The following is a 69659-nucleotide window of genomic DNA, read 5'->3' on the forward strand; positions in this document are numbered from 1 at the left end:
TGCAGGACTTGGAATTAGCCACAGTCTTGTACTTTTACATTCTCTAGTCTCCTAAATTTCCCAACACTGACCTGTGCCCTTATAGCAAGGTGTGTTTAACAAATGTGGTATTGCCAGAAGGCTTTTGTTACTCTGAGACTGTGCTCTACACATGGAGCAGCAGAAGAATGAAGGGCAAATCCTCCCTCAGGAACTGGAGGTTATCACCCGTGGGTAATGAGCTTTTGTAAGGAAGCATTAACTGTTCTTCTCTTCCACCAGGTGACCCTGTGCTCCAACACGGTGATGGAGTTCTACCGGAGATTGCTGGTGGACCTGGAGGGTATTGGCAAGGGAGTGGCATCCCTGATCATCACAGCCAGGTACCAGCCCTTGCCTGGCCTCCCCCAGGCACTGCCTTGCCCAGGCTGTGCTGGCTGCAGCTGCCAAGGAGAAGTGCTGCTGAATGTCCTCATGTTGTGCCAGCTGGACACGAGAACAGCAGTGCTTGGGCAGCAGCCCGTGGTGAAAAGCACGTTTGCTCACAGCCCAGCATGGTCCTGGGCCCTCTTCTAAAGGCACCAGGAATGATATCATTGATTGGCCTTGTTTTTGGTGCTTGAGGTGGAACAAATTTCCTGAGGGCCTCCTCTCCTTCAGGCTGCAAGAGGTGGAGTTGTGCTGGCTGTGAGCATGGTGCACTGGTTTGGGCCACACCAAGCAGCTGCTGAGAGTCAGGCTCTGCCTCTGTCCATGAGGGCACATGGCAGGGGAGAAGTGGCTCCCAGCAAGAGTGGGGAGGGCAAGGTGTGACAAGGGGAAAGCAGCCCTTGATGTGGCAGGTCAGCTCCAGTTTTTGTCCTTCCCTCTGCTTCCCGTTTTGAGCTTTAATGTTGTCAGAGTTGAGAGCAAAAGTCGTTGTTGCTGCAGCAGAATTCCATGCTGCTGTGCTGCTGTGGGTGTCAGTGTGATGCCCAGAGGGATGCAGCTCCCTGGTGCTGTTCCCTGTGCCAGGCAGAGCCATCCAGGCAGTGCCTGGGCTGCCACTGTGTACAGCAGGTGGAGCTGGGGCCAGGCAGTGCCTGGAGCTGTGCAGTGAAGGAGCCAGGGAGCTGCAGGGCCTGGCAGGGGCTGATCAGCCCCTCTGTGGGGCAGCTGCTGTCTCGTGCCCTCCAGGGCTGGGGCAAAGAGCTGAGTTCTCAGGCAGGGCAACAGCACAATGGCAGAGAAGGGAGTCAGTTTTACTGAGACCCTGGAGCTGTGTGTTCCTTGAGCCTTAGGGAGCACTGATCCTTGTTGGGAAGGCTCCCCCAGAGCTCGTGGGTCACTGGCACTGTTGCAGGAGTCCTTGCAAGCCTTCTTGGGTAAAGGAGGGGCTGAGGCAGCTGTGGGGCAAAGTGCTCTGCCTGGGGCACTTGGCAGCCTCTGGGTGCTGCCTCTCAGGGTTTGCCCCTCCTTGACAAGACATGTGGGAGTGGGAAGAGGTAGAAGGCAATTTATCCCTGTAGGGCTCTTCAATGTGCATTTGACAGTGACCAATGGGTTCTGCTCCATTTCACAGTCTTTGGGGGTAGGCATTCTCCATTCTCTCAGTATCTCTGATTGTCCTGGGGTCATCTCTTTGCCCAGATGTCTCGTTCCTGAGCTCCAAGTGTCCTCCCCAGTGCTGCTGTGTGATGAGTGCCACCTGAAGGTGCCCTACGAGAGAAAGATCCTCATTAGGAATCCCAGCCACCTTCCTGGCTGCTACGGGCTTATTCCCCAGGTTTGGCATCACATCCACCTTCTCCTGTCAAATATTCCTGAGGAGATTATTAGGGGAACAAAGGGTTTGGATAAGACCTTGCTGCTTTCTATTCAGTCTTAAAGATCTGCTGAGAGCAGGATCCTACCAAACTGTAAACTTTAGGAGGCAGTTTAAGCTCCTGAAAAAACAGTTGATGCTCTAGTCCTCAGGGTGTTTTCCTGTGGGAGATCTTAGAGGGTTGTGAAAAGCTGCTGCACCCACAGACACCAGTGCCTGTGCTGGCAGCCTTCTTGCAGGATCCCCTGGGAGTGCTAACCCTACAATTCTTGCATCTTGTTTGTGCCTTTGACCTTTGTCCTGGGGAGCTTTAAAGGTGTGTGTAAGTTTCTGTTGTGGTGGATGTTAAGGAGCCTACAGTTTCTTGAGAGGTCCCTCTGAATCTGCGTTTCATTGTGTCCCTTCCAGAAGCGCAAGGAGGACTCTGCTGTGCTCTACTCCAGCCCCAAGCCCTGTGGGATTGTGCAGCCCCAGAGCACAGCAGAGATCCCAGTTGTGGTGGCAGTGCAGGCCCTGGGCACTCATCGCACCAACGTTCTCATCGGCGTGTTCGGGGATGAGAGAAACCCCCTGGTGAGGGCAAGGGGAGATGTGAGCCTGTGTGCAGCTGCTCCTGGCAGGGTGCACAGGGACAGGGATTCTGCCGGGGAAAACAGGCACAGGCTGCTGGGGAGAAGGACAGGAGGGACGGGGGCACAAACAGCTCCTGCCTTAGAGGGGGGAATCTCAGTGTCTGACACAGAATGGAGTTGGGCTCAGCTGGAATCCAGGGGGCATTTGAGGTCATTATTCTTTCAAATGCTGGTAACTTTGGAAACATCTGTTTGAAAATGTCATCTCTCTGAGCGCAAGAGAGGATGTCAGAAGACTTGTGGGAACCTTGAGCTTTCTGTAAAAGAAAGGAAAGCTGGCATTTGAAGAGTGGTTGCAAGGACTGAAACTTCGATTAAAACATATGGAAATGGCAATGCCAAATTCCCCGGATGGCACCAAACATCTGAACCCGGGCCGTCGTGGCACTGCCTGTAAATCAGTGAACAGGAAGGAAAGGCAATGCAGGCTGTGCCAGGGAGCCTGAAGTTTGAGCAAACAGGTGCTTTTAACTATCAGGCTGCTTCCCTTAAAGAGGAGGGTTTCTCCCCACCAGAAGAACCAGTTGTTTAACCGTCAGGCTGGTCTTACCTAGAGATTTCTTGCAAAGATAAAACCTTTCGGACAGTAACTTTTAGTTTGAAAGGTTCTCTTAGCTTAATCCTTTTCAATTTGGAGGTGAACATGTAATTTTCTTTTTCCCCAAAAGCCCAGCATTTCAGCTGGAGAGTGGTAGCTGTCCCTAAAGAAATAACTTGAGCAGGGTTGAGCTGTTGAAGGTTTTTTAGGTTTCTCTGTTGTGGTTTGTTTTGGGTTTTTTAAAATCTTTCTTGCTTGCTTCCTGGAACAGAGAGCACAATTACGGAGCTCAGGACGGCTGGCAGAAATCTCCCCAAGCCCAAGGCTGGCAGAGCTTGGCAGGATCCCAGCACCACAGCCTGTGTATGTATGGATGGAAGGAAGGATGGATGGGGAATGCGACCTGAGTCACCTGGGAGTGTTGTAAAATGTCAACCAACCCCCCAGCGGTGTCAGGGGAACATTCCTGATAAATCCCTGGTGGAGCTGCAGAGTTTCTGGCCTTGGGCACTGGGTGGGCTGTGCTGGCTGGGCACTGGCTGGGTCTGCCCCTCGGTGTCTCAAATCTCACCTTTTTGCTGCCTTCTCTGTCTTTTCCTCTCCCACTGTGCTTTTTGCATCCCCACCAGGTGTAAATGCCTGTCCTCTGTAATTGCTCAATGCGAGCAGTTGCAGCTGCTGCAGCACCTCAGTGCCATCCCTGGGCTGCCTTTAGAACAGACCTGCCCCAGCCTGGATTGGGAAGGGCTGGATCAAACCATTTCTCAGTCCAACGAGCCAGCACCCAGCCAGGGGCTGCATCCTGGCCAGGAGCTGCTCGTGCAGGTGTCCCTCCCTCCCTCTCTCCCACTGCAGGTCCCTGTTCATAGTTATTTATTTTCCAGAGATGAGCTCCACCCACCTAAATTCAAACCCCAGCCACCGAAGGAGAGGAGAACCAGTCTGGATTGTGCGGCAACTCGATGGAGGCACTTCAGGACTGGACAGGAGGAGGCAGCCAGAGCCCTGAAAGAAGTGCAGGATTTTACCCACTCTTCAGGAGCAGAGGTAGATTTTCTTGTACACCGACTGCTTGCTTTGCCTCCCCAGCCTGCCAGCACCAAGTCCTGCTCATGCTGAGCTCCCTTTTTGCTGCCCTGCTGTGCTGTGCCCTGACAGTGGGCTGGGCAGCAGGGCCAGTGGCTGGACATGGGCTGAGGGGGAGGGAGAAATAGGAGAGTTTTCCTTGGAGAAGCTGGCTCAGATCCTACAGGCCTGTGCTGAGTGTGGGATTTTTTTGCCTTGTTTCCTTCCCAGTGTAAGATGAGGCTTTTCTCTGCATCATCATGGTAACACCTCCAGCTTCCCTCACAGAGCAAGCTGGGATTATGCTGATCTCCATGGACCCTCTTCCCAAGGCAGCCAGACTCCCTGTTTGCAGGGCTCTGCTTTCACCCAGAGCTGCTATTGCACTGCTGGCCCTGGAGCTGTCTGACAAAGGCAGACTTTGCAGAGGGGCTGTCTCTTCCTCCCAGCACAGAAAATGGCTTGTTTTTTGGGTGCCAGCACCAAGTCCTGAGCACCCTCACCTGCCTCGAGGCTTGGAGGGATTCAGGTGCTCCCTGGACGTGGCGCACACTGCCCTGGGAGCAGAGAAGGCAAGAGGGAATCTGACTCCCTTGCCCATTGTCAGTGTGGCAAGCAGGGCTGGAGCTGCCAGTGCCACTGGGGGCCCTCAGCATTGGCCACAGAGGGGCCTCCCATCCCTGCAGGCCATCGCAAAGTGCTGCTGGAGCAGCTGCTTGTTGGAGAGGCCGTGCAGGACACGTTGCAGGGCTGCCCAAGGATGCTGTGCAGCACCTGTGGAGGGCACTGCTCCCCCTGGAACTCCTCAAGTGCTCCACAGGAAATTGTTGCAGGAGCTTTTGCTGTAGCACCTTGAGAAAGAAGCATTTAAATCAGAGAGAGAGGGGAAGAGCCTCAGGAGTCAGATGAGCTGGACTGGACTCCTTCCCTCAGCTCCAAGAGCTCTCACTCTGAGTCTCCTCCTTTTCTAAAAGCAGGAGGTTTTGAAACTTTGTAATGGCAAATTGTGCATCAGAGAGAATTTCTACTGCCAGGAGACATCCTAGTTCACTTTCATGTAATGTACTAATTAATGCATTGTGCTGTGAGTATGGGAGAAGATTTTCCCCATGGTCCCTGCACTGGTCAATGGCATGGATGCAGGATGAGGTGAGGGTGATTCTGGCAGTGTTTGGGGAATAGGCCCCTCTGGCTACAGCTCCAAGATGCTCTTCTGCATCCATTTCCATGCTCAACACCTCAATCTCTCTTGTCTTCCATCCAGGCTTTCAATATCCTGCCACTGCCAGGTGTGCTGCAGCCAGGAGAGAGCCAGCAGGTCACCTCCACCTTCTCTGGCCACCTCAACACCACCTGCAATGTCCCGGAGCTGTGCCACATGGAGGGAGGCTCCACCTCTGAGGTGCTGGTCGCCTCACGTGTCAGCTCCTCCCTGAGCCCCCAGGAGATCAACTGTGGCTCTCAGGCCTCTCTCAGGGACAGGTGAGTCAGCCTTCCGTGGGTTCCTGCTCTGCCACGGGTTATTGTCCCTGCAGGGCTTCCCTGCTCCAAGGCCTCTGAGCTCAGAGGAGCTGCAGAGCAAAGGCCAGCAGCAACATAGGGATGGCCACTCTGAGCTCCCTGGCTGCCAAGAGAGGAAGGACCTTCTTCTGTTGAGACAGAACATCATCTTCTCTATTTGAGTGCTGAGCCCTCCTGGCTTAGCTGCTCTCTGCGGGGAGCTGGGCTCTGGGCCTGCCTTGGCACCGCATTTAGAGGTGTCTTGAAGTCCATGGTGTTGAGTGGCATCTTCTTCATCATCTGCCTTCTTCACCAGAACAGTGTGATTGTGGTATGGGCAGGCGTGGGGCACAGAGCAAACCTTGCTTTGGGTCCTGCTCCTGCCACAGATGAAGTCCTTGCACTGCTGATCTGCCAGGGTTCTCCTTATGGTGGCATAGCAGCCAGAAAAACTCCTGTGCTTTAGGCTCCCCTGCAGCTGCAGCCGTAGGCAAGCACAGGAGAAGCTCAGCTCCAGCAAGGCAGCCCAGCTCAGGACACACAGGCCAAGTGTGGAGCTGGGAGTGGAGGTGCTTAAAGCAAGCCTGTGCATCAGGACTTCTTCAGGCCAGGCTGAAGTTGGTTTCATGGGGAGGAGACGGACGAGGCTGCTTCCAGTGGTTTCCATGGCAGCCAGCACTGGTTTGCTTGGTCCCAGCTGGGTTCCAGCAGGAAATCTGCCCGACAAGAGCCTGTCTTGCAGGAGAGGAGTTCCTGCAGCCTTTGCTTTCTGACTGATAGGATTGTTCTCATGAAGGAGCAGGCTAGGAGTCGTTAAAACCGAAGATCACGGGCAGAGACTCTCTAACTAATTAAAGTTAGACAGTGGGATGTTTATTAACACCGGCGGGCGGCACCAGAGCCGTCCCTAAAAGGCGTGACCGCGCTGTCCAAGGTTCTTTGCCCTCTCTTTATTTCCCAAGATCTTACACACAATACATCTGCACAACCCCAGCACCTCCCATCCCTGCTCTGTATTCAAATGAGGTCATTGGTCCTTCACTCCTGTGCAATTCTTCCCTTGAATTGGGTTGGTGTCTCGAATTGGGTCAGTGGTCTTAGGGGATGAAGTCAGGAATGTCTTCATCAGGTCTCTGTGACCCTCTGGCACCATCCAAGGTCCCCTGCTTAGTGATTGATTGACATCAAGCCCAGGTGCTAACCATTGTTCTACTGGTTTCGAGATGTTCTTATAACAGTTCACTTCCTCCACTTCCCTCTCCTAATGGTAAACAATAGAACAATCTGCTCCAGCTTAAGCATCTCATAATCATTAACCTATGGTCTGCCTATCTAACCTACATCCTGATCAATGGGAATTGCTTCTAACCCTCAGCTGAAATCTGAACTCTTTAAAATCATGCTTCAGCTATGCCCAGGGAGAAGGGGGCTGAATGAGCTGAGTAAGAACTGTAGGAGAGCTAAGCAGATGTCAGCAATCTGTGCTCTGCTTTAAACTGGGAAGCCAAGAGACAAAGGGCGTTTCCAGGCACCAGTGCAGAGAGCTGCTGGATCAGCCTTTGGCAGGGGCTGGAGGGGTCTGGCTGTGCCTTCAGAGGGAGCTTGCACAGTCAAGACCTTATGATGGCAAAGCTCAGGTTTGGCCGGTCCTGGAGGTCCCCTTCCACCCATGCCCTCACTTGGGATGTTCCCAACCTCTGTGGGTTGAGGAGAATTCACGGAAATGGCCTCAGGGTCAAGGAATGAAGTGCAGGGCCAGCCAGGACGAGGGAGCCCAAGATTCTGGTGGGACTCTCAGCCATATTTTCTGTTTTGTCTGCAGAAGGGAGCTGAAGGAGCCAGCTCAAAAGGTCGAGGAGGAGGCAAAAGCCTTAGAGGAGGAAGAGAGGAGGAAGGAGGAAGAGAGGCAGAAGAAGGGAAAGAAGAGTGTCTCTGTTGGCAAGCAACCTCCAATACCAGCAAAGGGGAAAACCAAGACCCGAGAGAATAAGGAAACCAAAATTCCAAAAAAAGAAACCAAAATCCCAGAGAGGAAGGAAAGCAAAGCATCAGAAGGGAAGAAAATCAAAGCATCAGAGAAGAAGGACACCAAAGCATCAGAGAGGAAGGAAACCAAGATCCTAGAGAAGAAGGAAGACAAAGACCCAAAGAAGGCGGAACCCAAAGCTCCAAAGAAGGGAGAACCCAAAGCCGTCAAGAAGGGGGGAACTGAAATCCCATAGGACTAAGCTAAGATGGAGAAGAACTCTTTATTCTTTATTCATACAACTCATTTTACACAGTTTAACAGACCTTGTGTGCACCTTTAGTTCATTCAAAGGTTTCTTATCAGTTAGTCGATTATTGGTTAATAAAATAGATTTTACTTGTGCATCAAATCTCTCGTATTGTTTACCTCTTCACTGATTCTCATGGGACAAATTACTTGTTATTGCAGGTGCATTTGTTTTTCACCCTCAGAATAGAATGGTCACAAAGTCTCATTCTCAAAATAGCTTCACATGGGAACTTGTAACTGCTTAGTTGCACACAGAAGAGATGATAGGCCAGCTATTGATGTGGCTGAACAAGGCTTCATTTCAAAAGGCTTTTCTGTCGCAGACATTTTTTCACAGAAATCCTTTCTTTCAGTTTTCTGTGTCTTCTGGAAGGCTGAGGCCTCAGAGGAGAACATAAACAATTATTATCAGCTTCTGGGGAATGCAACAGGGGCACCTATTTTGATTGGTGATTGGTTCATGTTCCCATGTTTATAATTAAGGGCCAATCACAAAGTGTAAGCCAGGGGACTGAGTCCTTGGCCACAGCTTTGTTGGGATTCTTTTCTATCTCTTCCTAGCTAGCCTAGCTGCTCTGCAAACCTCTCTCCTTATTCTTTCTAGTATAACTATAATGTATTATATCTTATATTAATAAATTCAGCTTTCTGATTCAAGAAACAAGATTCACCGTCTCTCTATCACCAGCAGCGCCCACTCAGGCGCGGTAATATCTGGTGACCCGACGTGTCGGAGCAAAAATTAATTTAATAAGACCAGAGGAGCAAAATTGCTGCACTGGGTAAAATCCTGTATGTGTGGCATTTGATGGTTGCTTTGAAGTGACCAAAGAAAGTGGATTCAAGCCAGGAGCTGAAGAACTGAAGATCCTGATTTGGACAGAGTTCACAGCCAAGGCTGACCACAACAGAACCTTCTTCTGGAAAACCATCAGGAAAGATGATGGAAAAGGGCAGCAGATCTGTGGAGCTGGCCAGAGCAAGCTGGACTCTTTTAGAAGGTACTGTGGGCTTTTCTATCCCTGATGAACCAGCCCTTCATAGCTTGTGGCTGTTCGTTTGGCAGACACATGCCTTGCCAGAAGAAATTCAGTTCTCCGCTTCAGAGGAAAAGCTTATTGCCCTCTGGAAATATTGGTGCAGAGAAGATGGTTGCTTTTTGTCAGAAACAGATATCTATGGGTTCTTTCGATGGGCAAAGCTTTTTGGGTTTTTTACTGATGTCCTGTACGCTTTAGATGTTTTCGTCTGGGAGTGCATGGACTCAATTATCCAGTGCGTCTACAGTCAGGGACGCGTGTTGCCTTCTATCTACCCAGCATTTATAAAGCTTTTCCCAGTCCTGAAGCGCAGAGCAGCTTGTTTTCAATGGATCTCTAACTGTTATGGACAAGCTCCGTTTCCACCGCCCTTGGCAGAAGACCCCATGGGTGATGACTTTGGGCTTTTCGCCCCCCCCTGCTTCGCGGCGCGGGGGGCTGAAACTTCGCGGCGCGAAGAAGTTTTTTTTACTCTTGCTCCGGAGCATGCTCAGATGGAGTGTTGTCCTCCCCCCCCTTCTCTCTTTCCGGGGGGATGGGAGTGGCCGCTCAAGCCAGCGCCGGCCTCTCAGACTCCGCCTCCTTCACACATCGGAGCGGCACCGGTCTCCGAGGCTTCCTCCACGCCCCTGCTAGAGCCGTCACTCCAGGAGGTCCCGCCCGCGGTTTCACCGGCCTCCTCGCCCCCGCCAGAGCCTGTGTCGGAGAAGGCAGAAGAGAACAGCACTTTCGGCGATTGACCTGTTGCTAAGCAACAGCGATGCCCCGCCGCTTCTCCCGGCTCCGCTGCTGCCTGTTTGCGCTCCGAAGGAGACTGCGACTGCGCCTCTGCAGCAGACCCCGGAGTCAGCGGCGGGGCACGGCGCCGGCCCCGTGTCGTGCCTGCCGCTGCTTTCAGGGCTGGGGGACGCGGCGGAGGTGGGTTCTCGCGCATCCCCGCCGCTTCAAGCCGAGACAGTCCCAGAGTCAGCGGCAGAAAACGGCGCTGAACCTGCGGGACTCTCGGAGCAGCCCGCGGCTGATCCCACGATCAGCGTGATTCCCTCCTCGGCCGGCTCCTCCGTGGCCAGAGTCACTGCCGCGTTCCAGGCCAGCCCCAGCGTCATCCACAGCCCCGTGGGCCCCCACCCTGGCCCAGCGCCCCCCATGGCCGGCCCGCCAGCCCCGGGCCCACTCCAGGAAGCGGCCCCGGAGGCTGGTCTCTCCTTCAGTGGAGCGGGGGCTGCCCGCCAGCTGACTCTTGCGGCAGTCCAGCTGCCGGCTTTCAAGCTCGGCGGTTTGGGGGGTGGTGTTTCGGTTGCTGTCCCATAGAGGCTTCCATCTCTGCCGCCCATCTTGTGCCCTAGCGGCGAGGGGGAGGGGGCTCCCGAAAGTTCTGCCTCTGGTCCCCAGCCCGGTAGGGGTGGTGACATGTTGCTGTGGGAAACAAACATTCCCAGACCCGAGATGAAGATTCTCGGGGCAGCTTCTATTTCCCTGCTGCTGGCATGCCTCAGTGGTTTAGGGGAAAGGAAGCGTCTCACTACCCGTGCTGCCATTGTACTGGCAGCAGGGTTCAGGCCTGTGGATATGCAGAGCCTTCCTCATGGGTTTGGCCTGGGCCGTTGGGCTCAAAAAATTCCTGGGCTGGTCCCACTGCGTGGCCTCCTTATGTTTTTGGGGACTCTGGTTTCTCCTACCGGTCCTGGTCCCCCTTTGTGAGCCAGTTTTGGGGTTCCTGGTTCAGCATGGGCCAGGGCCCCCAGGGCCTTTCCTTGTCTGGCACTGCTCTGCTCGGATGCTGCTCTTTTGTTTTTCAATAAAAAAAAAAAAAAAAATTAAAATTAAATAAAAAAGATTGAAAACAGCGGGCAGCAGCTCTGAAGCATTGAAGGGCCAGAAAGGACATTCCACAAACTGTTTAAAAATTGTGTTATGACTGTCAGTGGTTTTTTGATAACTATTGATGGGATTCCTTTTGCAGCAAGTTGTTTTCAGGACCAAAAAGGACTCTCAGATATTCCAAGGGAAACAACTTTGGCTCTTGGACTGTTCCTGAAACTCAGCTGCATGGACTCAAATTCTCTTTGCATTGTATTTTGCATTTTTCTTATATTGTAGCATTGTTCTAGTGATTTGTTAGTTATTGTATATTCTACAGGTAAAGAAATTTCCTGTTCATTCCACATCAGCATTTTTTTTATTTTATACAATTTAGAAAGGTGAGATGTCGCAGACATTTTTTCACAGAAATCCTTTATTTCAGATTTCTGTGTCTTCTTGAAGGCTGAAGCCTCAGAGGAGAACATAAACAATTATTATCAGCTGCTGGTGAATGCAACAGGGGCACCTATTTTGATTGGTGATTGGTTCATGTTCCCATGTTTATAATTAAGGGCCAATCACAAAGTGTAAGCCAGAGGACTGAGTCCTTGGCCACAGCTTTGTTGGGATTCTTTTCTATCTCTTCCTAGCTAGCCTAGCTGCTCTGCAAACCTCTCTCTATATTCTTATTAGTATAGTCATAATGTATTATATATAATATCTTAATAAATCAAGCCTTCTGATTTAAGAAACAAGATTCACCGTCTCTCTATCACCAGCAGCGCCCACTCAGGCGCGGTAATACTTTTCTTCTATCATTATTCTACCTATGACATCCCCCGGTGTGTCCTTGGACCCACATTGTCACAACTGACCCACGGTTCCATGAGGTTCCCCTGTGTCACCATGGTCACTGTCAGAGGCTGGATGAGATCAATGTCCTGAGACACTGTGGGATGAGCTGTCAATCAGTCACACAGTGGGTACAGTGCTAACCCAACCTGATTGCCTGTGTGATCAGAAATCCCACCTGGGGAGGCTCACAAGGGCCTGGGGGCTTAAAATATAGAGCACAAGGTGAGCCCCTGGTATGGACTCTGCCCTCTCCTGGGGTTTGTGTCTCACCCACACTGGAACCCTAGGAGCTGTTAGTCATATATGTGTCTTTCTATAGAGCTTCTGTCTTTCTGTCTCTCTCTCTTTCTTCTTGTTCTAATGCTCTTTATATGGAACATTTTTGGATACCCTAACAGCTTACGTGTTTTAATGTTTCCAGGATAAATGGGCTAAGTTAATGAAGTTACTGCTATGATTAATGTTTTATGTGTAATTTGATGTTGCGTTAAATCCTATTCCAAAGTTCTTGATTTTTTGCACTTTGCCAGTAGAATTTTGTGTCATTTTGACCTCTTACAAATATCTGGCTGGTGTTTTTCCTGTGCACCAAATTTGAGTAAAGGTGGCAGATGAATTGGTGAGTTGGCACGCAAGCCCTGAATGGAGCTCCGGGTGCGTGGAGGATCGGGGCAGTGTGAGTCGCGCACAATCCCTGCAGTAGGAGGACACGGGTCCCTAGCGGGGTTTAGGGTGCCCCGAGTACAGCGGCAGCACTGAGTAGAGCCAAGAGGGCCCCAGTGCCCAGGGTGGAACGGCGGTGCTGGGGGTTCAGGGTGCCACCCTTCAGGTAGAAACCGTAAACCCACTGAAGGCCCCTGAGGGGATTGGGGTCACAGGGCAGGGCAGGGCTGGGCTTACAGGGCAGGGCAAGGCTGGACCTGCCCCTTCCTCCCCCACACACAAAATGTTTAGAGCCAACAATCTCCTCCAGTCTGTCAAAACAGGCAGTGTTGGAGGTGAAATCCCAATTGTGGCCATGGGCACCTGGCTGAGAAGGACAGTTCTTTTCCATGGGAAGGAAAGCACAGAGCCTCAAGGTTTGGAAGGCAAGTGAGAGCCTCAGCAGGCCACGGCCAGCTAGATTGTCAGTAATTGCAGAGTTTGGATTTAGGGAATTTTGGAGGTGGAAACCCAATCTCAGCCATGGGCACCTGGAGAAGCAGACAGTTCTTTCCTTAGGAAGGAGAGCATGGAGCCTTTCCCAATGTTTTGGGGACGGATGAGAGGTGACCCTTGTGAAACCACTGCCAGACAGACTTGTCCTGGCAATATTCCTATTGGAAGAATCCCTGGATATAAGGACCTTTGGAGGTGAAATCCCAATTCTGGCCATGGGTGCCTAGAGCAGGAGGACAGTTCTTTTCCATTGGGAAGGAAAGCACAGAGCCTCAGTGCTTCAGCAGCAGATGAGAAGTGACACTCAACATGCAAAGGTCAGTTGGACCAGTCAGGCAGTCTATGGGAGGCCAAAGCAGCCAGACTTGTTTTGTGTTCCCTTGGTTTTGTGGGGCTCCATATTGTCACAATGGTTCCTTGGATCCATGGGGCCCCGCAGTGTCAGAATGGTGACTTGATTCCATGGGTTCCAGCAGTGTCACAATGGCCCCTTGATTACAAGAAGACCTGCAGTGTCACAAAGGCCTCTTGGTTTCACGAGGCCCCACAATATCACAATGGTCCTCCCAGGATCACAATGGTCTCACTGATTCCATGAGGCCTCACAGCGTCACAATGGTCTCTGCGTTTCCATGAGTCCCCTGAGTGTCACAATGGTCTCTGTGTTTCCATGGTGCCCCTCAGTGTCACCATGGCCCCTTGGTTCCATAACACCCCAAAGTGTCCGAATGGTCTCCATGGTTCCATGCAGACCCACGCTGTCACAATGGCCCCTTGTTTTGATGAGGCCTCTCAGTGTCACAATGATCCCTACATTCCATGGAGCCACACAGCGTCAGTACAGTCCCCATGGATCCATGAGGCCCAGCAACGTCACAGTGCTCTCCATGATTCCATGAGGCCCCACAGTGTCACAATGGTCTCTTGGTCTCACAGGGCCCCACAGTGTCACAATGGTCTCTTGGTCTCACAGGGCCCCACAGGGTCACAATGCTCCCTTGGTTCCATGGGCCCTGTGCTGCTGCATTCCCCCCTCCCCTTCTCAGGCCGCCCTGCCAGCTGAGAAATGCTCCTTGGGCCTCAGCCTTGGCCAACAGCCCCAGGCTCAGCTCCTCTGCAGCTCATCACAAACACTGTCTGCTCCAGGCACTGCTACTGCCCAACCAGCTCCTGGTTCCTATAGGAGCAGTCCTGGGACCTGTTTGTGTTCCCTGAGCGGCACAACATCCCTGTTCTCACCCTGCCAAAGAAAGCTGCTGATGCCAAGTGCGGCCAGGATGAACCATTGCTGGGACTGAAGCCCCTCTCTTGGGGCCCTGCAAACAGCGCTCCAAAAGGAGCCCTTGGAGCTCTCCTGGGCCAGCCACTCCCTCTGAGTGGGGCCTCTCCCAGCCGGGAACTCTCCCGTTTGCTGCACTCGGGGATCCTGAACAACGACGGAGCCTGGGCCGATCCCCCCACTCCTCCAGGCTCAACCCTTCACCCGCTGGGGAGATGCCAAAGGACCCACAGTGAGCATTTCCTGCCCTCAGGGGAATTTCTTACAGGTGCCTTGCACTGACTCTTTGTGTCTGTGTGCACACAGGAGTGCCTGTGCTGGAGAAATGTGGCAGAAATGCTGCACTCTGAGGGGCTTGAGTGCCTTGGATAGCTGAGTCAGTCAGGCCTGTAGGGAAGGTTAAATCACAAGGCCTAAGTGAAGTTAAATGCTGCTGAGAGGTTTTCTTTTGCTAAGCAGTTACCTTTAGTATAAGTTTTATGTTAAGTTCAATATTGTTAAGTGTTATTCCTCTGTTAAATTGCGAAGTCATAGGTTTAAGTTAGGTTACATGCTGTTATACTCTGCTCTTTTGCTAAACTGTGAGGTTGAAAGTATCAGTTAAGGTTAATGTATAAGTAAAGTCCTGTTAAGTTTGAGCTCTGTTAAGCTTTCAGGCCATGTTCCTTTTATCCTTGCCCTTGCTGTCCTTGTGTCACTCACACATGCACACACAGGGACAGTTCCAGGTTAATTTCTGGTTTTATTGCCTGGATTCTGTTTGGTTTTGTAGTTGCTTTGTTTCCTTGGTGTGCCTGAAGTGTCCAGTCAGGAGCAGAGTGACTCTTGCCAAGGAACTTTGTGCTGCTGTCCCTTAATATTAAATCTGGTTTTGGCTGATCCCTTGCCGGGGGTTTTTCAGCGCTCTCAAGGCCTCGTTTGTAACAGGGTGAAGGAGCCCTGGCCCAGGCTCTGGCCCTGGGGGACACGGGGACGCTGCCGGGGGGTCCCTGTCCCCCTGTCCCACGCCCAGGGCCCCGTCCCCCCGTCCCCGTGTCAGGCTCTGGGGTCGATCTTGTGGAACATCCTCTGGGGGAGGCTGCGGGGCTGGGGGACCCGGGGGGACAGGGGACCCCGCTGTGCACGAGCAGGGTTGGACTGCTCTGGGGGGAACTGTGAGGGGGGCCGGGGCAGAGTGACCTCCCCAGTGCCCTCACACAGCCCCTGTGATGTCACATTGCCCCTGTGATGTCATGCTGCCCCCATGATGTCACACAGCCCCTGTGATGTCACACAGCCCCTGTGATGTCACACTGACCCTGTGATGTTACAGAGCCAACTCTGTGTCATCCTGTGATTTCATACAGCAGTGCTGTGACATCGCAGAAGACTGATGTCACAAAGTCACCCTGTGATGTCACAATCTGGTCTGTGATGTCACAGCCTCCTCTATGATGTTACACAGCCACCAGGTGAGGTCACAACCTACTCTCTGATGCCTCAGAGCCACCCTCTATGAGAGCAGACACTGCTCTATAGCCTCACACCCTGCTCTGTGATGTCACAGCAAGCTCTGTGATGTCAAAGCCAGCTTTGTGATGTCACACAACCCTCAAGAACCCTTAAGAACTCAGTTCTATTGAAACACTGAAGTTTCTTGTACTTTGAAGAGATCCCTGTCAGGGACACCACAGGGAAAGTGTCCCCAGGCCCCAGGCAGAGCAGAGAACTGGAGGCAGTGATGACAGGTGGGGACAAAGAGAAGCCAAGTCTTGGTGCCCTGGGGCACAGCAGGGTCTGTGCCACCAAGGGCTGTGAGGAGACACCTTGTCCTGAGGCACGGGGGCCTCCTGGCACAGCCCCAGCCAGGCTGGGCACTGTCAGCCCCTTGTCCTGCCCTCAGCATCCTCCCCTAGCCCACATCCCATGGCCTCAAGGATCTGCTGGAAGGAGTCCCTGGGGAGCCTTGCTCAGGAATGGTCCTGGGGGCTCCTTCATGCTTCCAGGGACTGCAGGTTTTTCAAAGGACTTTGGGTTTTGCTTTTGCCTTGGAGTCTCTGAGAGCTTTGTGCAATCATGGCTTCTAATTATGTGTTGCAATTAGTCCTTAGAGAGGCTTTGTCAGTAACACCACTCAGTGGGGCTCATAAATGCTTCAAGGTACTTCAGTTCTTTTAAGGTATTTGGTGTTTCCCTTGGGATAGACTCTGGGAGATATTTGTCCAATCATGGCCCCAATTATCTGCGTTAATTAGTCCCTGGAGAGCTTTGTACTGACACGAAATGGGGCTCATTAATGCTTTGAGACACTCAAGGTGTTGAAGGTACTTTAGATTTTCTTTTCCACACTGTCTGAGAGGTTTTTGTGCCATCCTGGCCACAAATTCTCTCCTCCAAGGAGTCCATGAGGAGCCTGTGTTGGAGAGGGACCTCAGAGGGAGCCATGAATGCCTGGAGACACTTGGGGTGTTTCCTCTGCCTTTGACTCCTGGCAAGGTTTGTGCAATCTCCTCCCAGGCCCTGAGGTTCAAGGGCTCACTCCAAATGCACAGTGAGGCTCATGAGGATCAAGCAAGTCCTGACAAACCCTGGCTCTGCCTTGATTTCCCTCTGCTCCAGTGTAGTTCATTAGGAGGTTTTCCTTTGACAGTTATGGAGAAATAGTTCAAAGAGCTTCCAGGAAATATGTAGTCCTATTTTAAAGGGTGTCTTTTTATTGCTGTTCTTATTACACAAGAGGTGATTGCAGCATTCAGTGACTGATATTGATCCAGGGACTCTCCTAAGGAGCCCTGGCCTGCTCAGAGAAGTGGTGCCTTGAGCTCTGAGCCAGTGTGGACAACCTTGCTTCATATTCCCCAAGCCCATGGTCTCTCTCCTCACTCACCTGGAACCTGCTTTGCTTGGAGAAGTGGCTGCACACAGCCAAAGAGGGATTTTCCTTCATTTGTTTTTGAAGCAATCTAAAACTCCTGAGTTTCCCCATTGCAAACAGACATCCTCCTCAACTGTGTGCCAAGCCCAAGCTGCCACCAGAAGCACTCCAGACCTGCCCTGGGCCAGCTGTGAGGGTGCATCATCATCCCAACATGCAGTGGTGCCATTGCAAGGGACTGTTGCCATGGACACTGCAAGGACCGCACTGCTGGGTTTGGGTGCCATGGCAACCCCCATCAGTTCAGGTTTCCTTGGAAACCAGCCCAAGGAGCCATTTCTGCAGCCAGGTTCCATGGCCACTTGCCTGCAGAGCTGTTGCTGCCCTTGGCTGCCATGGCAACCCTGGGACAAAGCGGTGCCAGGGCTGTTCCAGGTACAATTGCAGTGACACTCGTTGGTGCCACCAGGTGCCATGGCAACGGCCACGGGGACCCGTTCCTTGGTTTGGTGCAATGGCAACCAATGCCCGGAGCCGTTGTGATGGTTGGTGGCCATGGAAAGCTGCCCTGGGCCCTTGCTCAGGGCTGGTGTCAGTGCCCAGAGCCAGAGGGGATCCCTTGCTGGGGGCTGTGCCATGGCCACCTGCCCTGTGCCGCGCTGGCCGCTCTGGCACCAGGAACCAGCAGCCACCGGCACTGCCAGGGCCAAAGGCCAGGTCAGCCAGACAGAAAGGGGCAGGGCTGGGCACTGTTTCCATGGCAACCGGCACTGGGGGGACACCTGGGTCACCTGGCCTGGCAGTTGCCATGGAAACCCCCGGCAGGGACTGAGGGCACAGCCCCTGGCACTGAGACACTGCTGGGCCGGGTGCTGAGCACAGCGCTGAGCACGCAGAGATGGTTTTGTTCTTGCTGAGCTGCAGCACAGCCAAGGCCTGTCCTGCCCCTCGTCCAGCCACGCTGGGGAGGGGCTGGGGCTGCAGGGGAGCTGGGCAGGGGACACAGCCAGGACAGGGGACCCAAACTGAGCCCGGGCATACCCCAGACCAGAGCACATCATGCTCAGGGTATGAAGGGGGGAACAGGGAGGAAGGGGGGAATTTTGGAGGGAGGGCTTTTGCCTTCCCAGGTAACACTTAGGCAAAAGGGGGCCCTGTTTCACCAGTGGGCAGGGTCACTACCAAAGACACAGACACCAAGTTAAGGAATTGTGTCATTTATATCATGCACAGCTGCAGAGATTTACAAAAGGATAAGCTCAGCAAAGCACATCATCATTAGCAAAGAATTACAAAAGAAGCTCAGCAATCCATCATAACCCATCATTATATTTTGATGACCAATCCCTTGGTGAAACACCAGAGGTATTTGTGGCAGACAAAGATTCTGGCTGACTATCAAGGTACACCTTACAGACATCAGTAGTACTTTAGTGACACCGTTCTTCATTATTTTTTCTCAATCTCATTCGAGTTAGGAACAAGAATTCTGTTGTCCATGGAGCTGGCACCTTTTTAATTCCAGAATAATGCCCCCAGGCCCTTTGCTGTTCAGCTTTACCATGCTGTCTGTGGCTAACAAGGCTTGGGGGGCCCTTTCCCCTCTGGCTGGAAGGGGCTGGGTCCCAGTCCCTGAGGGGCACCCAGGCTCCTGGATGGAATTGCTGTGCAAGTCCCTCAGTGTCACAGCAGCCTTCACACGGAGCCCCGTGGATCAGAGCATTTTCCACAGGGGCCCTTAGAGCAAACAGGGTCTGGCAGGATGTGTTAAACAATATAAAAAATATATACATATTTTTTACACATATGTGTATACACATATATACCCACATATATATGTGAATATATTAATATATATATATATATGTCTTTATATACTATAAATATGTATATAGATATTTATTATATCAATATTTCACTTGTACAAATGCATATTAGCTCAAGATTAAAACCTTCTGTTGCTCCATGTGGGAGCATTCCAATAATCATTGTTCCTTCTGAAAGTGCTGTTTCCTATGTACTCTCAACAAATTCATCTTTGTCTGCCCAAACCCACAAGGTGTTTTCCTTTTCCATTTGCAATTTTTGGATGCACTTGAAGCCATCCAGGGGTGCAGCTTCTTTTACCCGACTGCCCCACTGCTCACAAGGGGCTCCGACCTCAGCCCACTCCAGAGCCAGGGAACTCCAGGGAAGGGCTTCCCAGCTGGCAATTTCTGATGGGACTGATTCCTCACATTTACATTGAACAAATGACATTTTGTTGGCATCTGGCCAGACTGTGCCAGTTTTGTTTTACCAGTGGGCAGGGTCAGCACCAGAGATACAGACTCCAGCTGAAGGAATCAGTGTCATTTCCTGCAGCTCAGAGCAGCAAAGAATCACAAAAGGAGCAGCTCAGCAATGCACCCAACCATCCCCACCAAAGATTGCCTGCAGTGATTAACAAAGATCCAGCAGCATTTACCCTCAGCCTTTACCATCCCCCAGACCCACACAGCAGCTGGGGAAGCTGTCACAGCCAAGGGCTGCAGAGCCACTCCTGGGCACTGGGAATTCCTGCAGGTGCCTCCAGCCCCAGGTGAGGCTCCAACCCCGCTGGGAGAGGGCCCAGCTCTGACAGTGCTGAATGAACAAACTGACAGCACTGCTAGTGTGGCAACATCTGCTTTCATCCTCCTCTTGGGTCCCTCCCAAAGCCTGGCCAGGGCTCAAGGAGGAACCAAGGGAGCTGACTTTGACCATACAGCCCCAAACAAGGCCAGATGTCAGATTTCATGGCCTTGTCTGGCTTCTAAATACACAAAGGTCAATACATGTTTCACTAAGGAGTGGCTACATCTATCACAGTGTTAATGACCATGCATATTTCATCAGGGAGCAGATACAAAGATAACCTTTGCTTGGAAGGTTCATCCAGAGGCCACCTTTGGCTCAGGGCCTGCTGTCCAGGCCTCACTCAGGGCTGGTGTCCAGGCCTTGGCACTTCAGGGACGTGGTTTAGTGCTGGGCTTGGCACTGCTGGGTGACCGGCTGTACTGGGTGAGCTCAGAGGGCTTTTCCAACAGAAAGGATTCTGTGATTCCATGATTATATCCGCTGCATTCAGCTGGGGCTATTTTAGCAGCATTCCTTTGCTCCAAAAGTTCCCTTTTGCCCAGCTCCTGTGGCCTGAGGCTTCAGCTCCTTCAGCTCCTGGTGCTGAGCTGCTCATGCTGAACAAGACGGCTCGGAGAGAAGAACACAGTCCATGCAATTCCTTCTGGGACACGGAGAGGGGAGGCTGTGCAAACAGGAGCTTGTTTGCTGTGGCCTCCTCCTCTGCCCTTCACACTTTTCAGCGCTTTGAACCAGCCAAGAGCTTTCTCCAAGAGTGCAATGGAGCAGCTGTTCCTGCTCCCAGGCCTGGCTCTCTCCAGTCTCTGCCCTTGCCTGGTTCTGTCCCTCTTGCTGTGCCCTCTGTTCCCCCAGGGCTCGCTGGCTGCTGCCCAGGACTGTGGCACTGGCACAGATCCAGTGCTCCAGAGCCTCCTTTCTGTGCCCTTGCAGCTGCCTGGGCACAGCAGCCTTTTCCATCTGGAAGCTCCCCATGGACAGGGAGTGCCCAGCTCCGTTCCTTGCACAGCCTCCAGGAGCCCAGGGCTGCCATCTCCAGTCCCTGCTGGCCCTGGGGGCTCCCAGGTGCCTCAGGCTGCTGTGACACCGCTGCACACGGGAGGGAAGAGGGGCAGGGGCTGTGCTCAAAGTCAGCTCCATGTGCTGCTGCTGCTGCTGCTGCTGTGGGGTCATTTGTGCAGCCCTGTCTGCCCAGAGTCAGGGATCAGATGCTGCCAGTCTCTTCCAGCCCTGGCTGCTCAGAGTTTGGGCCTTGGAGCCCCAGGTGGCCAAAGGCAGCTGCTGCTGGTCCCTCTGTGTGCCCGTGCTCAGCAGTGCTGCTCCATCAGTCTGTGCCCAGCAACGGGGAAAAGCCTCAGCCCTGCAGGGCCAGGAGCTGCCGGGCTCTGCCTGAGCAGCTCAGCCAGCAGGAAGGGAGCTGCTCCACATGGGAACCAAGAGCAAAGGACATTCCTTTTATAGGACATGTTTTCTATTGAAAGGAAAAAAAAAGGAAAAAGTAATCAAAAACTATATAAAATGTGAAAGTGTGAAAAAACCCCAAGTGTGCAGTGAAAAGTCATCTCTAACTTTGAATTAAGAGGCAACTTATCTTTTGAAAAGAAAAGTTATTTACTTTGTAAATGTGCTGATGGCATGGATCCATCTTACTGACCTCAGCAGTCTTTTTAAAAAGTTTTTGGGGATTGTTTCCAATATTGTTATTTTAAATTGTGGTCGAGGCAAGAGGAAGTTGCTTTGTGCCCTTCCAGCTCCAAGCAGGACTGGGAATGGAAACTCTTTCAAAGCCCAAATCCTTTACAAGACGACCTTCCTTCTCAGCCTGGGAATGAGCGGAACATTCCCATTGAAACTTTCAGGGATTTCTTAGAGTCACAAAGTCCCTCTGACAGCTTTTTGCTCTGGTGTGGAAGTGCAGAAGGGCAATTCTCCATCCACCAGCTCCAGACTGCACTGCCTCTGGAGCACGGCCCACTCGCCAGCTTTGGCCCACTCGTGGCACTGCCAGAGGAGGAAGAAAGTGCAATTGCACAATTCCAGCCAATAAAGAAGGAAGAATGGGACAGACAAAACACCCTGTGCAGATCCAGGCGTTCAGCTGCTACTGTGGAGAGTTTGGGTCCTTGCCAGTTGGATGTGTGTCCCCAGCTGCAATCTCTGGGCCTGCAGCAGAGTCTCACTCACCTGCCAAAGCAGAAAGCTCAGGCGCTGTGCTCGCAACGGGCTCGTCTGATGCAGAGCTGTCAGAGCAATGTGAGGGCAGAGCCAGCCCAGCTGGGCCCAGGGCTGAGCCCAGCTGAGCCCTGGCAGAGCCCAGAGCAGCCTCAGCAGCCGCAGAGCCCGGCTGCAAGGAGAGAAAGCAGAAACCGCCCGTCAGCTGAGGGCTCCTGTGCCCTTGTGCCAAGGCCTGCGGTGCCCAGGCCATGCTGGCAGTGCCCAGAGCTGCCCATCCCTGCTGCCTTTGGCAGCAGAGCAGGAGGGCAGCACATGTGCCCAGCCTGCAGCCAGCCACGGCACATCCAGCCCTCAGCAGCTGCCCAGAGCCAAAAAGCAGCTGGGCAGCTGACTGAAGAATTCATTGTATCTGCCCCAGCAAAGGGGGAACCTTTGGTGCCCAGCTGTGCCATGCCCAGATCCGGGAGCAACCCCCTGCCTATAGACTCACCTGCAAATTGGACCTGGAGCCTGGCTTTGAAGAAGGTGCCAGAATCCAAGTCCATCATCTTCAGCTGGCCAGGCCAAGGAAGAGATTGTCATCTTTGAGGTTGTCCTTGGTGTCTCCAGCACCAGCCCCATTTGGAACAGCTTCTCCAGGGGCTCCTTCTCCTTCCCTGGGGTCAGACCAGGCTGTCAGGGCTCTGCCCAGGGCCCCAGCCATCCATGAACCATACAAACAAAACCAGGGGGATGGTGGCCACCAGTGCTTGTCACACCGGGTCTCCAGCTCAGCTCCAGCCCAAGAGCTGCATGTTCCCTTCTGCTGACCCCTGCTCAGAGCTACAGGCAGGACAAAACCAGCCTGGTTTGCTTTGCCACTGATTGCCAAGAGATGTGTGGAGCTGGTACCTGCCAGGCCCCTGGATCCAACTGTGCACGTGGATCTCTTCAGTCTTCTAGGGCAGAGGAACACCCTTCACCCAAGGATGACAGAAAAGATCTTCTAAGGATGGCCTGTCCGAGGGTTGCATGGACAAACACCTCTTAATGACATCTTGGCACGCTGGGGAGAGAAACCAGAAATCACCAGTCAGTTGGAGAAGTTGCCCTCCTGTTCCCATGCCCAGGTCATGCTGGGTGTGCCCAGAGCTGGGCCTAAACTTCCCCGTGGATGCTCTGTTTGGAGGACAGCAGGAGAGCAGGACATGTGCAACCTCCTCAGCAGCTGCCAGAGTGGTTTGCCCATGAGCCCGCTGCTGTCTCCCAGCACTGGTATTCCCCCCGTGCCCAGAGATGAGGATCCACCTTGAGAGAGCCATCGTGGGAACAAGATTCGCCCCCGGATGATCTCCTGGCCCCTCCTGAATGGGTGCTTCCCCATGACCAGGTGGCACAGCAGGAGGCCCAGGGACCAGATCGTGGCTGCCTCGCCATGGTAGCGTTGGTGCTGGATCCACTCTGGTGGGCTGTAGGACAGGGTTCCTGTGGAACACAGACACAGCTCAGCAGGGGGCTGCTGCTGCTCCCAGAGCCCGGCCCCAGCATCCCTGGGCCTGTGGGGCCGCCCCAGAGGCACACGGGGTGAGCGCTGCCCTCTCACCAGCACTTGGGACTTGTGCACAAACTTGGGGATGGAAAAGAAGCCACTGGTCTTGGAAGAGGGCAGAAGAAACACAAGGAAGGCCCAACCATGACACACAAAGGAAAAACCCACCCAGTAGTGGAGAAAACCCACTCTCCCTCCCACCCAGAACAACTCGGCCTTAGCATCAATCCCATCCCAGTGCTGCACCCAGGCTGGGCCACGAGATGCCCAGGAGCACACCCTGCGAGGGCTCACCTGCAAACTGCGTGTAGGCTGTGTCTTGGAGGAAGGCGCCACAGCCAAAGTCGATCAGTTTCAGCTGCCCGCTGGCCAGGTCGAGCAGGACATTCTCGGGCTTGATGTCCCGGTGCAGGACCCCGCAGCTGGTGCAGTGCCGCACGGCCTCCAGCACCTGGCGGAACAGCTCCCGCGCCTCCTCCTCCGGCAGGAACCCCCGCTCCGCCAGGAAACCCGAGAGCTCCTGGCACCGCTCCGGACGCTCCAGCACCAGCAGGAAGCTGTCGGGGAGCTCAAGCCACTCCAGGAGCTGAATGACACCGCCACAGCGACCGGACACCTTGGCCAGCAGCACGATCTCCAGGGGTGCGCTGGTGCCGTCGGGCTGCGGGAGGAGCACGACGCCGTCAGTGGGGCCGAGGCCGTGCCGGGGCTCTGGGAGCCCTCAGCCAGCCCGGGATGCTCTGCATGCCCCGCTCAACCCACGCCCGCTCTCCCCGCAGGGCTCACGGCGGCTCCCACCGCGCCGGGCCCCGGCTCCTCCTCGCCCGGCACGGCCCGGCTGCTGCCGCTGGCTCCGCTCACTCACCAGCTCGCCCCAGTGCCGGATGCGATCCCTCGGCACGCGTTTGATGGCCACCTGCGAGCGAGGGAGAGCAGCGGGCTGAGCTCGCCGCCCGTCATGCCCAGACGCATCCTCCTCCTCCTCCTCCCTCCCCTCTGCCTGCGTCCGCCGCCGGCCCAGCCGCTCACCGGGGCGCCGTCCGAGAGCCGCGTGGCCGCAAAGACGCTGCCGAAGCCGCCGCGCCCCAGCAGCGATCCCAGCCGGTACCGCTCCTGCAGGGCCTCCTGCGCCGTCCCTGCGGGCGGGACGCGGCTTTCAGAGCTCGGCCCGGGTCCAGCAACGGCCCCCGAGCGCCCCTCACCCGCCCCGGGCCCGGCATCCCCACCCGCCCCAGGCCCTGGTGGCTTGGGGCCGGCGGCCGCGCTGCCGAGCGGCGGAGCTCGGGCCGGGGAAGCCGCAGCGGAGGCGGAGGGAGCGGCCGCGCCGCGTGTGTGCTCCGCGGGCCCCGGGAGAAGCCGGGGCCGGGACCGGGGTCGGGACCGGACCCTGCGTTGGGTCCGGGTCCGGGCTCGGGCCAGGCGGAGCCGAAGGGCGGCGATGCCGCCCCCGCACCAGGCACTGATGCCCGCCCAGCAGCGCCACCGCCAGTACGGCCAGAGCCGGGCGGAGGCGAGACCGCGGCGGGACGGCCGGGGCCGGGCACGGGGCAGCCCCGCCCGGGGCCGGGGGCGGGCCGGGGGCATGGCCCTGCCCTGCAGGGGAGAGGGAGGCGGGGAGAGGAGAGGGACGCTGGGAAACGGACACTGAGAGAAGGGTGCCCGACAGCGGGAAAGGGAGAGAAAGAGAAATAAAGAGACAAAGAGAAAGTAAAGGAGAAAGACTGTTCAGAAGTATCTGTTTTGGTGCTCTCGCCGCTGCTGCTGCCGCTGCTGCTGCCGCCGCTGCCGCCGCTGCCGCCGCTGCAACTGAAGCACCGGGGCCGTTCGTCCCCGTGTCCGTTCCCCGCTCGCCCCACGAGCCCCACGTTCGAGCCCCGCGCGCCCCGGGGACAGCCCCTCCGTCTGCCCAAACACGGGAACTTTGCAGCCTTGAGCCCAAATGCAGAGCCCTGACTCCTGCACGCTGGCACAGTGATCCCCTCGCTCGCTGCTGGGCATTGTCCTTGCTGAGGATCAAACACTGTCGGGACACTTCCCTTGGGGTAGGATTCCTACCTGAGCCCAGCACTGCACTTACATATCTAGTGTTGCTTTCCAGTAAAAACAGGGGAAGGAAAACTGTGTGTGGCTCATGGTATTTTAGAGTGTCTAAAAATCACTAAGTCACCAATCTTAGAGGTGAGGTGCATCTGGAATTACTGGGATGGAGAAGCAGTGCAACATGGAAAAGGGGAGCATAGAAATAAATAGAGGAAAACACCTTGGATTGTTTCTTTCATTTTCATTTCACTTCTGGAAAGCTGTTTCTGTTTTCCAGGAATCTTCTCCTGTCTGCTCTTCCCAAGAATCTCTCATGGAGAACAAGGTCAAGCTTCTGTCACAAGATTTGCCACCAGGAAATGATGCCACTGGTGAAATTTTCATTGTGACTGTTTGTGCTGGTTTGGGGCAAATTTTGGGAGGAAAGCTCCAAAATGGGTCTGTCTAGAAAGCAAGTTCGAGCAGCCCCTACTCCTAATAGTTCAGGAAAAGACTTCCCTTGAGAAAAGTGAAAAAACCCAAGTTTATTTCACAAGTGAAGTATTCACAAGCATGAAAAATGAATAATATTAAATCAAACTTCTCACAGTAGTGAAGAGATGGCAAATTCAGGAAGTCCTTTTTGTGGGTTGTAGTTGGCTGCCTTGGTCTCTTCTAAGTCCCTCTGGTGCTGGAATGCAGCGTCCCAGAGCTCGGGGGGCCACAGGTGTGAGCTGCTGCTGCCGGTGTTTGTCTGGGTTTTCAGTCCAGAGCAGGTTTAAACAGTTCCAAGAAAAAGGAAAGTCACAGTTCCTCCACAGAAAGAGGAACTTCTCTTCCTAAGCTAGCTAAAACCAAATTGCTAGCTAGACCTGGGCTGTGAAGGTATCAGGAAATTTCCAAATCTGGGCACTGGCGGTCCCAGCAAACACCAGAGCTGGATGGTGCTGGAGCCAGAACCTGCAGAGTTACAAATTTTGGCCTTCTGTGCCAGCTAATCCATGGACTTGGGCTGTGCCAGCACCAGGAAGTTTTCAGATCTGGGCGCTGGCGCTGCCAGCCAACACCAGATGTGGGTGGCGTCATTGCCAGCGACAGAAATCTGCCAGATTTGGGCTCTGCTGGCCCTGAGAAATTTCCAAATCTGCGTTCTGGTTACATGACACACAAGATGTGGGGGCGGTGCCAGAGCCAGTAAGAGGAAGCTGCCACAGGTTTTGGATTTCTGTGCCAGCAAATTGCTGCACTTGGGCTGTGCCAGAATTGGGAAATTTCCAGATCTGGGCACTGGCAGTGCCAGCAAACAGCCCATTTCAGGCTCCAGGCTCCAGGAAGGACTGGATCTGGATGCCTTCCTCTTTTCTTTCCTTCCTTCTTTCCTGGGATCCTGCGGCCAGCAAACTCCAGATTGGGCAGTGCTGGCAAGGGGAAATTGACAGGTTTTAGCTTTCTTTGCCAGCGAATTCTGGACATGGGTAGTGCCAGCACCGGGAAATTGCCAGATGTGGGCACTGGCAGTGCCAGCACACACCAGATCTGGGTGGGGAATGTGCCAGCACCAGGAAATTGTGAAATGTGAACTTTCAGTGCCAGCATATTGCTGGAATTATGCTGTGCAGGAACCTGAAAAATTCTGGATCTGGGCACTTGTGGTGTCAGCAAACACAAGATTGAGTTGCTGTAGGTACCAGGTATTTGCTTGGTTTTGGCTTTCTTTGCCAGAAATCACTAGACTAGGGCTGTGCTGGCACCGGGCAATTCCCGCATCTGGGCACTGGTGGTGCCAGCAACCACCAGATCTTGGCATTGCCAATGACGGTAGCAGGGAATTGCCAGATTGTGGCTTTCTTTACCAGAAAATTGCTGGACTTGGCTCTGCCAGAACAGGGAAATATCCAGATCTGAGCACTGGCAGTGGCAGCAAACACCAGGTCTGGGTGCCTGTATTGGCATCAGGAGATTGCCGGATTTTGGCTTTCTGTGCCAGCAAATTGCTGGACTTGGGCTGTGCCAGGACAGGGAAATTTCCAGATCTGGGCACTTGCACAGCAAACACCAGACCTGGGTGGTGCTGGTGGCAGCACTGGGAAGCTGCTGGGTTCTGGCTTTCTTTGCCAGAAAATTGCTGCATTTAGGTTTTGCTGGCACTGAGAAATTCCCAGATGCTAATTTTCTGTGCCAGCAAACTGCTGGAATTAGGCTGTGCAGGCATCTGAAACATTCCCGATCTGGGTACTGGGGGTGTCAGCAAACCCAAGATCGGGTTGCTGTAGGTACCAGGTCTTTGCTTGGTTTTGACTTTCTTTGCCAGCAAATTGCTGGACTTGGGCTCTGTCAGAATAGAGAAATATCAAAATCTGGGAACTGGCAGTGCCAGCAAACACCACATTTCAGGAAGGATTGGATCTGGATCCGTTCCCTCCCTGCCTCCCTCCCTCAACAAGGCGCCAGAAGGGCTGGAGAGCAGCCAGGCAGAAAGGGACCTGGGGGCACTGATGGACAGCAGGCTGCACAGGAGCCAGCAGTGTGCCCAGGTGGCCAAGAAGGCCAATGGCTCCTGGCCTGGATCAGGAATGGTGTGGCCAGCAGGAGCAGGGCTGGGATTCTTCCCCTGTGCTCAGCACTGCTTGGGCAGCACCTCGAGTGCTGTTTGCATTTCTGGACCCCCCAATTTTGGAAGGACATGGAGGGGCTGGAGCGTGTCCAGAGAAGGGCAACAAGGCGGGGGGGTGGGGGGGGGATCTGGAGCACAAGTCCTGTGAGGAGCAGCTGAGGGAGCTGCTGGGGTTGTTTATCCTGGAGGAGAGGAGGCCCAGAGGAGACAAGGCAGTGTCAGGGCACAGGTTGGACTTGATGATCTCCATGGCCTGTTCCACCCTTGCTGATTCTGAGATTCTCTGAAACCACCCTTGGAGCAGTTGCAGGAGGAGCCCTGGGCCTCCTGTTCAGAAGCTCCAGCAGCCCAGGTCCCTCAGCTTCTCCTGCCAGCCCCAAAGCCCATCCTGTCAGTCCTGCAGAGCCTCTGCAGCTCCTCCTCACTGCCCAGAACAGGGAGCCCCAGAGCCAGACACAGCAGCCCAGATGTGCCCCCCTGGCCTGGGGTGCCTCTGGCAAGGGAACAGCACCAGGCACTGCAGGAGCCTGCAGACAATTGATCTGAAGGCCAAAGCTCCTTAGCTCCTTCTGAAAGAGCAGGAACAGTTCCTCATTCCAGAGTGGTGGAATGCTGGGCACCGCAGCTCCGGGTGAGGACTGGACACAAGTTTGCTCCCACTGAGTGCTGGGATGGGTTCTGCAGGAGCTCTGGGCTCCTGTGCTTGCCAGGCACAATGAGGAGAGAAGGAGCCAAGTCCACTGATGTGGGAAATGGGTTTGTAGAAAGTTTTTAGAGCCTAATAGAAGGCCCACAAAATATGAATCTGTATATAAATCTTGAGACAAGGAATGCTAACTTAAAATTTTCCATGGAATAGGACAGATATTGTTGATAGAGTAATGGAGCTAGAAAAATATTTCTAAAGATGGCCTTGCAAATAAGACTTTGGAAAAACAGAGCTATGAAAGATGCATTGTAGTGGGACCCACAAGGGGTATTTTTAAATAATTGGCTTTAACGCATCTACAACATGGCATGGCAAAAGGCTGAAAGACCAAGAAACACTTATAATGTAAAATATTTAGGAAGTAGTTGGCTTCTGATTGTGATGGCGTGAATTATAACATCTGTATTGTCTCACCCTTCTCATGACACTGAAAATGGAATAAAAGTTTTTAAAACACCTCTCAGTTGCCCCATCTCTAGGTCAAGAAAAGAGTATTATCCAACACACTGACACACCTTTGCCTTAAGCATAGCCCAGCCTGGACCAAACACACTGAAAGGTTTCCCCTGTGGCCCATGTCTCGAAACATCAGGTCTGCTGTTTGACAACTCAGGTTGGTTTGGTGTCAAGGAGTTCCCTTAGAAATACTGGGTTTGTCTTCCTCTGTGCCTTCCCCTCAGCAGCCTTGGGGATGCTCCTGTGTGAAGCCATCTGTCTCACACAGTTTCAGACAACTTCAAACAGGATACTGTGCAATAAGTTGTCTCCTCTAAAGTGTTCCTGCAATCCCTTTCCAGCAATGGGAAATTATTACTGATAGATGAAAGTGGAAAACCCCCAACAGTTTATTATCAAACAGAATCCCCCATGACACGCGTTCCAAGAAGGCGCCGGGGTCTCTCTCGGAAGAACAGGAGCTGTCACGGAGCAGTTCCAGCAGCTGATGGAGGCTCGGGGACTCATCCGGTGTCGGCTTTCTCCCACGGCAGAGCTCCATGGAGCGGGCAGGGCAGTGAAGCAGCTGGGCTGGAGCCCCTCGCTGCCTTGTCTCCCCGGCGTGGCTCAGCCCACAGACTCTCGGGCTGGGAGCGGGGCCGCTCCGCTCCTGCCGGCACCGTGTCCCTGGGCTTGGACAAACAGTTTCCTGCCAGGAGAGCCCTGCACACTGCTCCACAGATCTTTCATAAAGGCCCAAACCAACTCCGTACACTCTGTCTGCAGCAGCTTTGCACAAAGGGCTGCAGCAATCCGGGACAGCTGCAAGTGAGTGTCGGAAGGCTCTTGTCTTGTTCCTGACAGCAGAATTCTTGATGATCTGATGCAGTTTTATTCAGATGTAACATGAGAGCGGAGGTTTTTTGTTAAAATATTTCATGATGAGTAACAAGCCTTGGGTGCATGAGGTACAGGACTGACATGCCAAAGCATGAGCATATCCTCCAAAGTGGCCAGTTTAATTGCCCATTTTATTACTCTTGTAATTACTTCACACTAATGAGGAAAACCAAGCTCTGCTTGGAGGCAAAACAGGCATGGGATACACTACAGTCCCTCGCAGGCTCAGCAGGGCTGGCAGTGACACAGCAGGCCGTCTGCTTCATTGTGAACCACTACAGAGCTGCGTCCCAATGTGGTTTAGGTAGCGTGGTATAATTAAGAGCTCCCTTTCTGCAGGAGATACAAAAAGGAGATCCCAAATGATCTTCTGCAAACAAGGTGCAAACAACACAGCTGCACTGCTGTCCCGGATAAATATACATACAGGTGAACTTTGCCAAAGCAGTGCATCATTTCCCAGTGAAATACATGACCTCTTCTTACCTATGGAATTGTGATTGAAGACACCTGTGAGCCAGATCAGTGGGAGATTGCAAAGGAGCAAAGCTTTGGGATTTGGGCACACTTCTCTTGGTTTCTTTGCTCAGGCCTTTGGTGAGCACAGAACACACCTAGGTAGAAAACCTTTGACTAGACAGGATCTTTTGGATCCATTGTCCCCCAAACGTGTCAATGTGTGGCCCCGTTGTAATGCCAAGTAACAAAGAGCAGCACAGATGACACAAAGAAAACATGGCCAAAGAGGAATAGGAGAGGCCCAATGAGGAAAGGATGTGGTGAGACACTGGCACATTGAGTGAGCTGCACTCCCATAATCTCTAGGCTAGCAGGTCCTGGTCTCACTTTCTCCTTTTGGTTTTTTCAATTGTGTTTATTTATTTACTATTTTTCATCATCAAAATAAAATAGCTAGAATTAAAAAAAAAAACCTCATAAAAACTTAAAGACAGAATCAAAAGACATTAATTCAAAACGAACCCTAACCCCAACCCCAACAACAACCCCAACCCTAACCCTAACTGGGGTCGTGTTTTCCTAATTTTCCCCATTTTTCCCCCAATGTTTCCCCACCGTGTCTCGGATTCCCCCCCGATATTCCTTCCGGGGATCCCCGGCCGTGTCCAGTTCTTTACCCCGATCCCGCCCGGCCATGCCCGGTTCTTTACCCCGATCCCACCCGGCCATGCCCGGTTCTTTTCCCCGATCCCACCCGGCCGTGCCCGGTTCTTTTCCCCGATCCCTCCCGGCCGTGCCCGGTTCTTTTCCCCGATCCCTCCCGGCCGTGCCCGGTTCTTTTCCCCGATCCCGCCCGGCCGTGTCCAGTTCTTTACCCCGGTCGCGCCCGGCCGTGCCCCGTTCTTTTCCCCGATCCCGCCCGGCTGTGCCCGGTTCTTTGCCCCGATCCCGCCCAGCCGTGCCCGGTTCTTTACCCCGATCCCGCCTGGCTGTGCCCGGTTCTTTTCCACGATCCCGCCCGGCCGTGCCCGGTTCTTTACCCCGATCCCGCCCGGCCGTGCCCGGTTCTTTGCCCCGATCCCGCCCGGCCGTGCCCGGTTCTTTACCCCGATCCCGCCCGGCTGTGCCCGGTTCTTTGCCCCGATCCCGCCCGGCCGTGCCCGGTTCTTTTCCCCGATCCCGCCCGGCCGTTCACGGCTCTCACCTGTCCCCGTGCCCGGGCCGGCCCTGGGGCTCTCCCTTGCTGGCCCCGGGCGGGTGCGGGAGAGAGAAAATCCAGTAAAATGGAACAAAACCCAATCCAACCGTGCGGGGTCTCGGTGTGGTTTGGGGTGCACAGCTGGGATTTGGGGCGTGCGGGTGGCACCTTGGGCTCCCTCCCGAGTGGGGTTTGGGGTCAGCTGGGGCCGGTTCGGGGCTCCCGTCGACAGAGGAGCCGGGCCCGGTCGGAGGAGTCCGCAGGGGATTTGGGGGCAGCTGAGCTGGTTTTGGGGGAAACGGGGGCATTTTGGGGGCTCCGAGATGAATGCTGGGATCACCTGGGGGCATTTTGGGGCTCCCGAGTGGGTTTTCAGGGCACTTGGAGGCATTTGGACAGTCCCGGAGGGATGCTGAGCTGAACTTGTGGCCGTTGCAGCTCAGCAAGGAAAGAAAAGGTAAAACAGAAAGCCTGAAAGCCAGGCAGAAAGAAATTCCTAATTTTTAACCCCAAAAATGCCGGTTGGAGCCCTAAACACTTCCAGATTTTCTCCCTGCAAGGACCCAAAATTCCCATTTCCCCCCCTTTCTCAGGCCCTACAAATGCAGGATTTTACCCCAAAAATCCGGAGATCCATCGCTGAAAGATTCGGGTTTTGAAGCCCAGAAATGCCGGGCTTGAACCCCAAACAATCCGATTTTGAACCCCAAATCTTCCCCAATTTGTTTCGCCTTCCAGGGCCCAAAGGTCCCGGTCTGGAACCCCCAGAGTCGCGATTTTCAAGCCAAACATTCCCAGGTTTTCACCCCCAAAATCCCCACCCAAATGCATGCCCAGAACGGGGGGGATTGAAGCCCAAAAGCCCCGACTTTTCGGGCCGGAGTTCCGGGAATTTCCCGCCGAAATGCCCCGGATGTTTCCCGCCAAAATGCTCAGGGCTTGCGGGCGCGGCAATGGTGGCGGCGGGATCGGCCCGGCTCAGGTTGGGGGTGTCCGCGGGGGGGTTGGGGGGAATCGGGGGGATTCTGGGGCTGCTGGGGGGATCGGGGCGCTGCCAGGCCGGTTTTGGGGTGAATCGGGGCCGTTTCTGGACTCGCGTCGAGCGCGGCCGAACCGAGCGCGGCATAGGCGGCGGCGGGAAGGGGGCGGGGGGGCAGCGGCGGCGGGAGCGGCCGGGGCGGGGCGGAGGTGTCCGGGGGGGATTTTGGGGGGATTTGCGGGGACTCTGGGACAATTGGGGGGATTTTGGGGCTCCGAGGCCGGTTTTGGGGGGGATTTGGGTGGGTTCTGGGCTCTCATAAGCGGCGCCGAGCCAAGCGCGGCAGAGGCGGCGGCGGGGGAGGGGGGGCGCAGCAGCGGGAGCAGCCGGGCCAGGGTGGAGGCGTCCGGGGGGGGATTTAGGGGGAATTGGGGGGGATTTGGGGATGGTAGCCGAGGCTGGAGGGGTCCTGAGGCGATTTTGGGGGTAGTTGAGGCTTTTTGGGGGGAACTGGGGGGGGGGTTTGGGGCTCCCGGGTGAGGTTTTGGGGGGGTCCGTGAGGGGTCGTGGGGGTCCTGGATGGGATTTGGGGAGATGGGAGGGATTTTGGGGTGAATGTGGGGGATTTGGGGGCCGGCAGGTGAATCTTGGGGGGGAATTGGGCCATTGTGGGGGTCCCGAGTTGCTTTTCCCAATCTTTACCCCCAAGTTCCCGATATTTCGGCCGTCGGTGCCTGCGCCCGTTCCCCGCCGGCCCCACAAGCCCCACGTCCGAGCCCCACGCGCCCCCGGGACGGCCCCTGCGTCTGCCCCAACATGGAAAAGGGGAGCGCAGAAATAAATAGAGGAAAACATCTTGGATTGTTTCTTTCGTTTTCATTTCACTTCTGGAAAGCTGTTTCTGTTTTCCAGGAATCTTCTCCTGTCTGCTCTTCCCAAGAATCTCTCATGGAGAACAAGGTCAAGCTTCTGTCGCAAGATTTGCCACCAGGAAATGATGCCACTGGTGAAGTTTTCATGGTGACTGTTTGTGCTTGCTTAGGGCTAATTTTGGGAGGAAACCTCCAAAAGGGGTCCGCCTAGAAAGCGAATTCAAGTGGCCCCTGCCCCTACTAGTTCAGGAAAAGACTTCCCTTGAGAAAAGTGAAAAAAAACCCAGTTTATTTAACAAGTAAAGTATTCACAAGCATGAAAAATGAATAATATTAAATAAAGTCTCGGACAGTGCTGAAGAGATGGCAAATTCAGGAAGTCCTTTTTGTGGGTTGTAGTTGGCTCCCTCGGTCTCTTCTAAGTCCCTCTGGTGCTGGAATGCAGCGTCCCAGAGCTCGGGGGGCCACAGGTGTGAGCTGCTGCTGCCGGTGTTTGTCTGGGTTTTCAGTCCAGAGCAGGTGTAAACAGTTCCAAGAAAAAGGAAAGTCACAGTTCCTCCACAGAAAGAGGAACTTCTCTTCCTAAGCTAGCTAAAACCAAATTGCTAGAGCTGGGCTGTGAAGGCACCGGGAAATTTCCACATCTGGGCACTGGCAGTCCAGCAAACACCAGAGCTGGATGGTGCTGGTGCCAGAACCTGCAAATTTCCAAATTTTGGCTGTCTGTGCCAGCAAATCGCTGCACTTGGGCTGTGCCAGCACCAGGAAGTTTTCAGATCTGGGCGCTGGCGCTGCCAGCCAACACCAGATGTGGGTGGCGTCATTGCCAGCGACAGAAATCTGCCAGATTTGGGCTCTGCTGGCACCGGGAAATTTCCAAATCTGGGTTCTGGTTACATGAAACACAAGATGTGGGGGCGGTGCCAGAGCCAGTAGCAGGAAGCTGCCACAGGGTTTGGATTTCTGTGCCAGCAAATTGCTGCACTTGGGCTGTGCCAGAATAGGGAAATTTCCAGATCTGGGCACTGGCAGTGCCAGCAAACAGCCCATTTCAGGCTCCAGGAAGGACTGGATCTGGATGCCTTCCTCTTTTCTTTCCTTCTTTCCTTCCTTCTTTCCTGGGGTCCTGCGGCCAGCAAACTCCCGATTGGGCAGTGCTGGCAAGGGGAAATTGCCAGGTTTTAGCTTTCTTTGCCAGCAAATTGCTGGACATGGGTGGTGCTAGAAGAGAGAAATTTCCAGATGTGGGCACTGACAGCGCCAGCGCACACCAGATCTGGGTGAGGGATGAGCTGGCACTGAGAAATTTCCTGATGGTAATTTTCTGTGCCAGCAAATTGCTGGAATTGTGCTGTGCAGGCATCTGAAAAATTCCGGATCTGGGTACTGGCGGTGTCAGCACACGAGATCGGGTTGCTGTAGGTACCAGATCTTTGCTTGGTTTTGACTTTCTTTGCCAGCAAGTTGCTGCACTTGAGCTGTGCCAGAATATGGAAATAACAAGATGTGGAAACTGGCAGTGCCAGCAAACACCACATTTCAGGAAGGATTGGATCTGGACCCGTTCCCTCCCTGCCTCCCTCCCTCCACAAGGTGCCAGAGGGGCTGGAGAGCAGCCAGGCAGAAAGGGACCTGGGGGCACTGATGGACAGCAGGCTGCACAGGAGCCAGCAGTGTGCCCAGGTGGCCAAGGAGGCCAATGGCTCCTGGCCTGGATCAGGAATGGTGTGGCCAGCAGGAGCAGGGCAGGGATTCTTCCCCTGTGCTCAGCACTGCTTGGGCAGCGCCTCGAGTGCTGTTTGCAGTTCTGGGCCCCCCAATTTTGGAAGGACATGGAGGGGCTGGAGCGTGTCCAGAGAAGGGCAACAAGGCTGGGGAGGGGTGTGGAGCACAAGTCCTGTGAGGAGCAGCTGAGGGAGCTGCTGGGGTTGTTTATCCTGGAGGAGAGGAGGCTCAGGGCAGACAAGGCAGTGTCAGGGCACAGGGTGGACTTGATGATCTCCATGGCCTGTTCCACCCTTGCTGATTCTGAGATTCTCTGAAACCACCCTTGGAGCAGTTGCAGGATGAGCCCTGGGCCTCCTGTTCAGAAGCTCCAGCAGCCCAGGTCCCTCAGCTTCTCCTGCCAGCCCCAAAGCCCATCCTGTCAGTCCTGCAGAGCCTCTGCAGCTCCTCCTCACTGCCCAGAACAGGGAGCCCCAGAGCCAGACACAGCAGCCCAGATGTGCCCCCCTGGCCTGGGGTGCCGCTGGCAAGGGAGCAGCACCAGGCACTGCAGGAGCCTGCAGACAATTGATCTGAAGGCCAAAGCTCCTTAGCTCCTTCTGAAAGAGCAGGAACAGTTCCTCATTCCAGAGTGGTGGAATGCTGGGCACTGCAGCTCCGGGTGAGGACTGGACACAAGTTTGCTCCCACTGAGTGCTGGGATGGGTTCTGCAGGAGCTCTGGGCTCCTGTGCTTGCCAGGCACAATGAGGAGAGAAGGAGCCATGTGCACTGATGTGGGAAATGGATTTGTAGAAAGTTTTTAGAGCCTAATAGAAGGCCCACAAAGTATGAATCTGTATATAAATCTTGAGACAAGAAATGCTAACTTAAAAATTTCCATGGAATAGGACAGATATTGTTGAGAGAGAAATGCAGCTGGAAAAAAGTTTCAAAAGATGGCCTTGCAAATAAGACTTTGGAAAAACAGAGCTATGAAAGATGCATTGTAGTGGGACCCACAAAGAGTAGTTTTAAATAATTGGCTTTAAGGCATCTACAACATGGCATGGCAAAAGGCTGATAGACCAAGAAACGCTTATAATGTATTATAATTAGGAAGTAATTGGCTTCTGATTGTGATGGCGCGTATTATAACATCTGTATTGTCTCACCCTTCTCATGAGACTGAAAATGGAATAGAAGTTTTTAAAACACCTCTCAGTTGCCCCATCTCTAGGTCAAGAAAAGAGTATTATCCAACACACTGACACACCTTTTCCTCAAGCATAGCCCAGCCTGGACCAAACACACTGAAAGGTTTCCCCTGTGGCCCATGTCTCGAAACATCAGGTCTGCTGTTTGACAACTCAGGTTGGTTTGGTGTCAAGGAGTTCCCTCAGAAATACTGGGTTTGTCTTCCTCTGTGCCTTCCCCTCAGCAGCCTTGGGGATGTTCCTGTGTGAAGCCATCTGTCTCACACAGTTTGAGACAACTTCAAACAGGATACTGTGCAATAAGTCGTCTCCTCTAAAGTGTTCCTGCAATCCCTTTCCAGCAATGGGAAATTATTACTGATAGATGAAAGTGGAAAACCCCCAACAGTTTATTATCAAACAGAATCCCCCATGACACGCGTTCCAAGAAGGCGCCGGGGTCTCTCTCGGAAGAACAGGAGCTGTCACGGAGCAGTTCCAGCAGCTGATGGAAGCTCGGGGACTCATCCGGTGTCGGCTTTCTCCCACGGCAGAGCTCCATGGAGCGGGCAGGGCAGTGAAGCAGCTGGGCTGGAGCCCCTCGCTGCCTTGTCTCCCCGGCGTGGCTCAGCCCACAGACTCTCGGGCTGGGAGCGGGGCCACTCCGCTCCTGCCGGCACCGTGTCCCTGGGCTTGGACAAACAGTTTCCTGCCAGGAGAGCCCTGCACACTGCTCCACAGATCTTTCATAAAGGCCCAAACCAACTCCAAACACTCTGTCTGCAGCAGCTTTGCACAAAGGGCTGCAGCAATCCAGGACAGCTGCAAGTGAGTGTCGGAAGGCTCTTGTCTTGTTCCTGACAGCAGAATTCTTGATGATCTGATGCAGTTTTATTCAGATGTAACATGAGAGCGGAGGTTTTTTGTTAAAATATTTCATGATGAGTAACAAGCCTTGGGAGCATGAGGTACAGGACTGACATGCCAAAGCATGAGCGTATCCTCCAAAGTGGCCAGTCTAATTGTCCATTTTATTACTCTTGTAATCACTTCACACTAATGAGGAAAACCAAGCTCTGCTTGGAGGCAAAACAGGCATGGGATACACTATGGTCCCTCGCAGGCTCAGCAGGGCTGGCAGTGACAAAGCAGGCCGTCTGCTTCATTGTGAACCACTACAGAGCTACATCCCAATCTGGTTTATGTAGCGTGGTATCATTAAGAGCTCCTTTTCTGCATGAGACACAAAAAGGAGATTCCAAATGATCTTCATGCAAGCATGCAGTAAAGAACTGCTTCTGCTATCCTAACAAAGCGTTTGCTTTGGCAATTACACTCTTCTCATTCATCTTTTGATGCAGACACATCAGGTTTTCTCTCACACCCCTGCAAGGCTGGCAGTCTCTGTTTCCCATTTCCTGTTCTTCTCTAGAGATGGTGCAGTGGCTGCTTTGAAACAAAAAGCCCTGAGATCTGGACAGCTTGAAGGAGCATGAAATGCTAATTAAGTGCTCATATTGGTAACACCCAGGTCTGCCCTGCCCAGTGCTCTGGAGCAGCAGCAGCAGGACCATGCATCATTCCTGTTGGTTGATGTTCATGTTTCTGGTGTGCAAGAGCAATGACTTTGAGGAGGGACAAAAATGCCCCTCTTCAAACAGTGGGTGTGCAAGGAGATGTGAAGTTTCACAGCCTTTTCTAGGATATTTCAGAAAGATCTAAGAGAATATTGTGGCATGGGGTAGGTCCCTAATTTTGTCTCCAGAGAAGTCCCCAAAGGGCACATTGACTCTGCTGCTGATGGCAACCCCATAAGCTCATGGACCAGTTTTCCCTGCAACGTTCCACCCTGCCTGGGCTTTGCTAGGCCGGGACTAGACCCAGAGCTAAGCAAACTCATTCAGCCAGGTGACATTGTGTAACATCAGAAGCTGGCAACCATGAGGACTTTCCTGTCAAAAGGTTACAGCTTGCACTGGGCCCAGAAGTGTTTTACCCTAATGCAAAGCAAATTGAAATGTGAAGTTTAAAAGCTTCAAATGACTATGAAAGGAAACTGCAGAATAATTTCTGGAAGGGCAGCATTGTCAATGACCATGCAGCCCACCAAGAGCTGGAGCTGAATCCAGAATTGCTTCTTCCAGCTGTGCAGGAATTCATTCCACTGGCAAGCACTGATCCACGGGAACAAATGATCCCCTAGCTCTGGGCTGAATGGCACCCAGGCTGCAGTGCAGATTTGAGGAACCCTTGTCACTTGTTATTGGCCTCCCAGGGCACTCATCCTTCTGCAAACAAGGTGCAAACAACACAGCTGGAGTGCTGTTCCGGATAAATATACATATGGGTGACTTTGCCAAAGCAGTGCATCATTTCCCAGTGAAATACATGACCTCTTCTTACCTATGGAATTGTGATTGAAGACACCTGTGAGCCAGATCAGTGGGAGATTGCAAAGGAGCAAAGCTTTGGGATTTGGGCACACTTCTCTTGGTTTCTTTGCTCAGGCCTTTGGTGAGCACAGAACACACCTAGATAGAAAACCTTTGATTATACAGGATCTTTTGGATCCATTGTCCCTCAAACAGGTCAACAGGTGACTGTTGTAATGCTAAGTAACAAAGAGCAGCACAAATGACACAAAGATAACATGGCCAAAGTGGAAGAGGAGAGGCCCAATGAGGAAAGGATGTGGTGAGACACTGGCACATTGAGTGAGCTGCACTCCCATAATCTCTACGCCAGCAGGTCCTGGTCTCACATTCTCCTCTTGGTTTTTTCGATTTTGTTTATTTATTTCCTTTTTTTTCATCATCAAAATGAAATATATAGAATTAAAGACATGTAATCAAAACTTAAAGACAGAATCAAAACACATTAATTCAAAACTACATCTAAAGATCAGAACATATGTACATCTATAACTATGAAGCCTAACGCATCAATCCTATTCTTCAAGCACTCTCCATACAGGCGGCAGCTTCTTCCTGAGCTTGGAGGATAGAGAGCTCTTCTGGATGGGAGACAAGGACTTTGTGGGTGAGAGAACATCGGAAGTGTCCCGAGACAACTTCTCGGTAAGACCATAACCAGTCAGATCTGCAAAGCGGAGACACAAAGTTTAACAGAGGCCTCCATGCAAACCTGAAGCATCTGAAGCTCTGTATTTCATGGGACACATTTCCTGGAGATGTGGAAACAGCTGCACAGGGAAACATGCTCCTGCTGGCAGACACTGAGGCAGGCCAGGGCAAACCCTGAGCCACTTGCCCAGAGCTGGCACAGGCCCAGCCTGGCCTCTGGGCTGCCCTGGGACAGCAGGGAGCCCAGAGCCCTGTGCTCCCCAGGAATGGCTCAGCTGCACATGCACCCTCCTGCTCCTCTGCCTGCCCCACAGCTCAGCAGCCCCACAGCTCCAGGGGCACTGGCAGCAGCACAGCTCATTGCAGGGGCACATGCAGGGCACAGCTGTTCCCTGGCAATGTGCACAGCCTCTCTGGGCTGCCACAAGACCCTTCCTGCCAGCAGAGATTGGCCCAGCTCCCCCCTCACCTCTGTGTGAGGCTGAGCCATGATTGCCTTCACCTTGTCCTCCATCTGGAGCTGCTTCAGGCCCCCATGCCATGACTAGGAAGGGCAATGGAGAGAGCAGGGGCAGATGCACACCCTTCCTTAGGATTTTGTCATTTTTGGCACAGCTAAAAAGGCAAATCCAGAGGTGTCCAACTCAGCGCTTCCTCAGCCTTCTGGAGAACATCTCGCCTTCACCAGCCCAGCATTCTGGAGAGGTTTTCTCGCACATGTGGAGGCTTGCTGGCAGCACATTCCTTCAGCTGGGTGCCCATCACCTTGCAGAGGGCAGAGGCCAGCTTGGTGGCCACGGTGCGGACGCTGGCGCTCCGCACAGGCAGCGCCTTGTTCTCCAGGCAGGACCAGAGCACGGGCAGGGCGTCGCGCTGGGCGACTTCAGGGCTCCTGGCATGAACCCCCTGCACAAGCACTGCCGGGACAGAGACACAGCTCCTTACCCACCAGCCTCCCTGCAACAAGGATCTGCCTCTGCTTCTGCTTCTTGCCAGCCTCTCTGGCCAAGAGCAGCAAAACAGCACCCAGAGCCCCTTGGTCCAGAAAGGGGCAAAGCAGCTGAGCATCCTGGAAACAGAACCACCAACCCCTCAGCACTAACTGCTCTCACCAGAGCCTTGTCCCTGCGGCAGACTTCCTACCTTTACTAAATTATTTCACAATCTCTGCATAAACAATGAATGAAATGTCCAATTGCCTTTGATTTCCATTAAGAAGTTGTCTAAACCCACACTGAAGATTTGGAAATGCACCATAGAGAGGAAATGGAGAGATTTCTAATAAAAGGGATGATTCCATTTTTGTAGCTTTGATGTCAAGTGCCAAATGTCTAATCTGGCTCTTCCCTGTGCTCAGTGGCACACAGCAAAGGGCAGGGTTAGAACACACCTCAAAACTCCAGCCCACCAGAGATGGCTGCTGCCTGACAGCTGGATGAGAAGCATCAGTGACCAGCTGGGGTCTTTGGCAGAATGCTTTTGGGGCTTCCAACAAAGAGCTGTTTCAAACCTCAGGGTGTCTTAGATAATTACTCAGACCCCATTGCCTTGGCATTTGGGCATCTCCACATTTTAATGCCACTTCCCCTCTCAATCTTAATGGCATTTTTTCTTATGATGTCCACTTGAATAAGGGCATAGAGAAAGAAAAATGCTACACAGGGGACTCAAATATAACCAAAACACGAGTGTTTTCTCATATTGTCTCTGAAATATCTCTGCTCATTTTCTGAACTGAACTATATCAAACACAGACAAAAAGTTACTACCAACAGGCTTCTTGCATGGCAGATTTGGCTGAGAGATCAAAACCTGAAATGCTTTGGAGACCATTCTTGTTTTCTGATCAGACAAAATGTTATCTACCAGCCATTTAATATTCTGTGGTGGAAGAGACTTAATTTTCTCTATGCTGTTAATCCACCAGCAGTCAGCAACAATGAAAGAGCTCCTACAAGTACCCAAAACCAATTCTGCTTAGCAGGAAAGGGTTATGGAACCCATTTTAAAATGGGAATTCATTTGAGTTTAAATGCAATTAAAGACATTGGTGACTACTGAACAGGAGGAGCACCTGTCTGTTCCTACTATATTGCAGAGAGAGCATCTGCTCTTTCTAAAGTACTCCAAATTTATGGTTAAATCGTTTTTTTGAAAAAGATGACCTCTTTTTCAAAGAACAGCTAAACTAAATTCCCTGTTGCTGGAGATGTACTTTATTCAAATGCTCTTTAAAGGGCCTTTGACATTCCCAATCACTGAACATGCCCTTTTGAGATTCCTAATGAAGACACAAAGTGTATTAAACCTTGCATTCAAAGATGTTGGCATAATTAGCAGTGGATTTAGCCCCAGTTGAAGCAAGGCTATCAATCATCTTCTCTGCTATATATTGAGATTATCCTTTTTCCATTCCTTGGCTCTGGCTGACACAGCAAGCTCCTCTGAGGAATCAATTATCAGCTGCATTTGTAGCATTTTGGGCAGCGCTGACCCAGGCAGACACTGTTTGCACACCCTGAAAGGCTCAGTCCAAGGCCCCTCTGACAGCACAGGCAGGGAGCCTCAGCACTCTGCTTCTGTCCCTGTGCCCCAGAGGCTGCCTTGCACTAAACCCGTGCCTCTGGTACCTCTGTTGAGTTCTGGCCTAAAGCTGTGACCCCCAGGCCCTGCACGGTTCAGCCTCAAAACTTTCCAAGAGAAAAACAAGAATTCTGTGAGGACAAAACAAACTGATGCCCTGAAACAGCATTGGCCACCATTTCCCCTCAAAGATCACAGATGCCCCTGAGCTCCCCAGAGAGGAGCCAGCTGGGGCATTTTCAGCCCTCCCTTTGCTGGAGGTGGTTCTGAGATGCCCCAGTGAGAGCTCAGCCCCAGGCCGAGCGCCGCCCCCATCTCAGGTGCTGCCCAGCTCTGCAGCAGCCAGGGAAAACCTGCCAAACCCACCTGCCTTGGCCATGGGGCAGCAGGGACACGCTCAGCACCTCCTGGTTTGGAGGAGCTGCTCTGCTGTCTGCTCACAGGCATTCCCTGTAAATGCTCCCTGGGAAGAGCTCTGGGCTCAGAAGGGGAGGCCAAGCCTGTGATACGCTCGGTGACATCCAGCAGGGCTTGGCCACTCAGGTGATTCCATTGGTAGCTGAATTCTTTCAGCAGGGACACTTTATCTACAAGGGAAACACACGTTCCTGCTCACTTTGCTCAGGTCATAGGAGAAAGGGCAGGGCCAACACCATTTTATAAAATAAAGTACATTTCTGCTGTGTTTTGAATCCTTTTCTTCTTTCCTTCCAGCCTACTTGGCAGGGTTTTAAATTCCAAAATAAAAGCTCTCCTTTTGTCGGTTTCTCGGCTGTTTTATGGCCTGGAAAGGCTCGGGGATGGTCTTGGGCATCCCACGCTCCAAAGGATGAAAAGAGGCTTCAGGTTTTTTCTCGGTCTTCAGTGTTTATTAGTTGTTTATCTAAAAGATTTTCTCTCGGCCCGACAGAGGTCTGCACAGCAAGTCAGCCATGAGCACACTGCGAGCCCCCGGGGCGGTCACCTATCTTTATACTCAAAATTATGTATACAATATTTATCAATTTTCCCCAATACCTTCTACCCTTATTAACCGGTGCACTTTTAGTAATAACCAATCCCAAAGTGCCAACATCACCACAGAAGATGGAGGCTAAGAAGAAGAAGAAGAAGAACAGGACACGCCCCAATTCCTCCATCTTACTTCTTTAGACCCCCTGTACAGAAATCCTAAACCCCGTGTTTCACACTCTAATTAACTTATCCCTTCACCATTTACCCCAGTGAAATCCTCCCATCCTCATACAGGTGTCGTCTCCCGTGTAGGATCAAAGTCCAGCCTCCAGACACTTCTGGCAACATTCCAGGACTCCCGAGCCCCCCAAGGGTGGTCTCGGTCACTCTGCACATGAGTCCTGAGGTGCTGAGATCCCACATCCTTTCACATTTGTAAATCCAAAGTTGTTTGCTGTAGCTGGAGCTGTGTTAAAACATTTCACATCAGGGACCTCATGAGTTCAGTCACATGGAAGCAGCGAAAAGGTTTTGCATCCCAGAGCACAAAGGAAGAGCCCCATACTTGGGACACAGAAAGGCACTGAGTCAGGCAGTTCCTGAGTTCACAGAGCAGCTGGGGAGGAGAAAGTGGAAGCTCCCCTTGAAGACCTGCCTCTTCAACACTCCTTTTTTCAGGCATATTTCCCCACTGCAGCATTCTCAGAGCTGACATAAATGTGTGTGGCAAAGGAATTTAGAGCAGCCCTTGCCTATGTAGTTAATTGCTGTGGCCATCTTGCCCCACGCAAAACAACACGTGGAACAAGGCATCCTTGAAAGCTGGGTTTATACCTGTTTGTTCTAAAGAAATGAACTTGGTGAATCACAAGTTCCCCTTTGAACATAGAAGACAAAGAAGAAAAGTGGAAAATAGGCAGCTAATGCCTCTAATGTAGAGCCTCCCAGGTGGCTGCCCTGCAGAAGCTCTGATGGGTCAGTGTCCCTTCATGCCAACAGCAAAGCTGTTCATTTCGGAAGTCAGATGGGGCCCAAGCAAACTCCAAACCCCCTTTGCCTCTGAACTGTAGCAGAGCTGCAGTCCAGGACTTGCTCTTCAGACAAGCAGCACAGAGCCAAGGGCTCCTGGGACTGTTGGGAAATGCTGATCCCATTCCAGCCTGTTGGGGATGGTGCATAAGGACTGCACCTGCACAGCCTCTGGTGGGTGTCAGCTGCAGTGTTCCACACACAAGAGCAGCTGTCGAGGCACTCAGCGCTCTCTTGTGCAGGAGAGACAGAGACGAAGCTGAGGAGAGTCCCTGCCAGGGCTCAGCCTTACCCAAATGAGCAATGGATTCTCCCAGTGCTTTCACAGCTGCCCCACGAACCCTGGGATCCTTTGAGTTCAGGTTCTTTGTTATTCCTTCCACCAAACCAATGATCACCGGGTTCAGGGCATCTTTCAGGGCTCCTGTGATTTCAGCCAGCATGTCCAGTGCCCTCTGCTTCACTTTCTTGTGGCTGTCAGATATTCTCAGGACAAAACAATCAAAAATCTGTGAAGAGAACAAGCAATGTGAAAGCTGGATTCAAATGCCCCTGTTTGAAGAGTGGCTGTAGCAGTCAGCAATGTCAAAGATGAAAGTGATCCTTTCTGTCAGGGCAGCACTCGCTTGCACAATTTCACTGTTTTCCTGTGGGCCACTCAATGGAATGGTGGCGCAGCCTCATGCTGGTTGAAAGATTTTCTTCTGTTTTTAGGAGGTTTGGCTGGGGACTGAATGGTTGCTATGGTATTTCTCTCCATCTATAAATCATTAAATCAATTCCATTTATTAATGCTAAAGAGTACCTTTGCTTTGAATGGAAGCAGATGTTTACAATGCCTGGTTTTCTATACAGTTGCCTCAAGTACTGAGGGCAATTATGATTTTGCCAAAACTATGGCTGGAGGAGATCTAAGTTTTCTTTGTTTGTCTCAGAGCCAGTGTCTGGAGAAGAGCAGGGCCCTGATCAACTCTTCCAGGATCCAGACCATTTCTCTAAGTAACAGGTGGACTTCTGAAATGTAATGTGCTGTACAGCTCTCATTAGAGCAGGTTCAGTCCCTTGACAGCCTCATTATCAGGCACCTTTCCCTGGAGAAAGGGAAAAAGCAGCTACTGGGAGGAGAAGGCAGAGATGAGTCCTTAGCTGTTTTCCTCCTTTTCCAAAGAGAAAAAAAGACTCCCAAGAAGGGTGAGCACTGTCTTTACCAAGAGGAATAGGAACAAGGATGGAAATGAGTAGCCAGAGCTGTGCCTGTGTAAGACAAGATGGAGTATATAGAAGTATCCTTAAATAAAACAACTGGGTTTAAACCAACCCAGCCTGATACTTCCCTTCCCTGTGCAAACCCATTTTTGGTCTGGAGAACAATTGCCATGCTTTCAGGGGCTGGATTCCCTTCACTTCACCCAGCTGGGAGTAGGAGAGAGCAGCAGTTACACCAGCAGAAAATTCTGCCATCATCTGATGAACAGCATCAATAGGCACCTGCCAGACAAATACAGCTGGACTGAAATAACTTGTCCTGAAGCCTGGACCTGAATTACATTTGTCTGGGTGAGAGGGACCAGCGTGTCCCAAACAGCCAGGACAGAGTGCCAAGACACACTGAATTAACTTTGCTGCTACAGGCTGAGGAAAGGAGATAAAGGAAAGGAGCAGCGAAGATACCCCACATACTTGGGCAATGTTAGTGGAGATGAGCTGGGGGCTGGTTTTGCACAGGTCTAGGAGGAGTTCCACTCCTTCCATCCGTGCCTGAAAACCCCTTGGCTTCCAGGAGATGGTGAAGCTTCTGGAGCAGCTCCGTTTCTTCCACTGCTGGAGGTGACGTGACCTGGGCTTTTGCACGGGGTAGGAGGTGTCCATCAGAGGGAGATTTCACCCTGGGAAATAAAACCAAATGAGGACCTGGTGGTGATAATTATCATAGCATGGCATCCCCATAGTGGAAATAATTAGCATGGGCTCCATGATTCCAGAAGGCTGATCAATCACTCTATCATACTATACTATACTATACTATACTATACTATACTATACTATACTATACTATACTATACTATACTATACTGAAACTCATTGCCCTCACAGACAGTCTGATACAGACAGACCAGATTGGGCAATTGAATCCAAAACACCATCACCAGTGGCCAATTAAGAAATTACCCTTTGGTAAACAAATCTCCATAACACATTCCACGTGTTCACAACAACAGGTGCAGCAAGTGAGGATAAGAATTGTTTCTCATTCTTTTCTCTGATCTTCTCACAGCCTTCCCCAGAAAAATGCCTGGGAAAGTTGTGCCTGCTGCTCTCTATGGAGACAGTTGCAGCCACAGACAATACCTGCAGTTAATTGTGAGCAAAACATCTTGAGCAGCTTTCCTAATTATGTCATTTCAAGCTGCAAAGTCATGGGGCTCTGAAGAACAACATGGACCTCATGACAATCATTACAGGAGACAATCTGCAAGTGACATTCTCACCACTGCTCACTCAGGAAAGCCAAGGATGAGATGCATCTGATCTATCTTCAGATGGCTGCCAGGGCACACAGATCACTTTGCTTTGTGGAGAAAGAGAGACACTACTGCCAAGTTTAAATGCCTCCTCATATGGGACGTGTGTGTCTTAGAATAAGGGAACTCATCACTCTGGAGAAGTGTCTCTGCAACGAGGCATGACAATCTGGAAAAGTAGCTCAGATGCATTCTGAACAGATAAACAGGGCCATATTTGAAAGATTCAGAAAATCAGTAAGAGAGATAAAAACAGAAGCCAGACATCCCAGAATTACACTCACATTTCATTTGCTTCCCTGGAGACCAGATGCACAGCTTCACAACCCCACCGGGAACAATTCTCCTGATCAACCTGTCTCTTCCATGAGCACAGGAAGATGCCAGCTGTGCTACTGAGGCATGTGGTCACTTTCCTGCCACTGCTGAGCAGGACAGAGCTAAATAAATCCCCTCTGCTATCAGAGCAGAACAGGTACAAGCAGCTCTGCAGCTGCCATGAAGAGACAGCAAGGAGCAAATTCCTGTCTTAAATGCTGATTGCAGCACAGGGGGAAATAAACCAAACATGCTGTCCATCAAGCAGATTACGTGAAGGACAGGAATTTCAAAGCAAAAAGTGCACATTGAGACACCTGTTGACTGAAGTTGTTCAGGAATTGCCTTGCTCCTTACTACTCAAACTTGGCACTGTTTGAGGGTAAGGAAACCACGATTCCGCCAGGCCAAACCACACGGATGAGAACTGCATCTTTGTGGAAGGGCATCTTGCTTCCAAACTGAGATTTCTCATCAAAACACCCATCTGAAAAAGACTCCACTCAGGTGAAAAAAAGCCCTGTTTGAATTTACTTGTCCCAAGTCATGCAGCAGAAACTTGGCTCTCTCCCAGCCTCCACAGCACTGCCCTTGCCACTGCACTGGATCGTCTGAGCTGCCACCAATGGGTGTCTGTTTGTCTCTCCATTTTTGTGGAAACCCCTCCAGAGAAGTTGTGTTCAGCACAATGCACAAGTAGACATTTTTTATCCTAGAGCATTTGTAGGGAAAGGAAACAATCTGTGGCATTGGTCATTTCTGCCAGACAGTTTTTCCTGAGGAAGAGGCATGCAAAGCTTGCCATGTGCTTTGTCACATCTGACAAAAGTGCTCAGTACCGTTTGCCAGCAGACAATGTGGCCTGGGGCTCCTCTGAGCCATCGTTCCTCTCCTTCACCGGCTCCTTGACAGATGGGCCTTCAGCCTTCTGGTTTTCCGTCCCCTACAAAGACACAGAGAAACCCCATCAATCTTTAGAGTATAAACCAGGAAATTCCCTGTTGAAAACACAAGTTAAAACCAGGATCACTGCTACCAAGGCTTAGGGAAACATTTCCTAACTTACAGATGAAAACAGACCAGAGATTCAGTGATGCCAACTCTTCGTTTTCAATAGCCCAAGGCAGGTTATGGGTGCTACCAGACTCAGCAGCAGTCTAAAATCCCAAATTCCTTAGTCTTGAGCATAAATGGGAATAATGCAAACTGGCAGGCAATTAGTGTTTGTGAAGGAATCAACAGAATAAACTGGACTCTTTGGGGGTTGGCCCAGTGTGTTGGAAGTTGATTTGGTTCAACACTCACTCTCCCTGTGCCTGCACAAAGGCAGGCTCCCTTCTATAACGTCAATAGAAAAAATAAAATTGCCTCCCTCAAACAAACAAAGGATTTTTCACTGGATGCTGCTGAATTCACCAAGCTTCTTCCAGCCCCACATGGCTGGACAGCAGGGCAGTATTCCCAAAAGACAGACAGTCATTGTAGTAACTAGGCTTGGACATCTTTTGTAAATTTGGGAATTTTCTTGGCACTACTACTTCCAGTGTCCTTTGCAAAGACTCTGTTATCTTCAGAAGCACAATTCTCACTTAATTGCTGTACAGGGGGCAGGGTAGGGAGAGCATGGTGGGTGCTTACGCTTAAATGTAAATCCATTTTCTCCTCTTTCCCTTTCCTCTTTGTGACAAGTATTGAAAATATTCAAAACCCCACTTTTCCCTAGTAATATCAGTTCCTTTGTGGTCTGCAGATGAACAGGCTGAGGATTAACAGCTCATTCCCAGGAGCAAAATGATTCAGCAGAAGAGGAATGAGCTAAAGACAGATTGGGTATGTTTGATCTCATATTAGCAGTGGCAATACTTGCACAAAGGAGACATTTCTCCTGCCAAGCACTTATTTTCTTCCTAATTCTTGTCAGAATATCTTCCAGGTCACGGGGGGAAAGAGATTGTTCCAAAACTGTTTTAAATTGTTGATGATTGAGCAACATCTTCACCATCTCCTCTCCATAATGCCTAAGGAAGGAAGGAATGAAGGAAGGAAACAAAACAAAAGTGAACAAACACAGGAAGAGCGTTACCAGAAGAGACTGATACCTTAAACTCATCAGGTGCAATCCCTGCATAAGAAGGCATTGCCTACTCAGCAAAGAGGGAGATTTACCTCACTTGACACTGCACAGTGCTGTCAGCTGAACACAAGAGGCAAGAGGAGAATGTGGGGCCACAGAAAAATACCATTTCACTCTGAAACTGGGGGTGTGCTTCTGTGGCATCAAAGCATCCCAGGGAACAAGCAAAACACATCTGCTTTGTTGTCAGAGCCTGTTAGCAGTGTCTTGCTGCCATTGCACAATAATTTGCCTTTCTTAACCTGGCAGGGAAGCCAGGACAAAACACCTCATGCATCCTCTTGATAATTCTATACTCTGTGTATGCACAGGGGCAGCTAGTTGCTCTGGTGTTCTTGGCAGCTATTCATGGGAATTTCATCATCAAAGGAAGGGGATTTTGGTGATTTGGGTTGATTTTGCCAGTAGGAAACCACAGTTTTCTTCAAGAAGAAGTTTGGAACTCACTGAGCCACAGATAACAGCATTCTAGAAATCTGCAGAACAGGTTTAGAAAGACTGAATATTTTGGCTAAAGACCCCTGAAATATTTCTAGAAAGTCTGAAGTTAATGAGAAATGGATGTTGGGATCCTTCAGTGATGAACATTAGCCAACACTTTGGCTTTGTGTTTTGCACCTAAGGCCAAACAAAAGTGTTGGACTGGCTGATCTGAGCTCTTTTGATCTCAGTAAAGAATCCTTCAAGCCACAGGAAAAAGGTGGCAATGCTCCTTTTTGCTGGCCAGCCTCAGGTCTCCCAGCACAGCCATTTGCCCAGGCAGCCCAGAGCAGTGGTCACAGTGCCAAGGCTGACAGAGCTCAAGAAGAGTTTGGACAATGCTCTCAAGCACATGGAGTGACTCTTGGGGTCACTGCACATGGCCAGGAGATGGACTCGATGACCCTGATGGACCCTTCCAACTCAGCATATTCCATGGTTCTGTGACCCTTATTCACACCGTGAGGTAACTTCATATTCCCTTTAGTTTCCACTCTTGTGTGGTTTCACCTTTACAGCCAGACACAAAGCGGTTTTCCTGTTTTGGGAGGTGAAATGAAGATCATTACTTGTGTCCTTGTGGCAGTCCTGAGCAAGCTTCCCTGCCACGTGTGGCAGCCTCTCAGCCCTGGGGGTGCCTGCGAGCTGGGTGACTCCAATTCTCTCCACCAGGGACAGGAGGAGTTGGGCCGCACACTCGCGCACCGGGGCGGGGCGGCTGCTGGGGAGGAGAGAGCAAACCCTGGGCACAGGGACAAGGAGCAGCGGCAGCGCCGGCCTTGGCCAGAGCTGCTCCCTGCCCTTGCTGGGGGAAGGAGCCCGGGCTCTCCCTGCGCCTTCAGACACCTGCACAAGGCTCTGTCCTCAGCTAAACACAAAGGTAGCATTGCACACTAGGCCTGCCTGCACGGAAGAGGGAGAATTCAGTCTCCCTGCACTGTCTGATACTCAGTTTCTTTCACAGTATTTGCTCGGAGTAAGATTAAAGAAATAGATGACATATGAATAATTTAGAAATTAAGGACAATTGATGCTGACCCATCAGAGGACACCCAGTACACAGAGCTACAGCAGGACTGAGGCTCTTTCCACCCATTTATCCCCAAATCTGCAGACCTTTGGAAAACAACAAATGCAGGGAAAACACGTGGTGGGCTGTGAAGTTGCAGAATATCCAGCAATGCAGCCTGTTTCTGCTGTGGGGCTTGGCAATGGATCCATCTGAATGTTTTACCCTATTGCAAAGCTGAGGAAAGGGGGGCAGGCAGTTTAGCCAGGCTGTCCTGCTCTAGAGAGTGTCTCTTGGGAACTATCAGGCCCAGCACCAACATTTAAGGCAGCATTTGCTCCAACTGTCCCATGGCTGTCAGCCTGTGGAGGTGCCTGTAGAGTGATTCATCTTCTCAAGGCTAACATGAAACATCAGTTTGCATAGAAAGTAGAGCTCTAAGCCAGGACAGTCATACAAGGCTCCTTTGGCAGGAGCTGCACCTGCTGTGCAGGCTGTGCCACACCCAGCAGATTGTCCCCCATGTGCTCCACGCCCCAGCAAGGACCCTCCTCATTTCCCAAGTTAGTGGCATCATGAGGAGATGTGGTTTTCCCAGGGCCTCTGTGGTTAGAGCTGTGAAATACCAAACACTGCTCACAGCTGCAACTGCAATTGCCCCTCTGCCCACAAAAGCACAAGGCTCTATCCTTGGCCTTTGCAGGCACTTTCACTTCCCCATCAGTCACCACATCTAGGAAAATCTGACAGACTGGGAGAACTCCAGGAAGCAGCAGGAAGCTGAGTCAGAGGACCTTTAGTTTGGGTATCAGGAAAAAGGGTTTTTCACCCAGAGGGTGGCTGGGCACTGGAACAGGCTCCCCAGGGCAGTGGTCACAGCACCAAGCCTGACAGGGCTGAAGGAGCATTTGGACAGCAATCTCAGGAACTTGGTGTGACCCTTGGGCTGTTCTGGGCAAGGCCAGGAGCTGGACTCCATGGTCCTGATGGGCCCCTTCCAGCTCCCCATATTCTACACTTCTGTGATTCTGAGAACTGATGGGCTGCAGGAGGGCAGAAATAGGTGACGAGAGGACAGAAGTGAGGTTGGTTGGAGAATCAAGTCACTGAGTTCACAGAAGATGCAGGATACAGGACCCTTCCCTCCAACCATTCCCATTCTCTTCTCCCTCCCACACACACAAAGGTGAAGAATATCACTAAAAGAAGAAGAACCTACTTGACTCCCATGTCCATGAGAGCAGTCATTGCTCGTGCAGGAGTCACATTCTCCACCAGGATCCCCAGGGTCTGACTGGCTACTTTCTGAACAAATTCTGGGGAGCTGGACACCATCTGGAGAAGGACCCGAGCACCCTCATCCACCTCAGAGTCCATGTCCTTCTTCAAGGTCACAGAGAGCTCTCCCAGAGTGACAATGGCAGAGCAGGACACCTTGGAACGGAGGTTGGTCACCTGGGGAAGCCATGAGGGGAAACATAAGAATCACCTTGAAAAGAAAACCAGTTGCCTTCAGGAGAAGTCCCAGGAAATGACAACACATCCCACTGTGTCCAGGGTAACATACAAGTACAGGAAGAGCTGGAGAGCACAAGCACAGAAAGGCACTTACTCTGGCACCAATTTCTGGCCTCAGACCTGCTCACTTCAGGGCTAAAATAAAAATTTCATTCAGTGTTCTACTTAACCCTTCTAAAATGTCCACTGCTTTCAGTTTAGGCCCTTTTACTAGAAAATTAAAGCAAGGGCTGCTTTCAAATCATCAAGGCACAAGTCATAAAGATAAAAGAGTCAGGTGCTCCTGTTCCAAAAAGCAACACCAGCAGTTGAAGCACTCAGCCAGGAAACAGAAAACACAGGCTCAGGTCTACAGAATAATTTGCATTGTTGAATTACAGCTTGGGCAGAAACTGGGACTCTGGGAAATAACATCATCAGTGTCTCAATTTCTGCCTTTGCACTCAAAGATGAGTGTCAGATACCCGACCTGCCAGTAAATACAGCTGCATGTGCCCACAGATCCTACAGATAGCTGACAGAAATTAGAAATCTCAGGTCTAAAACCAGAAATGAAGGCAGACCCTGAGCACACATAGAGATGAACAAGCACATACCTACTCTACACACCGTGTATGAAGTATGGGGGACAATTCAGAACAATGTTCTCACCTCGCTGGTAACTGCCAAGCAAACCTCACAGAGGCTTCAAAGCAGGACCTCTGAATGGGACCCAGCCAGGTGTTGGATGGTGAAGAGTCCCTTCTCGTTCAGCTCCCTGAAAGGCAGAAGATTGATTTTTCTCTCCACCAAGGCAGCACCCTCTGAAATGAGCAGCACTGGGACAGGTACATAGAGGTGTCAGGGATGGGCAGGGGCATTTGGAGCCTGCAGTTGCTCCTCAGCTTGGCCCCTCTCCTGCAGAGGCTGGTCCAGGCCAACACTTGGGTGGTGCTCCGGGGCCTTGGAGCCAGGGGTGAGGTACCACATCTGTACCAGCTGTGCAGCAAGCCCGACGGTACCTCCATGGACGGCGTCTGGGGGCCCTGGTCGCAGGCTCTGGCTGCAGAGACCCCCCACTCCTCCGGTGAGCAGCCATCCCCTCTGCAGGGTGCTGGCAGCAGCAGCAGGGAGGCACCCACGCCTGGGGCTGCAGGGCTGGGGGTCCTGTTGTAGCAAGGTGTGACTCCCAAGTTTTGGGGGGCCAAGGGGAAGCAGCCCCCTCCCTGTCCTGGCTCTCCCTGCCCAGGAGACATCGGGCTGTGCTGCAGAACCCCTGACCTGCGGCACGTGCGCTGCGAGCGGGGCTGGGACCCTGCAGAGCCCCACAGCTCCCACCAGCTCCTCTACCGGCCACCTCCGAGCGGGGCTGGCACAAGGTAAGGGGCATGGCAGGCAGGTGGCACCCATGCAGGCACATCCCAGAGACCACTGGTTCTGCTGCGTCCCAATATCCCACACTGGGCCCCTTGCCCATGCCCTGCTCTGTCCTGCCCTTCCACCACCAATCTCATACCCCCTCACCACATTGCACCTCCAACTACAAGCAGCAGTAGCTTTCCTGGGGAAGAGCAGGAGGACTGCTGGCTGTGGGTATGCTTTGGTGAGACACTCTGGCTCCCCACTCCTCCCACAGGGAAGATGCATGGCAACAGTGCGAGGAGGTAAGCAGGGGGGCACAGGGCACCTATGCCTGCACCTTCCAGCCCAAGGCTGGCAGTGCCATCTCTGTCCTGGTGAATGTCACCAGGACCCACATGCTGCCCACACTCAGCTACTTCAAGGAGCCCTTTTGGCTGCACCAGGCTGGTGAGTCCCAGTGCCACCGCAACCCCTGCTTGGCTCACAGGGGACACAGTGTCCCCTGTCCCGTTTCACAGGAGCGACAAATGCCTATCCCCAACACCAGCAGTGCTCACAGATGCCCCACAGCTTGTGCAGGCAACAGCGTCGCAGGGCCGGCTGAGCCTGCAGTGGCTGCCGCCCCTGGAGCTGCCTGCAGAGCAGCTGGACTACCAGGTCCGCTATGCCATGGAGAACAGCCATGACTGGAAGGCAAGGCCTGCCCAGGGTACCCCGAGCAGCGCTGACCCCTCCGCTGCTGACACACGGCAGGCGCGGGGTCGGGCCAAGCGGGACCCGCCCCTTGGTGCCAGCCCACAGCAGCCCTGCCTCCAGCTCGGCTCTGCCCCGCAGGTCCTGCAGGTTCCGCGAGCAGCGAGGAAAGAGGTCCTGGACCTGCGGCCAGGCTCCCGCTACCCCGCACAGGTGCGGGCCCGGCCCAGCGGGCCGTGGTACCGGGGCAGCTGGAGCGCCGGGCCCAAACCCGTTGTGGTTGATGCCGTGGCCGATGCGGGTAAGGGGCAGGGCTGGAGGCTGCGGCCGCAGGAGCCACACGGCTGACGGGCAAGAGGCGGACAGTGCTGGAAATGGGGAGGGGGGCACGGGGCAGGGGGCTGCGAGGGGCTCAGAGATGGTGGCTCTGGGAAAGGCTACAGTTCCGGCATTCCTCCTCCGATGCAGGCTGGCTCATCCCCAGTGTTACGGTGGTGCCGCTGCTCTTCTCAGCAGTGCTCCTGGGGCTGCGCTGCACCTTCCCCTCCCTCTACAGGTAAGGGCTGTGCCAGGGGCAGGCGGGGGGGTCCAGCACCAAGCCTGGGCACCTTGCATGGGGCATTAGGGCACCTCAAGTCTGAGGGTCAATTCGATGCCCCTTCCTGCGTAGCCAGCAACATGAAGCAGAAACTCTGGCCGCCCGTTCCTGAGCTGCACCGTGCTCTGGGCAGCTTCCTCCAGGAAAGCAGCAAACACGGCCAGGTGAGTGGGTGGGCAGGGCGACTCAGCTGCTCCCGGGGGCAGCTCGAAGGGCAGCCCCTACCCCGTCCACTCCATGTCGCCCCAGGCCATGCCTTCGACAAGCAGCCGCCGGAGGAGACCGTCCTGCCCTGCCTGCTGGAGGTGCTGCCCGGCCCGCGGCGTGAGGCGGGCCCGCCGCCGGAGCACGCTGGGGGCCGCCTGTCCAGCACTGACATCGCCAACCAGTCCTACCTGCTCATGAGCGGCTGGGAGCCGCGGGCAGCCATGACCGCACCCACCCCGCCATAAACTCCTGTTTTCCCCCGAGCCCCCGCCTGGTTCCTCCTGCGCCGCCGCGCCCCCGGCCCGGATCGCCTCAACTTAGCAAGAACGCCCCGCCCTGGTCCCGCCCCCGGTCCCGCCCCCGATCCCGCCCCCGATCCCGCCCCCGATCCCGCCCCCGGTCCCGCCCCCGGTCCCGCCCCCGGTCCCGCCCCCGGTCCCGCCCCCGGTCCCGCTCCCGGTCCCGCTCCCTCACTTCACGCGCGGAGCGCTCCGCCCCGTCCCGCGGCTCAGCCAATCGCGTTGCGTCGCGCGGCCGTCGCCGGGCAGTGCGCGGCCGGTGGGTGTGAAGCGGCCAAGCGCGGCCCCGTCCGCCCGCCGTTTGAAATGCTGCGGGGCGGCCGAGCGGCGGCGGCGCCGCGGAGGTGAGCGTGCCACAGGGCCGGAGAGGCGGCCTGGAGGCGCAGTCCCGAGAGGGGAGGCTGTGGTGAGGCGGGCAGGGGAAGGGAGAATGTCGCTTTTCGGAGGGAGCCCCAAAGAGCGGCTGGAAGAGGTGCCGGCTGATCAAGGAGCCCCGAGGAGCGGAGGGAGGGCGTATCGGCTGACGGAGTGTCCCGAGGAGCGCCTGGGGAGAGTGGGGGTGTGCTTTGGCGGGGAGGAGCGGCCGGAGCGCTTGCACGGTCCGGTGGTGGGGAGGCCGGCGGGGCTGTCGGAGTAGGCTCAGCCCGGCCGGTGGGCACGGCTAACCCCGCCCGCCCGCAGGACCACGGCGCAGTTCCTGTTGGAGGCGGACCTGCACGGGCTGCTGAAGCTGGACACGCTGATCCCGAACGCGCCGCCTGCGCGATGGCAGCGCAAGGCCAAGGAGAGCGGCCCCGGGCCCAGCCCCGTCGGCGTGTCGCCCCTGAAGCCGGCCAGTCGCTCCCACAGCTCCAGCAAGACGCCGTCCACCACAGCCGGTGAGCGCCGGCCACCGGCGGCAGAGGTTGAGTGTGGGAGCCTGGCCCAGGCTGCTTGTCCGTAGCCACGGGGCTCTGGGCTCCCTGCCACGCTGCCCTACCGGCTGCTGCTGAGGCAGGAGGAGGTGGGCTGTGCTCCTGACAGCCACCCACCTCCTTGCCAGCATGAGGGGCAGAGCTCTGAGCACTGGGGCTGGCCAGCTGCTGTTCGCCCAGCTGAGCCTTGCTGGCACAGCTGTATGCTAGGACGAGTGTGGGCAGGACTGTCAGCTGACAGCTTTACATCCTGTGAGCGTTTTTGTATCTTCCCCTTATCTCTGGACTCTGGAATTGTTGCACTAGACCCAAGGAGTTGCACCACACTGTCCCTAACCAACTTGGTGGCAGGGAGGAAAATATAAGTTAGTTGTGACTGTGTGGCATGAGACCTCAGAGTCCTACTTGTCTGGTGGGTGTGATGTGGAAGAGTGTTGGGTTTGCTCCCGTGAAAGCTCTAATACAGGCTGTTAAATAGCTGTAAGACAATATTTTCATATGTGAATGCAGGTAAATCTGGATCCAAAATTCAAAGCTACCCCACAAAGGCGGGGGGGATCGCTACATTCCCAAACGCAGCATTATGCAGATGGAGATGGCAAATTTCCTCCTAAGCAAAGAGAATGACCCTGCTGAGGATTCCCCTACCAAGAAGGTGAGCATGTTGCTAAGTTACAATTACTTCAACAACCGCTACTCCTTCCTGCCCCTTTACAGAGCAGTGAACAATAGGTTCTATCAAGGGGGCACACGGGACTGACAAGTCCCAGCCATCACTACTTGCAGCTCTGGGCTTCAGGAGCCTAGGATGAGACTGAAGCTGTAGAGACTGCCATGCACTCTAAGCCTATGCTGCCTCTGGTAGCAAAATTTAGCTTTTGACTAATGAGGCTTTAAAATGTAGCAGGCAACACAAACACAAAGCTGTGAGCCTATGCAAAGTGAAACTGCTGGTGGTAGCTATTCTAGGACAATGTCTGCACAGGGAACACTTCTGGAATGTTTTACACTGTCTTCTGAAATCTGTTTGTGAAGCATTTGGTTGCTTTGTGGCTGTGGCTTTTCGCACTGGCAATGACACTGAATTTGCCATTGTGTGAAAATGTGAGCAGGACGATGTATGAAAGTGTGAGGAAAAACTGCTTTGACCTGCCTCTGTGTGACTGACCCTTGCAGCACAGGCAAACATCTTCAGATTCTAAGAGAAGGGGACTTAGGTGTCTGTTTAAATTGCAGTGTGGGAATTGTTTTAAATGCATTGCACTGAGGGTGATTTGTCTCTGTAGGAGCAACAGAAAGCCTGGGCAGTGAATCTGAATGGTTTTGATGTAGAAGAGGCAAAAATCCTCCACCTCAGAGGAAAACCACAGAATGCTCCAGAAGGTATGGTACAGGCTCTGTGTGAGCTGAATCAGCAGGAGAGATCAGGTCAGGGGAACAGCAACACAGAGGCTCTGTGTGTGGTCACAGGAGAAATCAACTGGTTTCTGAGAGCTGTGCAGGCTGGAGTCTCCTTTCTTAAGGCTCCTGAGGTCGAGGGAGGGCATAACAGTTACAGGGAATTTATTTAGGAGAGTTGCTATGACTGCCAGTTGGTCACCTGTTACAGGGCTTGCAAGGGTCTTCAGGGTGGAGAGAGAGACGAGAATCTTGACCTCATGTTCAGAAGGTTTGATTTATTATTTTATGATATATATTACATTATTACTATACTAAAAGAAATAGAAGGAAAGTTCCCAGAAGCTAGCTAAGCTAAGAATAGAAAAAGAATGAATAAACAAAGGGCTGTGTCTCAGCAGAGAGTGAGACCCAGCTCTGCCTTGAGTGGTCAGTAAATCCAAACATCCACCCGAGACCAATCACACATCCACCTGTTGCATTCCCCAGCAGCAGATAACCATTGTTTACCTTTGGTTGCTGAGGCCACAGCTCCTCAGAAGGGGGAAAAATCCTAAAGAAAGGATTTTTATGAAAAGATGTGGGTGACATTTCACCTATACTGCAGGTTCCAAACCTTCCTGAAGTCTGTAAGAGCATCAAACCCTCTGCTGTGCACTTTCTAGCTTAAACTGCAACTAAATATAATGGGATTCAAAAACCCAAGTGTTTGTCAAATTTGTTTCCATGAATGAGGAAATTGTAGCTCACCCCTGTTCAGCAGTTCATACTGCCCGTGATTTTAGTGCACTGCAGGCTTGTGAGTGTTTCTCTTAGGACTTTATTTTCACTCCAAGGGATTCCTAGTTGGGTGAGCAGCACTCAGCTGGGAGGAAACGAACTCAGGTTAACAAACCTGTTCTCCTGCACACAGGCTGTCAGAATAACCTGAAAGTGCTCTACAGTCAGAAAATGGCACCTGGATCCAGCAGGAAGAATAGCAGAAATATTCCCTCAAAGCCAGAACGGGTCATGGATGCACCAGAGATGTTCAACGACTACTGTAAGTAGGCTGCAGGGTTGAGTGCTGGGCATCCAGAACATTCTGCACTGGATTGCTGTTCCTAGGACAGTGTAACTGGGCTATCTGTATTATTTGGTGTACCCAGGCTAGCACAGACCCCTTCTGGAGTGTCCCTGTGTGGCCTTAGCGGGACACTGGTCTAGGGCACAGTGTAGATGCCTTGGAGCAGGGTACCTGGCCCCAGCAGCTGGGCATAGTGACACTCAGAAGGCTGCCCCTCACCTGCACGTGTGTGTGTGCACATGTGCACCCACACCTGCTGCAGCAGCACGGGTGAAGGGCAGGGCTCTCTAGCCATCATGGTGTGACCTGCATTGCTCTTTCAAATTGTAGAACTGAATCTCATAGACTGGAGCTCCCAGAACTTCTTGGCAGTGGCTCTGGACAACACTGCTACACAGCGCTCTCATACCAGGACCTCAGTGCTGCCTCACCTGAGGATTTAGAGCTGCCTCCTGGCCTTTCCAGGCTAAATGCAGGTGCTCAGGACTCTGAGGTTTCCTGGCTTCTTGGGAGAAGGTGTTTGCTTCATTTGGACTTCTTGGGGTTTCATTGGAGGTGCCAGGCACAGGCAAATTTCATCTCCACTGTGAGCTCTTCATTCTGCTTGTTCCCATGAAGCTCAAATGCCACCCTGAGCTCATCATTCCTCTGGTTCCCGTAGACCATCACAGCCCTTCCATGGCCTCTCCAGAGAGGAGCAGCTGCACATCTTCAGAGCAGCAGTTGCCGGCCCGCATCCCATCAGGGAGGGAAAGAGTTTCTATCCTTGCTTTCCAAGCAGGCTCTGGTTAATGACCCTTTAAAGTGTTTTCCTGCAGTGCTCTATCATGGGTAGATCTCAAGTGAGAATCAGGTAGAAAGGGTCAAGTCGCCTAGGAAGGGGGACCTTGAAAACAGAAAGACTCTCTGCCTGCTTTTCCTGTCCTTGCTGCAGATTTGGAGGGTGTTCTGGGCATTTTGCAGACAGCCTCTCTGTAGGGGTACAAGGGCAAGGTGGAAGATATTGCCTAATGAGTGGTCAGTGTTAGGTGCACTCTCCTCTTTCTTTGAATGAAGCCAAACTAGGACTCTGATAGGATATTGCAGATGTTTAAGACTGTCTGCCCTGCAAATCAAGCCGTGCCATTTGGCGCTGGCAGGGGCTATGTAGAAATCACGAGCGGGCCGGGGCTGCTGAGGAACGCGCCTCGAGCTGTTTGTTTTCCAGCATCAGTCTCATTACATGGTTATGACAATGGGAAGATGCCAGCAGCTCACATCCCAGGCAGCAGACAAAGAACTTAATGTTAAAACTTACTTTAAAAGTTTTTTGACCAATTACACAAAGTAAAAGCATATTGACAGTAGTTCTATCCAATCACTATAAGCACGGGTACCTTTGGTTAAAACAGTGCTTGTGTATTTCGAAGACAATACCTACTAGTAAGCCTTAAAACACAATGCACTGAGCTCCATTATTAAGCTTCAACATTCCCAATATCTTGCTAGATAAACTTTTCTGTAGCTTGGAGATTTATTCTAGACTAGCGTTAATACACAGACCATTGTTCTATTTGTCCTTGCTCTTCTGCAGTTTAAATAATTTTTCTGCTGACCTATCTCACAGCTGCTGCTTGGCTCTAATCACAGTTCTGCTGTATCTGAGACCTGCCTTTTGCAGCTTTCCCAAAACTCTCTAATTTTGTGGATTCCCTCAGAGGACTCAGTGTCAGAGCCTCTGGAGAAGCGTGGAGGGCAGGGCTCAGGCAGGCTGTGCCAGCGCAGGATTTGAACTCAAGGCACCAGGAAGCACCAAGGCTGCAGACAGGAACTCAACCCTTCTCATCTCCCTCCCTGCCAGAGGCAGGCTCAGAGCAGCCATCTCACCCCTCTCTAAACCAGTGGGGGCTCTGTCCTTACCAGGTTCCTCGGGCTCCTGGGGATTGTTCCCACGGCTCTCGGTGCCAGGCAAAGCTCCCTCTGCTGCAGCTCTGTCCACAGGCTCCCCTCCTGAGGACTCAGGGGCAACATTAATATTCCCCTTGAAAGAGAAACAGAAAGGAAGAAACCCTTCCCACCACTTACACAAAACACCTGGTCCAACAACTGCATGGCTCACACGCTTCATCCCTTGTTCCTAACAAGAACTCTGGGCCCCAAAGCCCTTCAACAGTCAGAAAAAATTGACTTCTCAAACACAGTCCAAAAGCTGTCAAAGCTGACAGTGACAGTGTTGAACATGGGGGTGACACTGAACACATGGAATGGCTGCTAAGGAAATCAGTTGCTGCTCTGTTCTGTAAGGTTGCATGTCTGACAGCACTAACATCAGTCCTCATGTCACTAATTGCAATGGAAGTAGCACTGTCTCCTTTCTTCAGCCAACACCCCAATCAGTGTAGTGGTTTCAATGCCTCACCCAAGGCAAGTTGATGTAGAAATAAATTCAATGTACCTCATTTTGCAGGGCCCTAGGGTCTGAAATTGCTATTACAGTTTTCTTGATAATGATGGGCAAATCTTTTTTCTCTGTGTTTTCTCTTGATGGCTTTTTTAACGATAGGTGCTATCACAGTGAGTTGTCTGATGCTACATGGGCCACTTTAATTTTTGAGGGAATGTCCTGCCAGGCTCTATCTCCACAAATGAGCCAATATTCTGCTGCTAATTGATGTGGGGACTCATCTAGGTCATCTACCCATCAGCAGTTTCACCCTTAGGGGGCACTGGGGTAGTACAATTGCACCACAAACTGGAGTATCTGTCCTCAGGATGATGGGGAGTAACATTCAACTGTGGATCTCCCTGGTACTGAAACTCAGCACAAAATTCCATCACCAATGAACCAAGAATCCCAATTCTTGAGGTTCAGAAGGTGCTTTAAGAAGATCAGGGGCCCAGTGATGTCAGCTGGTTATGGGATTGGTCTCGTTGGCAGCCTCACACCAATATTTGTCACGATTGGGTATTGGCTGCTCCTTGGCTGGCACAGGCACACCGACCAGACGGGTTGCAAAGGATTTGTCTGGGCTGAAATGGGTCAAACACACGGTGTCTGAGCCGGCTGACTTGGCTAAAGCAAGGCAAACATTCATTTTTGGTTGATCTACAGGCACGTATGCATGCAAAAGCAAGCAAGCAAAACCAACAAGTGCCAGTATATCATTTGATCAAGCTCCATGTTCCTGTTCAGCTGTTTTTTGGCAAAAGCTTCCCCATCTATTTCAGTTCTCAAGCAAATCTTTTAGTGCTTGTTTAGGGACTGGCCAACTACAGGACACTAAACTGTCCCTCTAACCTTCAATTTTTACAAATTTGGATATCTTAGAATTCTCTGGAACACAATGGACACCACGCTTTTGCTGAAAGAGCTCTATGAAACAAACCATTTTCCCAGTCCAAAAATCAACATCAAACTCCAGAATTGTAGCTTTCACAGGTTGAACGGGGAACGCCTGGCATGCACCGTAGCTTCTCCGTGCGGCTCACGTCTGCGTGCTCATTTCCCTGCTGGTGGAATTGTCGGTGTGCTCTTGTGTATGAGACAGTTTCACATCCTTCACCAGGACCCGCTTAGGTCCAGCACCTGTGCAAATACAAGCATACCCTTTGCCCCAAGTGATTAGTGAAAATGGTCCTTCAGTTTGTCCTAACTCAAGGTTTCTGATCAAAACTGCAGGATTTTCTTTCAATTTTTCCTGTGTGCTGTTTGAAAAGTGCCTAAAAATTGGAGGATTAGTTCCTGCAAATGAGCTATTAAAAACAAAAAGACATATAAAGCTTTGCTCAACCTCATCTGGGGTGTTGCTTGGGCCACTCCCCGTTTTCTTGATGTAGAATGGTTTTAGAGTGTGGTGCGTCCTTTCAACAATTGCCTGACCTGTGTAGGAATAGGAAATTCCAAAATGTGGCGAACACCCCAGTCCATCAAAAATGTGGCCAATTTTTGAGCTGTGTGTGTGGCACCATTTGTCAGTTTTCATCTTGTGGGGGATCAGTTTGGCGAGCTCTGGGCCCAGTGACACTGACAAGGACAAAAGCAAAAGACGAGAGGCGCTCTCTCTTCCCGGGACCAAAGTCCCACAGCTTTAATGGAGAACAGCTCCAGGAGAGAAAGGGAGTGTCCAGGAAAGGAAAGAGGATGTCCAGGGGAGGAAAGAGAGTGTCCTCCTTGTGGCAGGAGACTGTAAATGCTTGGAGAGGGGGGCACTAGAAAGGAACTGCCATAGTTCAGCATAATAAATCACCACACTGTAGTCTTCTGCATAAATTGCTGCACTTGTTGCAAACAAAATCCTGAAATCTCCCCAAACACAACCATGCAGTCCCAAATGACCACAATGTGTGAGAAAAATCATTCAACCCCCCTGTATACCCAAGCACCAGGTGTCACAGGGAGCACCAACCCCTGCAACTACAAAGTCCACACACACAGGCTCACCGGGAAGGGAATATCTCTTTATGAGGGGACAGAGAGCTCACTCTTCTCAACACGACACACACCATACACCACATTGGCATCCACCCACATCATCTTCCTCAAACATTCACACACTGAAAATACAACCACAATTACAACACACAGGAAAAACAGCAGCAATAAAACAGGATTTGCTCAATTCACCCCCAGAATTGCTAGCAGGTCCTTATTGACACAGCAAATCCTTTCTGCCATCAGCCAGACCCAAGCCCAAACTGCACAGGCGTACGTTGTGCACAGGACATCTCTGTGTGACTTGTGAACAGCCCTTCCCCTGCATACGCCTTACGGGTTACTTTATACAGAGTTAAACGTTCCTTTCTCCACAGTGCCAGCAGTCTTGTCTGTCCCCCACGAGGAGCAGCCAAGAGCGGAGGTGCCTCCAGGAAAGGAATGTCCTGGCAGCGCCCAGAGACGTCCAGAGCCCGGATGTTCTTGCTGGAGCAGGGAAGCGTTCCTGCCGCGGTCAGCAAATGAGGTGTGGAATAGAACTCCCCACAGTTAAAGGTAGAAGGTGGTGTGTTTATTACAGCCAGGCACAGGAGGAGTTGTCTCCTAAAGACATGTGTGAAGAATCACTGGCTCTCTCTCTCATCTCTACTCATCTAAAATATCTTACACATTCATATAAATCCCAAAAAACCTGACACATATTCATTAGATAACACTGCCTACCCTCCTTTGAATTAAAATGTATTATAATTGAGTCCAAAGTTCCTTCGCATTTCTGCAGTCTTTCACTTCAAATGGGTTGGTGGGTTTTAAAGTGGGGAACGGTCTCCTTCTGATGAAGGCCAAGACGTCTTCCTCAATTTGACCTCTTTCCTTATGATCTGTTGGCAGGCTTTCACACCCCTTGGCTATAGTTGTGGTTTCGGGGCCCAGGTGCAGGCTACGCTCCTCTTCTTTGTCACAAAGAAATCCGCATCCCATCCCGCTTCTTTAAACATAGTAAAGACAGGCAAGTGATATATTACCCTAGTCTTAACTACCTTATCTGATAAAAATTAACTATCCCTTATTATTTCTACTCTTCTTGCTATGCTCTTTCCCCCTAACTAAATCTTGCTAAAATTTTAACTCTTCCAGTTCTTTTAAATCCTGGATTCATGGCCTCATCTCACACACCAGCCATGTGTGAGCCGATGCTGTAACTGGGAAATTCCACTCCTGAGCAGGAGATCCCAGGCCTGGTTCTGAGCTGGAAGGGTGAGAAGGATGAGATGCACGTGGTTTTGCTCCAGGGGATGTCCTGAAAGTGCACTGCCTACCTGCCCCTGCTGCCGAGCACCACGCTCTACCTCCTTCTCCCGCTCAGCAGATTTTTAGGAATCCAGGGCTTGGTATGTATTATTTGCTACTGCAACAAATAGAATGAATTTGCTTTGCAAGCCCAGTTTTGTCCTGGGTTATTTTCTGCATGGGTCTCCTCCTGAACCTGGGACAATGACCAGTAGGGCCCTACAGGACACTCCTCTTGTCAGTAAATTCGGAGAAGTGATTTAAGTATCAAGAAGTCAATAAGTATCAATCAGTAAATCAAATAATTTGGGGGAATATTTAGCCTGTGAGTTTCAGCAAAGTATTGAATATGTCTTAGATCCATGGATAGAAACTAGTAAGTGAGATTGCTGGGTGTGCACGTGTTAGGGAAGTGATTCCCCACACACCCAGTGCTGAGATCAAGGATTGCCTCTCTTCTAACCCTGAGCTGGCAGCAGGAATTGGGCCCTGCTTGGTAACGTTCATTTTGAAGACTTCTGTTGAGCAGGTAAGAATGGTGAAAATGAAATCTTTTCCAGCTGTTTCCTTTTGGTTTAGCTGTTTGATGGTTAAAATTGTGTGCTGCAGGTGTGCTGGGTGTGTGCAGAGCAGTGCAGCCCCAGACACCCCTTGGCTTGCCCACAGGTTGTCATGCCTTGCTGCCAGGTGTGCCCAGCTGTGGCAGGAGAAGGAGCCCGCAGCGCAGTGGGCACCGTGCCCTGCCCAGCCGGGGCTCTCTGGCACAGAGCAGCAGCAGCGCCAGCGCCGTTCAACCCGCTCCTGCCTTGGCTTCCCCTGGCACACAGAAGCCTCTGGAAATCAGCACCGCCAGCGGCGTTCCCAGCTGGGAGCAGCTGCTGCTGGCGGGCAGATGCTGCCAGTTCCACTGCTGCCAAAGGGGAAGAGAGGCAGAGATGTACCCGCACCGGAGCCCTGGGCATGTCCAATAAAGGTGCAAATATGTGGGGAGATTTGTTAGGAAGCATTTCAGCTGTGATGCCAACAGTGGCTTCTCTCCTGGTTTTGTGTGTTCTGGACGAGTAATGCAATGGTTGGGTCTGACAATTAAGAAGCAGATGTTATGTGAATGTTCAAATGAGTAGCGATTATATTGTAATATATCCTCCCATAGTCCTCTTTCCCGTCCCCCTTGTAACAGCCTGGGTAGTCAGGGCATTTGGGGAGGGCTGGCTTGTGACCAGCAGGCAGGGTGTAACAACACCTGACCTCCAGTCGGGATGCAGGAAAGTAATCTCCACCAATGGACAGCAGAGAAAGAGTTGACTGACAAAACTTTTGGAGGGGCTGAGGGTATAAAAGGCAGAGCATCCTTTTTGTAGATGAGCACGTGGCTGCTAATCACAGAGACTCCCAATGATGCGACTTTTCGTTATTTAGTCCTTTGTTAAAGTTTACTAAACCTTTAAAATTTTAAAAGTGAGAGTCATTTCTCGCATGTGCAATGCTGTGGGCCATTGTCTTGGTCTGGTTTCCTTTGCTTGTGTCCCATCTGAGTGCTCAGTTGGGGTACAGGCTGTAGGTGCTTGGGGCACTCCTGGAGTTCCTCTTGGATCCCCTGAACAACAGGGTTTGGCCCATGAGGGGAATTTTTGCTGCTTTGTGACAGATGAGAATTTCCCAGGCTCTTTTGTGTTTTCTGTAGGGAAGGTTGGTTATTGCTTTGCATAAACTCACAGACCAACACAGAGCTGTCCCTTTGTGATGTCAGGGCATGGTTGCCCCATCGTCATAGTGGCATCAGAAGGTTGCCTTGGTGCACGGAAGGCCTGAGTGTCAGAGCAGCCCTAGGCCTTGCTCAGATCAGGAGAACTTTCCTGGTCCAAGCATCTGTCAGTAGGCAGCTGCCCACTGACAAGAGGCTTGTTTTTTTTAGCGTTTAGAAAAATTGCAGAAATGCCAATAATTAACCATCTGGCCACTGCAGCTTTTGCTGCATATGGCATTACTTATTCCATTTATTATTTCACGAATTTTGCACGTAAGTAGAGGCTTCCCTTCTGCTTAGGTTAGGGTGTATCCTAACCTGGCTTTTGTATGTCTTCCTGCTCTTTCTTGGGGCTGAGTTTCTGATTTTGAAAGAGAAAGAGCATTAGGATGCCAGTGGTTTTCTAAAGCTCCTGTCAAGAGGTCCAGCTAAAAGGGGGTGTCTGTAGCCACAGGGGCAGCATTTGCAGGGGAACCTGCAGGGCTTCCGTTCCCTGCACGGGAGAGTCTGTGGCAGCAGAGTCTGTCATTTCCTCAGGTTGCTGGGAGAAGCAAGACACCTTTGAAAATGTAGACTGGCAGACCTTCTTTAAGGCTTTCAAAAAGCTCTGCAGTTGTTCCCAGAATTCAGAGAAAGCTTCTTTCTTTTTAAATTTTGTCATGAAAGTATTTGACTAACTTGATCTTTTACTAAACGCTAAAATAGTTGTTCTCTTTGAAAGGAAGTGCTGCTGTGCTTTTCCACAATAGAACTGCGGCACCTCTGGGGGATTTTGGGGAAGCTTTTCTGGGCAACCGTTTCCTGCAAGTTAATCAGAATTAGTGCATGACACTGAGTGAAAAAAAAAAAGAGTACCTGAAGGAGAAGATTTCAGAAGCTGTCTTATGTGTTTGGTAGAACAGGAGCATTGAGTGTTAAAAACACTTTGCATTTGCTTGATCATATTTGTATTCATTTCCTGGCTAAACTGGCTGCAGTGTAGGCACAACCAAGAATATTGTCCTGATCTCTTGCTGGCTGTGTGAATGAGATGTGTCTCCTGGAGGGATGTTGTGAAATGGGAAATCATCTCTGTTTGGGTTGACTTGTTCTGTGGGATTCAGCAGCCCAGGCAGTTTTCTTACGGCATCTGGTTCATTTTCCCTTCCCACTACAGGACACCTGAAGCGCGTATTCAGCAGCACTGAAGATCCTGAGGTGAGTGAGAAAGGAACATTTCATTAAGACTTGTAGAGCAAGCTGAGAGCTTGGCCAGTAGCAGTAGACTGTAGAGGGCCAGCTAGGAAGGCCGAAAGAAAAACCATATTCATGCCTGTAACAAAAATAATAAAGGCAGAGATAGATATTTTTAAATTTCCTTCTCAGAGTTTGAAGAACTAAAAACCTAGTTTTGAAAAGAGAAAAATGCTTGCCGACAGCAGATAGGGAAAATTTAATTAAGAGCAATTTCCTGTACAGTTGAATTAGATCATTTTAATTTAAACAGAGTGACTTAGAATCCTATTCCTATCAAACTTTATGATATCCACTTGGAACATGAGGTGGTAGCACAGGAAGGCCATCTTGCAATAGTGCCTCTGTATCTGAAGTGCAATGGGCACCTTTGTGGCTGGGGAGCTGCGTGGCCCAAAGGACGCAGGGCTGGCGGCCGTGAGCAGCTGGAGATGAGGCAGCGTGGGGCCAGGGGGCCAAGAAGGCCAAGGGCACGGTGGCTGTGCCAGCAGCAGTGGGGCAGCAGGAGCAGGGCAGGGAGCGTGGCCTGTGCTGGGCAGCGCTGCGGCCACAGCTGGAGTGCTGTGTGCAGCTGTGGGCCCTGGGAAGCAGAAAGTCATGGAGGGGCTGCAGCGTGGGCACAGAGGGACAGGGGAGCTGGGCAAGGGGTGCAGCACAAGGCCAGGGAGGAGGGGCTGAGGGAGCTTTAGCCTGGACAATGGGGGCTCATGAGGGACCTTCAGGCAGACTTCCATAGATCCCTGCCTTGGATCCATAGAGCCAATGCTCAGCACGAGGGCTGTTTCCCTGCCAAACATCCCTTCACTGCATCCAAGTGCTTTAGACACTGGTGTGGGTAACACTTTCACATTTTGTTTGTTTATTTGTTTGTTTGCTAGAAGGAGAAGCCTTGTGCAATTTCTCCTTCTCCAGGGAGCAAGGGAGCTTTTTTCTCAGTCTTTCCTATACTTTTACAGCACTGGCAGAAATTCTGCTAGAATTTTAGTTTTCAAGAGGGCAGTTCTGGAGAGTGCAGTATTTTTGCACAAGAACACATAGTTTGGGGCAGGGATGTTGGTGCAGAACGAGCTGTTCTGTTGCCAGACCAGCCAGTAGGGCTTGCCCATCCTTTTCAAGTTAACGGCTCCCATGTCTTTTGGCTGCCCAGGGAATCAGTGTGTGTTGTGTTTGGGAACTGAGTAGGAAATCAATGCCCTTGCATTCCAGCTGGTGCTCAGAGATTAGAGGAGCTGGGAGGGGCTGGGCTGCATTTCTGATTCCAGCCACTTCAGCACCATCAGTGTGGGCGAGTCCAAGCGAAGAACTTGCCCGAGCACAGATGCACAAAGAGAGCCGTTCCCAGTGCAATGCTCTGGGTCTGACTGCATTCCATAAGGACCTACATGCTCCAGATTCCCCAAGAGTGTGGGTTACTGAAGCAACAGGAGAGCAAGTTCAGGATGGCTGCTGGTTGGGGCACTGCTGCCGAGTGCTGATGTGTGTAGCAACAGAAAGGACAGGATTGATTCAGGGTGACCCCCACGTGGCGAAAAATGTGCTTTCACTCTATGATTTAGAAGTTTAAACAAATGCTTTATTAAGCTATGTTATATTACACTAGTACTATATTAAAACTATACTAAAGAGATATTATACTAAAAACATACGAAAGAAAAACTTGTGACTGTCTCCACACAGCCTTTTATCTAATTATCAAATCAGTCTAGACAACTATCACTAAAATCCAATTAACAAATCACTTTCAGTAAACAATCACTATAACACATTCTTCATGTACTAAAAAACAAGAACAGCAAGGAGAGATAATAATTGTTTTCTCTCCTTCTATGAGTTTCTCACTACCTTCCCTTAAAAAAAACTAGGAGAGAGAATTATATCTCTCTCCATTCAAAGAATGTAAATACTAGAGCACAGTAAAGAGAGATGATAAAAGTGAGATCTGTCTATCTATCTATTTTAATCTTCCTGGCTCTGCTCCAAAGCAGTGGAAGATGCAAAGCTCACCTAAAGGCATCCCTTCAGGAGAGAAGTAGAGACAAGTTCCATTGACTGATCCTGAGCAGGCAGAGATGTTTCCCCCTCCAGAGATGGTTGCTTTTTCCCGTCATGTTTTCCTACTCCAGCCTTTTCTGACCTGAAGCCTTCATTTGTCCTTTAAATTTTTGCATGTCTTAAGGGAGTGGAACTATCCCATGCTGTAGCTGGGGTCTGGTGACTCTGGTCATACATGCCATGCCATACATGACACATGGTTTCCTTCACTGGCATCCCCAGGGCTGTGTAAGTGCATTCGTTAATGGGGCCTTATGAGAAACTCTGTTACTGCTGGTCAGAATTCTCCGTTGACAAAAGAGGGAGAAGAAACACCTTGGTCCTCCTCCATATACTGAGGTGGCCATAGAGGTTCTCTGACTTCCATCAGAGATCTTTGCATGCATCCTTATCTCCTGAATGACCCGGTTTTCTAACAAGAGTGTGGATGTCAGGAAGGAGGAATGCTGGTGCAGGCCTGAAGAGAAGGTGAACTCCAGAAGTGTCTCTCACAAGGAGTGAGCTCACCCAGGAAGCCCCTGCAGAGCCAGGATGGAGCTGTGGGACAGGGCGGGGAGTCAGTCACTACTGAAAGACAAACAGGACACGGCAG

At 52.0% G+C, this 69659-nt stretch overlaps 2 protein-coding genes across 2 annotated transcripts; one reads left to right on the plus strand and one right to left on the minus strand.

Moving 5' to 3' along the window:
- Positions 1-22514: 22514 nt before the first annotated feature.
- Positions 22515-32564, minus strand: LOC131562123 (serine/threonine-protein kinase pim-1-like). Its single transcript, XM_058811695.1, has 6 exons — positions 32308-32564; positions 24134-24368; positions 23970-24020; positions 23399-23765; positions 22864-23040; positions 22515-22621 (listed from the first exon to the last, which is right to left on the minus strand). The coding sequence occupies exons 1-6, from the start codon at positions 32562-32564 to the stop codon at positions 22515-22517; spliced, it is 1194 nt and encodes a 397-aa protein (XP_058667678.1).
- A 1936-nt stretch (positions 32565-34500) lies between these two features.
- Positions 34501-54902, plus strand: LOC131562124 (thrombopoietin receptor-like). The gene is made up of 9 exons (XM_058811696.1): positions 34501-34569; positions 52722-52884; positions 53047-53176; positions 53434-53606; positions 53710-53852; positions 53994-54153; positions 54321-54408; positions 54527-54618; positions 54700-54902. The coding sequence occupies exons 1-9, from the start codon at positions 34501-34503 to the stop codon at positions 54900-54902; spliced, it is 1221 nt and encodes a 406-aa protein (XP_058667679.1).
- The last annotated feature ends 14757 nt before the right edge of the window (positions 54903-69659 follow it).

The sequence above is a fragment of the Ammospiza caudacuta genome, chromosome 10 (genome assembly GCF_027887145.1).
Source record: "Ammospiza caudacuta isolate bAmmCau1 chromosome 10, bAmmCau1.pri, whole genome shotgun sequence".
NCBI lineage: Eukaryota > Metazoa > Chordata > Aves > Passeriformes > Passerellidae > Ammospiza > Ammospiza caudacuta.

What these genes read in the sequence shown, in the direction of transcription:
- LOC131562123 (XM_058811695.1), bottom strand. Translation starts at nt 32,564, where the DNA reads ATGCCGCGCTCGGTTCGGCCGCGCTCGACGCGAGTCCAGAAACGGCCC. An exon ending in CCGGAACTCCGGCCCGAAAA is followed by an intron (nt 24,369 to 32,307) that starts GTCGGGGCTTTT and finishes GCCGCTCGGCAG; the next exon opens with CGCGGCCGCCGGCCCCAAGC. An exon ending in TCCGGCACTGGGGCGAGCTG is followed by an intron (nt 23,766 to 23,969) that starts GTGAGTGAGCGG and finishes CTCCTCCCGCAG; the next exon opens with CCCGACGGCACCAGCGCACC.
- LOC131562124 (XM_058811696.1), top strand. Translation starts at nt 34,501, where the DNA reads ATGGGTGGTGCTAGAAGAGAGAAATTTCCAGATGTGGGCACTGACAGC. An exon ending in CTTTTGGCTGCACCAGGCTG is followed by an intron (nt 53,607 to 53,709) that starts GTGAGTCCCAGT and finishes CAACACCAGCAG; the next exon opens with TGCTCACAGATGCCCCACAG. An exon ending in AGAACAGCCATGACTGGAAG is followed by an intron (nt 53,853 to 53,993) that starts GCAAGGCCTGCC and finishes TCTGCCCCGCAG; the next exon opens with GTCCTGCAGGTTCCGCGAGC.